Raw genomic sequence first — 72,089 nt, 5'->3', positions numbered from 1 at the left:
AATTGCATCGTTCAGGAATCAAAAAGCTCATTGGCATAAACGGGTAACGATTTGGAAACAATTGATCATTATCGTTTGGGACGGACCAGCTATTAGGTGACAGCCATGCCGGGATACAGTATGATATTCTTGTAATAAAAAGATGTCGGTCACATAATTGAGTGGTTCAACGGGTCAAAACGTGTTTTGGCAATATATATCTTCCAATACACTTTCTATATGCAGTACAAACAAACAGTGAGGCTTTTGAATATTATATACTGTTTGGTTGATAAAGGCCTGAAGTGAATAGATCAATTTCGTAATGCAATCAAATTTAACACACACATCTTTTTACAAATTATTTCATACACCTGTTATGAACAGTTGTATTTCAATAGTCAAAATGTGGATTTCATACATTTCATACACTAATTGTTGCTGTTTAGGACTAAAATTATGGCTTGTCTGTCCTCGCAACAAGTTATATATATGCATTTTTTTGTTAAATGGGACTGTTTAAATACAATTATTCATCATAGGTGAATTACATAATTTGTAACGAGGCACTAAACAAAGATTTGTGTATTAAATGTCATTACATTACAAACATGGCCTAATAAAACAAGAAAATATCTTTGGTTTTGTCAAGAGGCAACAAGTGACGGAACTTGTTTTGGTACAAGTCTTCACCACAGATAATCATGAAAAAGGTAGTACTACACAAATAGCTATTTCACAGACAAATGCAACTCTAGACATAAAATCTTCATTCTACATCCCCTTTTTTTTTAGTTAAACCTAACCCTGAGTCAAAGATCACTTTTAACAAAGGGAAAATTTAGACATCAGACTATACTCCTTCGTTAAGCCCTGCATCCGGTTTAAATTTATTTAAGCGAAAGTGACACTCACAACTGTAATTGTGTCATTTTCATAAAGAATAAATACATATTAGACAACAATACATATATTATACCATGTGGACTATTACAAAAAAGACAAAATACACAAAAGTACTTTTTCCCCAATTGCCATTGAAATGTAAACAACAAAAATACCATGTAAGCTTTATAAACCAAAAGTGTAACACCATACTGTATTTATCTAAGGTATTCTCATGAATGATTGATATTTTTTATCTTTTAATAGACCTGTGTACTAAATGTATGCATGCTTCTCTCCCAACCCACTGGGCCCCAGCTTTTTCATTCATATCCTAAGCAAAATGGCATCTCCATAGATGGAATTCACTTAACATATATTAGTTGTTGCTATGCCAGACAAGTCTCTGACAAACCTTTTAGTCGTTAATAGAAATATGGTTCAAATAGTGTGCATAAAATTAGTCAACAGGTCTATTAATGGAAAGATAAGAGAGCATCAAGGTTGCGTGCATATTAGCAATTCCCTTATTGAATAATAAATCATGTACATGTACCACTGCTTTTGAGTCCTTTAACAAGAAATAATTGTAATAATATTCCATTCTCATATTACAGTAAAACGTCTCTTTGCACTTCTAAAAGACTTTCAATATAATTGCCCTAGCTGAAGCTTGGGCAAATGTAGCGCCAAGTGCATTCAAGGAATAACTCATACCAGGTGCCACTCACCTTTGTTGAGTGTAGCAACTGTAGATTAGTGTCTTGCCAAAGAACGTTAGTGTTGCGGCAGGGATTTGAACCCAGAACCTTGTGGTTCACAGTTCAGAGACTTATAGACTAGACCACAAAACTTATACATACAGTAATCATATCAAAGTGAAATACAGTGAAAAGAGTAACTAACGTTGATAAAATAATCATATTTGTGAAAAAGAAATAAGAAGTTAACATACATCTATTACAGCACAATTTAAACACCAATGAATACAATGAACACTTAAAGCTTATCTGCCATAGTTTACAGGAGGGATTAGACCGCCCTACAAGGTCACTGGACAGGTGGTTATCTCATCAACTCAGCTCTCAGTTAACATAAGAACAAAGAGGATCATGGGGGATCAATGGTCACCGATTAAGCATTGTTTGATATATAGAGGGCGTAAGTAGCTACAAGTAGTGCAGTGGGCCTTTAAATCCATCATAGTAAATGAAAATCTAAAATAAGAGTTACGTACATGTACAGGCAACAACAAAAAGTCATTCAGAATAAATGCATTTGCAGCATGACATTAACGTTTCCTTCTAGTTATGAAAGATTAATTAAAATATAATTGTGATTGTCTCACTAAAAACGTAATCACAATATGCAGCATTCGACTATGGCCACAGACAGGGACAATTATTCAACCAGGGGAAAAATTTGCAAAAATAGTAGAATCCGAAATGAATCAAAACCAGGGCTCGACATTAATAGGTGCCCAGGAAACATGGGTGCCGCAAATCAAAATCCCATCCCCGAAATTTCAGAATTTCTACATAGGGCTCAACACATATTGGCCCAGAAATTTCAGTCCATGGGAGTGTTTCACAAAAACTAATATTAACTTTCAGTTGAACTCAAGTATGACAGGCCATTCATGCCACTGTTTGCTCTCACCGTTTACTGGCATTGGTCTCTCAAATCTACAGAATTTACATTTTTTGATAATTCATTATTTATTCATGTAAAGATCATAATGGTGAGAGCAAACAGTGGCATGAACTGCCTGCCATAGTTAAGTCCAACTTAAAGTCGATCTTAGTCTTTGTGAAACACCCCCTTACCAACAATTGTGACTTTGTGACCCTGTTTCATGAAATTTGATATCAATAACAAATGATAAATTTCTATGAGAGATTTGCTCTCAGCCAATAAATTGACATAGCTTATAGCAAAGGGTAGCAAAGGGTAGCGTCTGACAGTTATTGAAACTTTTTTATTGATAGCAGGTTATAAGTAAAAGGGCCCAGACGTTTCAATATGTTTAGAGCAATTAGGGATAACTTAATTTACATGAACTACAAGTGGCAAGAAAGTAATCAGGTATATACAGATAATACCCTCTACATTAAAGTAAGCGCATACATTGGGTACACATCTATTACATTTGAATGTCTACAAAATTGTCCCAGTACAATACAGAATAAAAGGAAAATGAATACAAAATGGAACAAAATGAAGCTTAACAAATTTAGCTGTCTACCTTTACTTTAGGCGAGGCGTCAAAAATATATATACCAGCCAGCGGCAGCTAACTGCACTTGTACGTCCTGGCTGCATTTTTTAAATTAGCTCAGCCGGCTACCGCTGGCGGTAGGACCCTCAATTAACTCATGATGTCATCATAATGGTCTCTGAACAAAAGCATGCGCCGGCTGCCGCCTTTCGAATGGAAACCGAGCCTCAGATCCCAGCCTGGCGCAAGCCGGCTAGGCTAATAAGTGAAAAATAATTGCCCCAGCCAGGCTTCGGCCGTAATTGCAGCCTCGATGCGCCAATACGTGAGGCGGCAGCCTGCTGGTATCGATATTTTTGACGCCTCGCCTTAACATGTTGGCTACTGAATTCTCTAATCCCTAATTGGATTCATACAGGAAATACCCAGTTCAAGTAGGTAACAGATTAAAATTTACATTTTTTTTCCTTTTTAGCAGAACTTCTTCCACAATTCAGTACACTATTTGCTTAGTATAAATGTTTCTATCAAACGTGAGTAGTAACAATTGAAACACAAGTACTTTCTGGTACATCCCTAAAATCAGGGATATAACAGTCAAACCACACTAAACACGTGTGTTTTGTACATTTTTTGTCTAGAATAGGTGTATTTAGGTTTATCTTGCAAGTATGCAGAGACACAATCTCCTTTCTTCTGTTCTAAGGCACATGTTTTTATCAACAACAAAGAAAGATCCACATGCATGATTCTTTGTTGTACCCATCGTTGATAGGAACAATTGGTTTCTAAAACAAAATAGCATCTAAAAGCACACACAGCCTATATAACATTATATAATGTAACATTTTTGACAGCTCATAGAGGCATTACATGAAAATAAAAGAGAAATAAGTGTCAGCAACATGAAAATAAAAGAGAAATAAGTGTCAGCAACATGAAAATATTTAATTGAAAAAGCAATAAATAAAGAGCATACCTTGTGAATATAGGATACTAAAAGGCTCAATGGTGAACAATACTGGGGTAGCTTAGCGAAGTATAGTGGCACAAAAAGTCGTGTCCAGAATGCAAAATGCATAATTGTTCAAAATGTTAATGTTATCACACAGACGTACAACCACATCACTATGATATGGAGCTGGTAAATGCATGTGTGATCTCGAGGAGGCTTATCGTTAACTAAACTTTCATTAAGATATGTCAACAAAGAACTTTCAATTAACAATCATCATTAATAATTATGCACATTGCATTCCGGATGCTTCATTTGTGACACATACATTGTACAAGGTTACCTATTAATTCAAAAGTGGTATTTTGGCAGTATTTATTAGACCAATCTTGTTCTGCTTTTGATTTTTGTGTGATTTACTTATTTTATCAACCATAAACTAAAAAGTCTTTGATGACAATTGTTTGTGGTCACATTCAGCTACCCCAACCTTACATATACCCAATACCCCAATATATAGCTTTTGTCAGGTGAATTTCACAGAGAAAAACTCTGAAAATATCCTGATTTTTCCAGAAACATCTATTGCAAATTATCAGTGTAATGGCACCGATATATTCTTGAATTTTCTAAATCTTCTGAAGGATGGAGACTGTTTGTTGCAAGCTTTTTATCCTCAACTCTTTAAAGAGTTAAATCATTTGAAGCATCACCACATAATATTTACATTACATGTATTGACTGAAGAATAACATAATAAATAACAAGGAAATAAGAGTGAGCTATATGTTAACTATGCAATTAAACTAGTTTGTCAGCAGAAAATAGTACTGTTTTAGAAGTAAAGATACATCTGTTATGAATCTGATGAATACGAATTTGAAATATCTACTGTTCAATTGGCTTGTACCACAAGCTAGTACTTTGTAACTCAACTACGTGTTCTTGAATGAAGAAATGAAAATATACAGATCTTATATGTCATCTACCTTAAAAGTATCCCCCCCCCCCCAAAAAAAAGGGGGAAGAAGACAGCACTTCCCCCATAAAACAAATCTCTCAAAAAGCAATAGAACTTTGGGAGGTGTTCAGGAGCTAGTACTTTGCAACTCAACTATGTGTATTTGAATGAATAACTCTCAAGCTGCCCCCATGCAATGCACCCAGTGCCACAGTGCTAATCCCTATTGTGCCAGCCACTAATCCCCTGTGTGCCAAATAATTTAGGGTTGGTTCAAGTGTGTGTAGTTTAGATTGTTACTTTGTTTGATCCACTATAACATCTCATCTGTACATTGTATTAAAAAGAATTGTATTTTAAAGTTGTAGAGAATTTAACCCTCTTTCTGTTGATACCAATAGCATTTCAAGAATCTGTAATTTTGGTAAAGTAAATAAGCAATATCAGTGAGTTGTCAAACCAATCCGTTGTCTCATTTCCCGCACACAATCTGAGGGGCCATGATCAAAACTGACAAATTTGATGATAAAATATCACAATTTTTTTCAGGAAAATCCCATGTAACGGTATATGCGAAGCACGCAAAATCAAAACAACAATAAACCCCCTCCACAAATACAGTAAGCATTCATGCGTGCACGCAATGCGCATCGCACAATAGGCATAAACAATTAGCGTCTGTACTTATGCACGAAAATGTGTACGTGGCACGCGAGCAATTGAGAGTTTATGTGTGCATGGCAAGTCAACAGGAACCCGATTATGTGAGCGTGGCACGCCAGCGCATGTACAGAACAGTGTTCTTGGCACGATAAGAGATAACTGAGAAGATACAGAACTCACATGTCATCGATCTCAAAGATATCCCCCATCTCAAAGATATCCCCCAAATCATCAAGAGATTCCCAACCACATGAAAAAAAATCTCTTAAACAGAAATAGAACTTCAGGAATTTGTTGTGGTTGTGTCTCTATTGTTTTTGGTACAGTTCATGACCAAGAAAATAAAGTGATTATTGAATGTATTAAAAGTACATGTAGATGTTAGAACTTGGTAAAACACACAGACCGTAAACCTGACTCCGGACAACTGAAACCTAATTCAACCAAAGATCTAAATTTTACAAAAATAAGTTCTGAAAAATTGATGGAGGAAACGTTAAATCACCCGATCTTGTACGACCACCTCTGGATATTAGAATGAACTTGAGGTATTCCACATCCTGAGCTATTTATTTTGATCGTCTACTCACATGCAGCTTATATGTGAATGTGTGTGCAATTAGGTTTTGACAGACATATATCAGTCAGATATGACTATTTACGTCTAGGGATCGACCTTCAATGTCACCATCCAAAAACTGTGACTCAGTCTCGAACCAGGGTCTGCCTGAGCCAGTTTGCAGGTTAAGACAGAGAGCTGACCAAGTGAACGTACCGCTAGACCAACTCACATCTCCCTTGAAGCAAAAGTGATGCATCAATCATCCTAGATGTTGCTGCAAGTCAGAATGACTTATGATGAACTCTATGACTTCTTTTAACAGCAAACTATTGACTGTAGCTCTCTTCACAGCTTCACGTACGAGGTATTCAACTTTTTTTTGTGTTGACAACTTCATGTAACAAAAGCAGTCATTACTCGCTCATTTTACTGGGCAGTTTCATCAGACATTGTGATACATGTACGCACTTCTGTCTGATTGGTGCCTTAGCAGTTCGAAACAAGTCAGACCTGTGCTACCACTGATGCCTGATGCATTATGGAGCTGTCTTCATACATAGTAGAATCCAGTTTGTTGGCCATTTTCATACACATACTAATACAAACGTATTGTATAGCTTTTGTAGAACGTGATGCCCTTTTAAACTTCTCCAAATACTCTCTTATCATAGGCAGTCCATCGTTAAGGATGATGACAAGATGAAACCCACAAGTGTTTTCTTACATGGCTCTGTTTTGCGATTCTGCTGGCACTGCGGAAGCCACACACATTTCAATCATGAGGTTTGTCAATACATTTAGGACAGCAGATTTCTGGCAGCTCTCCTCCTTTTGGCAGCTTGATAGCGCTCCGTTGCTGCCGTATTGGTTGTTGTAGCCACAGATCGCCTCCAATTACTCTCAAAACAACAACGCATTACCATGAAAATTCATGATCCGATTACACACAAATGTGCTAACCAACACCATACAAGTCATGAATATTCAAATCACCTTTTTCTAAAATGAAGTTACTATTCAGGGACCTGTATTAACATAAAATTCATGATGAATCATATCTACCGGTACCAAAAAGTTAATGCTTCAATCAAGCGCAACTTGACAATGAACAGTAAGCATACAATTAATTTTACATTACAGATAGATGGTACGATACAATGAATTATAGCAATACTGGAGATACAGTTCGATCTTACGACTGAATGTAAGATGACTTATATGACATCATAGCCATGAATTTTCAAGGGCACCTCTGTACTGTCGAGTCGTACAAACCTTGGTGAAGAGCTATAACTTGATGGGACAATTCATATCTAGAACGTCACAGGATCCAACCATGATGCAGAGTAGTAGCTTTACAATGTATGCGTCAAGCTCTTTAATCTGTTGAACGTTATCCAATAATAAGCTTCGATCCTATCTCTTTACCGTTGAGTCGTACAAACTGTGATGAAGAGAGTTCTATAACTTGATAGGACGATTCATATCTAGAAGATCGGGCGATTCCATCATCACGCGGAGTAGAAGCTTCTCAATGTAAGCCTCGAGCTCTTTAACCTGTTGAATGTTATCGGATAATATAGATTCCTGCTGCTGTACTAGTTGTACGAGTTGCTGTTGATAATGAACAGAAAGAAGATACAGATTTATTAGTTCATATTTTTTGTTGAACTGGTTTATTGATTAACCCTACGTTAACTGGGATGGGGGGTCAATTTGACCCCCCCCCCCCCTGTAGAAATTTTGTGACTACTTCAAAATCGCACCAGATATCAAATTTTCCTTTCATGACTTTTTTCTTTTGAGTCTTACGCATCTTTTAAAACAATTTTTTCGAAAATCAGACGTATAGTTACAAAGTCACGTGGCCTTTTGTCTTCGCATGTCAGCCCAATGGAAAGGTCATTTTTCCTAAAAAAGATAAAACATTGGTTATTTAGTCTTGTTTAAAGTTTAGGTGTTTGTTTTCGGGTCAAAATAGTTGAATTGTAGTTAAAAATGAAATAAAACAACAACAACAAAAAAACAAGAAAATACATAAGTTAAAAAACAATGAAATACATAAGAAATTATCAAAACAAGAGATAACGTAAGGAATAACCTGGCTCTTCCAATTTTTTTGTGTTGTATTATTATTCCAAATGGTCTAACAAATATATGTAGTGAAAAAGAATGCTTAAATATGAATAATGTATGATTTATGGAGAAAAATGTGAATTTTATGACCTTATTTGCATAAATTACCATAAATATGTAAATGAGTGAATTTTCAAAAAATTGAAATTACCATAGTATTTTATACACTTCACTTGACATGTATGCAAATTTTTTGCGGTGATCGACAGTGAAACGGTCGAGATCTTAGGGGGTCTGCAATAGCCCAGTTAAATAGGGTTAAAAAGCATTCATTCACAAAATGGCAGCCAAAGACTGAAACTACTTTAATTTACAAAATATTTTGAAAATACATCAAAATGCAATACATTCAAAATTGGTTTGATGAAATACAGTACGGTAATACATTTTGATGCATCCAAAACCTCACAGCAGACGAGAATACTGATGTGCTACATGATTAACCTTTTCCAATCGCTGCCACACAGTTTAATATTGAGCGTAAGTCTATGGCTCATCGTATATTCATCAAACTTAAAGATAAGGTTGAGTTCTGGGGGGTGTTTCACAAAGATTTTAAGTCAAACTTAACTCTAAGTTGGACTTAAATATTATGGAGAACCATTTGCAGCCTTACAATGAAATATATCAAAAGCAAAAATTCAAGTATTTTAGACTTTTCACAAATTCCACATCAAGAACATGACATCTCCCATGATAATAGAAACTATGAATGATTTGAATCAACATTTAATGCATTTTAGAATAACTTTTACAAGATATTTTCAAGGATGCTAATGGCTTTCCATAATTGTTAAGTCCAACTTAGAGATGAGTTCTACTTAGGATCTTTGTGAAACACCCCCCTGGTCATGCTATTGCATTGTGAAAGAAACGGTGTGAAATCAATCAGAAAAGGTTGATCATCTAGCATATAAATATTGGTGTGTACTGCAAGGTTCTGGATCATCAAAATGATAAGAAATTTGGTCCAGTCTTGGTAAAGTTACAAGCACTATAAACAGAAAGATGTATAAGGGACTACACAAACATGTGGCATAAAAATCGGTCCCAATTTGTATGATGTTACATGCGTTATTTAGAATATTAAAACATTTGAAGAGCCATGCTTTTCAGGAAACATTCTTGCTCTGATGTTCTTCCAAACTTGCATAATAACAATGATAACGCTCACAAATTATTGTTCACCTCTTCCCAGAACTCAACCCACTCTTGAAGATCAATCATTAGTCTTCATACACTGCCCTGGATATGTAAAAGCTGGAACTGACCTGTTTTGAGAGTGTATCGTACTTGCTAGTCGAGCTGTGCTTCCTATGTTTCTCCTTGCTCTCTTGAGTCATCTTCCGAAGGTCAGGGGTCGTGCCACCATTGTTGACTTGACTCAACTCTTCCACAGTGAAACAAGCACTCGACGCTTTCTTGTGTCGGTTCTCTCTTCTGACATTCTCTGTATTAAAAGATAAACACAAAATACATTAAAACCTCTACAATAAGACCACTCAGGAGAAACATGACAAGTGGCCTTTATAGGCAGGTGGTCATTACATCTTTGCTAAAGGTTTCAATGAGGTGTCGTGGATGAGTGAATACGTCGCCGGACTGTCGATCACAAGGTCCACGGTTCGAGTCCTTTGGCAAGATATTGATCTACATTTGCCACTCTCCACCCAGGTGTTAAATGGGTACCAGTACAAAGAAATTCCTTAAAATGCTGTGAGCGTCAAAATCGACAGCCTAGCATAGCCGGGTAATGTTGGAGCGCCTTGAGGACCTTGCAAGGTTGATACCTTATATAAGAATCCAATATTATTATTATTATTTCATATTCAAGGGAAACCAAAAATGTGGTCTTAATGTACAGGTGGTCGCTAAAGCAGGTATGACTGACACAGTCTAACCGTGTACTAAGGCCACCCAGGGGAAACAGAAAAACTAGCCACCGTAGACAGGTGGCCTTCCTAGACAGGTTCTACAACACACATTTCCTTCCCAAGGGAGACAAATTATACGGCCACTTTAGACAGGTAGCCCTTATAGAGAGTTGGCCACTGAGACATGTTTGACTGTAGATGAATAGCATAGCATTGTTACTCTACAAGATTCTCCTGTAAATATGTAATAGTGCATGTATACATCATCATTGTATAGCATCAGTTTTTCCAATGCAGTAGGGATGGACGATTCATTTTCCTTAATCATTTGACAAAGCACCATAACATTTCCCAGGCTTTAGCCAAGCTCCCAGTAAAAAATTGAGCATTCAAGAAATTTCTTTCCACAGGGTACCACGTTCAAAAATGTAATAATGTTAATATGTGATGAAAGTATCGGTCTGAAAATAGTGGGTTATTTGGCAAACTCGAGCTGATGAAGACAGTAAATGTAAGATAATAACTTTTCCATATGGAGTGATTGGTGAAGAAAATGCAGAGCATTACAATGGGCCTGTTGGTCAAAAAACTGAATGGTGTCAAATTCCCCATGAGAGCCCACTACTATGCATCTTTAAAGCATTTTTGTACTAGTTTGACCAGGAGGGATTAGACCTCTCTGCAAGGACTGACAGGTGGCTATCTCATCAACTCAGCTCTCAATTAACATAAGAAAAAGAGGATCATGGGGGACCAACGGGCACCAACTAGACATTGTTTTCTATATAGAGGGTGCAAGTAGCTACAAGAATCACAGTGGGGCTGGGTGGGGTTTCACAAAACTTGTCATCAGTGACAAATGACAGTTTTTGTTATAAGCTAGTGAAATCCTTGCTTCTGATTGGTTATCAGCAGATTCGTCACTGATTTTTGTACTTTGTCATTGAAAAAAGGCTTTGTGAAACAGCGCCCTGATGGCTACACTACATACTTCCTCTTGGCAGTGTGGCAAGACTGGAGATATCTCCTTGCTCTCTCTCCTTCTTATCCTTCAGCAGACTCTCCTCAGACACGGCTCGGTGGAGGGCCGTCGGAGGGGCGAGCAGCGAACCCCCTAAACTAGACACGCCCAGATGAATACCGGGGTTGCGGAACCCATCTGTTTCGTCCGGAGCTGAATTGCCATGGTCATAATGATGCCCATGTTCGTGGATTGGTGTAGGAGGCAGGGAGGAGGACATGTAGCGTAGGTCTGGTGTGCTTTTACCTATCTTGTCGAGATGCTCTTTGCTCTGAGGAAATAAAATGAAAATTTAAAACATTTATATAGATTTAACTGGCCATGACAGAGATACATATTCACCGAGTCTAAGTTCCCTGATGCTAGCTGGATGGGACCGATCCATATCAGGCTAACTATTGGGTGCAATTCGTTTACACAAAGCCAATGGCAAAACCCAGAAGAGTGAAAGTATCAGGGATTATATACATGTACCTCACTTAAGAAATCCAGCCATCTGATTGGTCAAAATTTTAGCCATTCCTGTAAAGAAACGGAAAATGCCAAAACCAAAATAATCCAAGAGTAAATCCTGGCAAAATTCCAGTTACCGGCAAAATAATAAAATCTTGCTGCGATACCCATTGGTTTACGTGTTAAAATGTTCTTTGAGCGAGCGCCGACACCATACAGTGTTTTTTGTCTGCGATTCTAAATAAAAATTTCAGTCATTTTTCATCAGTGATAAACAGACAGCTTCTCAGATTTGCTGTGATGTTTTAACCAATCTTTACTCGATAAAAGGATAAGGTAAGAATTCTTGGTAGATTTTTGTTTGAATTTGGCATATGAAAGGGAAAAATCAACTGATTTAATACTCAAAAACTGGCTGTTTCTATACTGGCTCTCGGTAAATTTGCCTCGAGCGTATAAAAACAGCCAGTCCTCTAGTAGCAGTCAATATCTCTATAATATTGCCTGCTAGTTTGCAGACCAGGCACAATATGCATTTTTATTTGTGTGTAGATAATAATAATAATTGATGAAAAATATGCTAGCTTTCAGCAAATTTGAATGTGTCTGAAGACATATATTGTGCAAATTGAATTTTCTAGTGAAGTAGATAGGTAAGAGTTTGTAAAGAGCCATCTACAGAGTGAGAGGACAAAATAAATTCAAGCATTTAAAGCTTATCTGCCATAGTTTACAGGAGGGATTAGACCGCCCTGCACGGTCACTGGACAGGTGGTTATCTCATCAACTCAGCTCTCAGTAAACATAAGAAAAAGAGGATCATGGGGGACCAATGGTCACCAATTAGGCATTGTTTGTTATATAGAGGGCGCAAGTAGCTACAAGTAGTGCAGTGGGCCTTTAAGTATATTTAGAGGGGAGACAACAACACATTTATAAAACACTGTTGGACAACATGTAAAAACTGAAAATAGAAATGGAAAGAGTGCAGTTAAATAGAACAGAGACTGAGAAAAGGTAGATGACATAATAATGAAAGCCCCGTCACAGATGAAAAATCAATTATTTCACTCTTCTTGCTCTTGGCAAACAGAATATTGAAAATAGAAGGAACAGAAAAAAAGACAGACAGGCAGCACAAAAGATAATTCACTCACCAATGCTTTTGAGATGTTACCCAATGCTGTTTTAACATTCCTCCCGATTCCCCCCTTGCCCCTTGCTGAGCCGGTCAATCCTCCTGGCCGAAATCTGTTAGAGGGAGGGGGCTTCTGAATGGGCGGGGTAGGGGGCTGTGATCGGAGATCCCTTGCCTGGTCGACGACGTCGGGTGTCGAGTATCGATGATGGTGCGTGGTACGGAAGTCATCACTCATAGAAGAAGCGACAGATTGAGAGTCATCCGAATAGAAGGCCTATGTGTGGGACAAAGCAGAAAGCACGATGTTATATACCACATAGCACGAATCTTGCATCGTGATTGGGCTAAATGAGGTCACATGACGAATACGAGATTGCATATCTTGGTGGTAATAGTGATAGTCAAAACTATTGCATATGTGATAGTCTGTTTTCAGTGATGCCAACAAGACTTACATGCTAGGAGCTGATGGGTTTTCATTTTGCAAAACATTGTTGTTAGATATGCGTAGGCAATTAAAACATAGGTAAAGGCGAAGAGTTCATGTGCGACATTGCTTAAGCAGACGACTAGTGCAATGAAACAGCTCACTACTGTATAGTTTGCAAGTAGCATGGTGTATCATGTACTATCTTCCCACGCTGAAGGCAAAATGACCTTGGTGATAATATTATTACCCATTTCCGGAGTTGATTACCTCCAAGAAAACCTTTTATACCCCAGTATAGATTTATCATGCACTGGAAACAGACGTGTAAAATAATCTTGAAGCCTTTGGTACACCGTTTATCTATCCCATAATAAATAATGTACAATCTGGGACAGGGAGATTATAATAGATGCTAGATGCTACCTGTCCCTATGAGAGTTTTGAATGTGGTGCTTACCGGGTCATTGAACTGAAGCTCTCGGTTGATATCATTGAAGTATTCATCATTCGCAGAATCTTTTCTCGAATCTTTCCTCCTTACATCTGGAGATGAGCCAGACTGTTTTCTTCTCCATGCTAGCCACGAAGATAAAATAAAGCAGAATCACAAGTTAGCTGAACATATATTTTCTAATGTCTGAATAAATCACCTATGATTTCTCATATTTAATAGGAATGCCACCCTAAAATTAGATTTTTTTTTTTTTTTTACTAATAGCAGAGAAGTGAAAGAATCAAATTTGTGAAAGATTGAACAATATCCGATCAAAGATAGGAAAGTTATGAATTTATTAAGTTGTCATCAGAGAAAACAAAAAGTGGCAACGCTGATGTATCTTGGGAGTGGAACTCCCAAGGTAAGTAACATTTTGTTGTAATGTTTGTCCTACCTAGCAACAATTTCTGCGGTTAAGGCCGCCATTTTAATTTGCGCATAAACATTGCATCTTCAATGTTTTGAGATGTGCATGTATTGTTGCGACACTGCCTGCGTTGTGCACTCACAACATATACCTTGTTTACTCGTAAATTAAATGTCTGCGCATGCCCACTGTTGTAACCATAAAAGGGTGTATTGGCATATTGACTATTAAAAGACATTTATTTGTAACAGGTGAATGAAATCATTTGTAATGAGACAGTCTTATGCATCAAATATCATTTCATTTTAAACCAAGTTATACTAACCTGGTGAGGGCAGCAAATTAAGCAAGGCTGGCTTCTTCTCTTGAGCTTTGGCCTGTAGCTGAGCCACATCTTCCCTGTAAATGATCTGAACTGTGACCTCCAGTTGACCTCTATCTCCAAGCTTCTTGGCCTCTTTGCCTTTCTTGGGCTGTAACTTGTACCATCTAGATATAAAGTAATGCAGTAAATGATTATAATCCGTTCTTGTATAAAATAACACATTATGAGATTAAACCTGACTGATATGAAATCACGTGTATGCTTGTATAATGTAAGTACATGTAAGCAACCAGGGAACCAACAACATTAGGTCCTCTCTGAGGGACTTGGTAATGAGGATTAATGTCTTACAAAAAGGCACTAGCACATCAAATTGTTCTTTCAAATGAGCCATAGTGCCTTCCTAATGGTAAATAAAGAGAACTTACCTGCCTACTTTGGCAAGACATTTGCCATTCTCTACCCATGTGAAATGAACGCGGCAGGTAAAAATTCCTTGAATGCTTTAGTCAGCTAAGCTACAGCCATGCAGGGTAATAATGTGATACTTGGTACTAAGTGCAATAGAGTATACTAATATAGTAGCTGCAATGTATACCTTGTAAATAGATATATTATTATTATTATTAAATAAAGGTGTCACAAAAATTTTATTAGCTACACTTCGAAGATCAACTTACTTTTTGATGCTCTTTCCATATGAAGCTGCTACACCACTCAGAGATACCTCTACTCTCCCTAAAAAGCGTTCTCGTAAAAAGTCTGAATGGCAGACTATGAGTTCTAGAGTCCCTCCCTGGTCTGCTATCACACTGCAAGAAAAAAAAAGAAAAAAACATTGAATTATTAAAATTTAACAACCGAAAATGGTTGAAAAATACCGTACATGTCCTGCGTGAGAGTCACTGAAATCTATATCTATCTATATTGGTATTTACATTGGACATACAAGCTTTGTTTTGTATAAAGTATTCCATAAATATTCTGCTATCCTTACATTTAAGCCGTGAAAAGTGGAAAAATGGACAGAATAGAATAGTGGAATGGAAGTGTAATTCATGAAAGATTTGAACATGCCTTAAATATATAAATTTAATCTCATATACTCCTCCTTTAAAAAAAAATCAAAAACATTATTAAATGTATTTTTCAAATCTTAGAATTTAAATTGTCAGATGATTTAAAAAATGGAATATACTTTTTTTATATTAAAGATAATACTGGACAGTTTCAAGCTACATGTAGGTAAATTGTACAGTCTGGTGACGTATCCTCTAGACCACAACTCCTCGACTATACTCTACTTTGGAAAGGTGTTGTGGTCTAGCTTGACTATGGATCAAAGGGTTCACGGTTTGAGTCCCGCCGCGGCACCAATATCCTTTGGCAAGACATCAATCTAAATTTGCCACTCTCCACCCACCAGGTGGGAAAGAGTTCCTTGAATGCTGTGAGCACTGATATCGGTAGCCCAGCAGAGCTAGGGTAATATTGGAGCACCTTGAGCACCATGTGTGGTGGATATGTGACTTAAATCCCCACTGCAGTACTTATAGGTACTTGCGCCCTCTATATAGCAAACAATGCCTAATCAGTGCCTGTTGGTTCCCCATGATCCTCTTTTAATTGTGTTATTTGAGAACTGATTTGATGAGATAACCACCTGTCAGTGACCTTGCAGGGAGGTATAATCCCCTAGGCAAAACTAGTGCAGATGGGCTTTAAAGGGAGGCTTTACTACTTCAACAAGAAGGGATTAGACCACCCAGTGAGCCATCGAGCTCACTGTGACAGGTGGCTATCTCATTAACTCAGCTCTCATTTAACATAGGAAAAAGAGGATCATGGGGGACCAACAGGCACCGATTTGGAAAGTTTTCTATATAGAGGGAGCAAGCAGCTACAAGTAGGACAGTGTGCCTTTAAGATGCAAAATAGATAAATGATATATTAGAATTTACTTACAATTCACACTCTTCATTCCAGATAGGTCTCTGTGTCTTCTCTAAGACGGAGGTAGCAAATTTATTCTTGTTTAGAGTGAACGTCACAAAGGCGTTGTTGGAGTCATCCTTTCCCTTGTATAGAAGATCCCTGGCTTGGTGGGCTACATGCAAAAAGGACACAAGTGTTAATTCGTAAAAATGAGAGATTCACATTGACAAACCCAGGGTTGTATTCTGAAAACAATACCGGTATTTATTTCATGTAAGGGAAAATGTAGTTAACTGTCATGACAAACTCAAATTGCACAGAATTAACATTTAATGTTGAGGTTCAGTGATTTTTTAAAGATTTCAAGTCTACATAATTTTTATAATTCTCTTGTGGTCAACATTTTGCCATTTGCGCTACCTGAATTAAACACTAATGGGCTCTTTGTTTGTTTTGTTTTTTTCCTTTCTTTAAGATTTGTTTGCTATCAAGGTTGGATTTTGGTTGGCTATGTACAATGTACATGTATGTTAGTAAAATGGCATTTGATATTAATAATGTATAGTGTACAAGGCCCAGTGCCACTCCATTATATATCTAACACTTTATTTATCGAAGATGCTGGTCGACAGAATATTGATTTTCATTTACAATATCTTACATCCTGTATTTTGATATGGTTGTGAAGAACATCGTGATATCAATATGTTTCAATAAATATGGTCATGGTTTTTTTTTTATCTGTAAACTTCCTTAAATACATATAAGTTACGTTTATTGGATTTGTATTGTTTTGGTTCTCTTGTTTAAAAATAAGTTTGCCTTGTTTTGCAATGTACATGTACATGTATTACTAAGTATTGTAGATAGGAAAAACATAAATGATCTTGTTTCCCATCAGCTACCAGACTGGTTTTAACTTATTAATTGTTTTTGTTTGTTTTTATCAATAAGCATAATTGTCTTCATGTACACGTACTGTACATTTTTATCTACAGCTGTACACTTTGTCCTTTGTTACAGTGTGGACACTACCCTTCCCCCAACACCCTACATGTACAGTGTTTCTCTATCTAGTCTCTACACCCCCCCCCCCCCCCCCCTCTCTCTTCCCCCTCTCTCTCTCTCTCTCTCTCTCTTTCTCATTTCTCTACCATGACAATGTCAATTGGAATTCACACTTAACACACTTTAATTATGAGACTTTGTAAACATGTCAATTCTGAGTGAGCAAACATACTGTATGTTAATGTGTCTCAGCACTCGGCAGTTGAACTGCCTCTGCATGATCTTGAGCAATATTTACATTTTGGGCATGTACAGGATTATATCATTCAGAAGGAATGTTTAACCAACCAACTTAACAGGAAACCTCACCACAAAAAATAACTTTAACATCTATTATGAGAGATTTATTGTACTCTTGCCCATTTATCTATAAGGTGCCCTACTAGTATGAGGATGGGGGGGGGGGGGGTTATAAAGCAATAATAATGTACACTGTACAGGGACTCGGCACAACATGGGCATCACTATTTTCTTGATAACCTAACATACTAAATGCGAAGGGGTTTACCACGTAAATGCATGTATTCAAAATGTATGGATGCTTCCTCCCCAGGTGTGTTTCATTCACCTGTTATTGTACTACTTGCCATTTATAATAAAAATTCTTCTGAGATGAAGGTTTTTGAAGAAAAAAAGAAATATATTTTTTAACTGCTACAGTGTATATTTTGAAAAGTTTGAATGTTGCTACATGTATACAGTAGTCAGTCTAACCATGCGCTTTGAATATTACTTTTACAAAGAGATATTGCAATTTAAATACATTATCAGTGAATAGCAAAACATCTTTTTTACCGGTAGGTACAGTGTACCTGTAGACAATTTAACACACATGCACATGTACATTGTACATACGGATGTGCACGGCCAGAACCCAAGTCCGAAGTGAGTTCCTTGCGAGCCGGGAAAAGTTTTGTTTAGTTTTTCTTAATTTGTACACTGTACATTATACCTACGGTATATTATTAATATTCTTAGATGACTGGCACACTTTAACTTCCTCTTTTCTAATGCAAGTATCATTAGGAAGGGATAAATTGTAAGTGCATGTGATATACCGGTACATGTACATGTACATGTATACAATTAACAACTAAATTACTTGTAATCATTGTAAATTTGATGTACGGTACATGTACATGTATTTTGTTTTAGTAGGTCAATAATAAAGTAGGACTGGTTGAATACTTTTTCAAGTCATGTAAAGCTTTAATATATGTCACATTCTCAAGAAACATTAATTGGGACACCTCCCTGATTGGGACAAACCAATGTTTGTCATACTTAAGGAATTCAAAATTGGGATAAGGGTAAAAATAGTTAAGTTAATTCACAGAGAGAGAGAGAGAGAGAGAAAAGAACAATCAGCCACTATGTAAATCAACAATGATCAACCCATATTCCCCAAAATATTCATGCTGACAAATTGTCATCGCAATGGCACCACAACAATGAATGAGTCAGTGCTAATTGCACACAAACACAAGGTTCATTCAGTGATGAACCCGCTACTACACTACACCCCTGTTTGATACTATAGTCTTTAAGTCAGACCCTTGTCAAACTTGGGCGGTTATTGTTGTGGCTAGAGCCTACATTTAGACCTGCATGTGCACCACATCATGTACATGTAAAGGTAAAGCTATTGATGACTCACTCCAGAGTCAATAAAATGCAATTTATTTTTGTATTCATGGATGTATTGTTTTTTAGGAGTACATGTACGTACTGTGCATGTACATGTACATGTTTTGCCTACTGTAAGCATTTGCTCTCACAGATCTTCCTTCTCCAAATCTATTTTAAAACTGGCTGATGTTGCATGTGCGTGCCGTGCATCTGCAAGATAGACCTTCTGGTCCCATATTTCTAAATTAAAAATAAATTGTGTTATGCTATGGTCACATTACCCAAAAGTAGTCTGCTCGGCGGCCGAGCGGCGACTTTTTAACCAATTCTGCCCGGCGGCTGCCCGGCCATCGAGAGGCGGCCGCCCAGGCACTGCTCGTTTTTTGGGCATCGCTCGGTCGCCGCTGAAGTTTTAGCGCGGAGTTAAAATTTGGGCGGCGCCTGCTCACTTTTCACTCGCCGTCCAAAATATGCTCGGTGCCTGGGCGGTCGCCGCCAGGGCACCGACCTAATCGCTGGGCGATGCCTAATTCCAGCAGCGACCGAGCAGGCTACTGATCGGTCGGTCGCTGCTCTGATTTGTGACCATAGCTTTAGCACTACCAAGAAGAGTCCCCCTAAGGCCTCTAGATAGAAACAGGTGTACATTGTATGTACATGTACCAACAAATCATGATGCATAGAAAGGTTTCATTCAGTAGACTAGACTCATCAAATGGAGACAGACAAAGGTTATTGAGATATTATTTCATTACATGGCATTTATCACCTGGCAAACTCAATCCATTACACACTCCATCAATATGTCACAGAAACAATAACTATCCCAGCCATTGCAATAGTTTGCAGGCATTTAAACTATTGCCAGTCGTTCTGCTCTATGTGCTTCATGCAGTGTCTGCACTAGTTACCGGTAGTTGCTTTAACAAAGGAATTTTACTAGTCTTCCAATATGGCATTTTTTGTATTGTAATCATATGTAATGCATGTACGTGCCTCAGTACAAATTATTTCATTTCATTCATAAATGTTATGAATAATAAAGTATATCAATAGTCAGGATATACATTGTATTTATTAGTTGTTGCTACAATGTACGCAGAACAAACATTATGGCTTGCTTTTTAATACCTAACAACACGTAATGTACAATGCAGATAATGCAATTTGTATACTGACTATTCTAACAGGTGAATTATATTAAAGGTAAAGACCAGTAATGGTCATGCGATTGCATTGTGAAAGAAACGTTGTGGAATCGATCAGAAAAGGTTGATCATCTAGCATCTAGCATCTGCAAGGTTCTGGAATCATCAAAATGATAAGAAATTTGGCCCATTCTTCGTAAAGTTACAAGCACTATACACAGAAAGATGTATATGGGACTACCCTATCTCTCTCACCAGACCATGAGAGAAATAAATTTACCAAATATATGAATTAGTAGGCGGTTTCCCGGCAAATTTTTTATCATCATGTATTAGTCAAAACATATTCTTTCACATGATTGGTAATGAGAGCTTCCATTTCATTTTTTGAAATTGGGGCGTTGCCAATACTGGTCTTTACCTTTAATCATTCCTATTGAGGCACTTTACAAAGATGTACAAAAAATGGCTCATTCCTTTATTCATCCAATTGATTTTTAGTTCTATTGCAGTATTACAATTTTGTTCAACTGAATTTTATCTTGTTATCATTAATCAAAAAATTACAAAAAATGCAACAACAACAAAAAGATGTAAAGAAATTAATAATGTCTACATGTACAAGAAATTGAAGAAAACATGATTTTTGGTGATTAAATGTGCATGTTAGACTCGTTCAGATACAGTGTACACTGTACATGTATATGACAGGGACAAAGGTGCTGTTTTTGTTAACGATAACATTTAAAGATACACTTGAGTTCTGGTAAAAAAAGAAAATGAATTCTCACAGAATCAAACAAAACTTACACTGAATGTTCAAGATATTACAAATAAATGTCATTTGCCAAACAATTTTGGTAGAAAATGTATATTGCCTGAGTAATGAGCATAAAGATAAGGAAATCAAGGTACACTACATGTACAAGTACATGTATGTAGCCCTGACACCATTTGTGAAGTCCCATATGCATCTTTCTGTGTACAGTGCTGGTTACTTTACCAAGACTGGGCCAAATTTATTATGATTCTGATGACTCCAGAACCTTGCAGTACACACAAATACTACAAGCTACATGATCAACTTTTTTTGATCCATTCCACACCTTTTCTTTCACAATGCAATTGCATGACTAGAACTCAACTTTATCTTGAAAGCATAAACGCTTCACATTTCAGTATCTTTTTTTCTTTTAGCAAAGAGCTTACGTTTTAGCATTACACAAAGGACTCTTGTTGTGTTCAGTTGCAATTCTTATACACGTAAGAAAAAAACAGTGGCAGCTATGTTTGCGGTATTTCACCACATCATATATATCTGAACAACCCTTTAATGATACATGTGCAGTCAAACTTACCTACAACTCTGCATACATTTCCCGGCAATGAAAGGGAAGAAAGTGACATTTTGAAGCTCTATGTTCTGGAATTCTCACGCTGAACACACAGTGAATGAAATGGCATGTGACATCATTGTGAAGACCAGGCAGAAGCAGCACCGTATATTAGCACCTCAGGTCAATGGCTGTCTGTAAGGTCAAGGAGAAAAGGATTGAATAAAAACAAACTCTGAAAACAAAAAATATCATTCTAAACAAAAAACAGAGTTACATTACAGAGAAGTCAGTCAACTAAGAACACAATCATCAATGACAATGTTTTGAGGGTTTTGTTTTTAAATAAAGATTAAAGAAGATACGCTATCTAACGGTACATGAAAAGCATGTAGTGTACATGTATGTCTGCATGTACCAGTATGTATTTTTAACACATCAATGCTTTGAATAGATGACATTTGTTGTCTATTTCCAATATTTTCATAGAAACTACATTGTAAGTCTATGTAAATTACATAACATGCATACATGTACAGGTGCACTCTGTTTTTATATTATCATACAGTAAAAATAAGTACTACTTATTGTAATAATATTTTAATAATCATCATCATCATCTATATGATAAATATTTTTTTTTATTGCACCATAATTTTTGGAATGCATGTAAATTATCACAAACCATTAAATCAAACTGACTTTCATGCTGCCTATTTGGATTCCTGGGCTGTGTTTCACAAAACTGTCACGCAGATACAAGTTAACACAGACATGCCATTGGAACATGTAAATTAATACGAGTTTCAATGGGATATCGGCAAATTTGAACCTAACCATGTTTTGTGAAACAATACCCTGAACCCTGGGGGGTGTTTCACAAAGATCCTAAGTAGAACTTAACACTCTAAGTTGGACTTAAAAATTATGGACAGCCATTGGAGTCTTAAAATGAAATATATTCAAAAGCAGAAATTCAAGTATTTTAGACTTTTTTTATGAATTCCACATCCAGAACATGAAATCTCCTTGATGATAGACAATATGAATGGTTTGAATAAACAATTAATGCCTTTCAAAATAACTTTTACAAAATATTTTCAAAGATGCTAATGGCTTTCCATAATTTTTAAGTCCAACTTAGAGATAAGTTCAACTTAGGATCTTTGTGAAACACCCCCCAGGTCTTCACAGTATCCATTGTTGTAAAGTAGCACATCACTTATACAGTAATAGGTTTACACTACACACCTATTTCTTTCAAGACACTCTTGTTTCTTTCTCTCAAGGTTTCAAGTTTCAACCTCCCAAGTCGTTGCATGTAACTATACATGTACTACAGGTATACACAAATATACATCATATACATGTACATGTTCACAGACCCTACATGTATATCATATTTTGAGTCACTTGCTGTCTTTTCAATACCGTAACATGAAATAAGTGAACTGTGCTGTTGCATTGCAGTAGACTATTTTGTCTTGATACTTGGCATGGCATATATTTATTAAAGCATTATTCAAGATAGTGCATGTGATTGATTGATTGATTGATTGATTTTTATTGACAAGCTTCCAACATACAACAATATACAATAATAACAGATCAAAAATAAGTCAGCTTGAATAGGATAACCCACGAAAGCTCGAGAGCTTATTTCCAGTGGGGTCCCTTACAGACATGTATAAAATTAATTAGTAAACATTAAAGTAAAAGCTCCCTGGAGTTAGCTGGAAGTTAGAGAACTGATTTATTACTATATAATTTACAGTACCGGTAACGATATGATTTTGGAGCAAGCTATGCTAAGCCTAGACAGCAATAACCATCTGATTTGGGTCATTTCTTTAATAAAACTGACATTTGTTGTCAGTCTAGTGGAGCCAGACGTAGTCTCAGTGGAACAACCGACGATTAGAGAGACTGAAGTTTTCGGTCTATGCTAAGCCATAACATAATTCATACATGTAATGTAATGCATACCATTTAGAATTAAACATTTCAATTATCAATATCAATATTATACAAATAATACACAGGTGTGAGTGTGTTATGGTCGATGCAGCGCATGAAGGTAGTCACTATGGTGCAATCAAATTCATGAGGCGCTGCCGAGTGTAATTTGTGCCATTGTGAATACTTGAATAGCGCTGCATCGCCATAATGTCACAAATGAAAACCTGTATCATTTGTTTTATGAAATAGGGTCGACAATCTTACTTAATTAGCAAGGTGATAACACTTTAAACCAGCAACCTTCATAACAAATAATATGTGCACACAGACGATCACAGCAGCAGTGGCTTTGTAAACAGGACTGTGCAGTGCATGGTGCCACTTCACGTAAACATCCGTTGAATTACATGCAGCATGCATTATGCCTTTTTGTTGCACCTTTTTTTGCATGGCCGTTAAGTGTTATCACCAAAATGCACTCCCGATCCCCGTGCGTGTGTAAGGCTATGGACTGGTTAAAATTAACGCACACACACACATGATCCATTTTGACGCTTCTCATTGGCAAAATTCTTGAACCCATTCAATATAGTCTAACATTTATTATTAGACTAGACTAGACTAGACTAGACTAGATCTGATCATCTAGTAGAACTCTAGGTTTAGATCTAGACTTCTAAATAGACTTTCATTGCCAACAACATGCAACAATCATGACAATAATTTAATAGTAAATACATATAATGTAAATTATATTTATTTTGCTTGCTCCCATTTCTTTTGGTTTTGCACATGACATGTGAAGGATAAAGGATGCAGGTAAACAGTTTTTAAGAATCTACTCTCAAGCGCTAAATCAAGGTATCCCTCCACCTCCTCCTCATGCAGTCTTTCTTCTTCTTCCGCGCCGCCTCTTCTTCTTTTGTCTACATTCCACCATGAAAACCTATTGATGGGACTGAAGGTAAAGATTTTTGACAACATTAACTATTATTTGTTAATAAAGCTATATTTTACGAACGATTAATACACTAAATCTTACTTACTCAGAGGATAATAAAGACGGCTATATCGTCATCCGAGTCACTGGGGACAAACTTGAGACGTACCTTATTTTCCAGCAATCTTTCTAAAGGATTCACGGTTGGGAGGTTGTCAAAGAAATCTATTGTCCATGATGCGAAGCTTCACACAGAACATTTATACACGGGGGATTTCCTTCCACCACACATATTTGTATTGATGCAAAAAATACTGGCTAGGACACTATTTCAAACAACATAATATTCTGTATTCTTATTCTCTTTTCTATCATTCAATATGATAAATAATATGACTCAAAACACTATCAAACTGTCTATTTATTCCTCGTGGTGTAAGTCCCCTCCTATGGGAAATTTGATGATCTTAACACGTAAGGGGGACTTACACCACGAGGAATATATAGACAGTTTCATAGTATTTTTTTAGTCAGATTCTTTTGATTTATTGATAAACTATAACAGCGAATATTCTTTTAACATCTCTAGGTAACTTCAATATAATCAAATAAAATGACTCAAAATACTATAAAACTGTCTATATATTCCTCGTGGTGTAAGTCCCCTTTACGTGTTAAGATCATCAAATTTCTCGTAGAAGGGGACTCGGATCACGACTAATATACTCCTCGTGGTGCGAGTCTCCCTCTATGGGAAATTTGATGATCTTAACACGTAAAGGGGACTTACACCACGAGGAATATATAGACAGTTTTATAGTGTTTTTTTAGTCAGATTCTTTTGATTTATTGATAAACTATAACAGCGAATATTCTTTTAACATCTCTAGGTAACTTCAATATAATCAAATAAAATGACTCAAAACACTATAAAACTGTCTATATATTCCTCGTGGTGCAAGTCCCCTTTACGTGTTATGATCATCAAATTTCTCGTAGAAGGGGACTCGGATCACGACTAATATACTCCTCGTGGTACGAGTCTCCCTCTATGGGAAATTTGATGATCTTAACACGTAAAGGGGACTTACACCACGAGGAATATATAGACAGTTTTATAGTGTTTTTTTAGTCAGATTCTTTTGATTTATTGATAAACTATAAAAGCGAATATTCTTTTAACATCTCTAGGTAACTGTCTGAAAGTGGCAGTGTGGTCTTGAAGAGGAGGGAAATGAGGGGTATATAATATCAACGGGTTAATTGCCGTATCGTATTAATTTCGGAGGGGGGACTCGCACCACGAGGAGTATATTAGTCGTGGTGTAAGTCCCCTTCTATGGGAAATTTGATGATTTTAACACGTAAAGGGGACTTACACCACGAGGAATATATAGACAGTTTTATAGTGTTTTTTAGTCAGGTTCTTTTGATTTATTAATAAACTTTAACAGCGTATATTAATTTAACATCTCTAGGTAACTGTCTGAAAGTGGCAGTGTGGTCTTGAAGAGGAGGGAAATGAGGGGTAGATAATATATCAACGGGTTAATTGCCGTATCGTATTAATTTCGGAGGGGGACTCGCACCACGAGGAGTATATTAGTCGTGGTGTAAGTCCCCTTCTATGGGAAATTTGATGATTTTAACACGTAAAGGGGACTTACACCACGAGGAATATATAGACAGTTTTATAATGTTTTTTAGTCAGATTCTTTTGATTTATTAATAAACTTTAACAGCGAATATTACATCTCTAGGTAACTGTCTGAAAGTGGCAGTGTGGTCTTGAAGAGGAGGGAAATGAGGGGTAGATAATATCAACGGGTTAATTGCCGTCTCGTATTAATTTCGGAGGGGGGACTCGCACCACGAGGAATATATAGACAGTTTAATAGTGTTTTACTTCAATCTTAATAGGCCTACTAGATAAATTGGCTCGACTAAATAAGGCAATAATATCATTTAATAAAATTATAATGAAAGTCATATTTCGTCTTCAATAACCGTTAAAGGCATGATGAAATCAATCAATATAATATTTATTCATTCAGCCTAATTAATGGTTGACTAAATAAATGTGAATTATAGTTTGCTTTATTTAGTGAAGGACTTTTATTAGGTTTACTAGATAAATTGGCTTGACTAAATAAAGCAATAATATAATTTTTAAAAATTATAATGAAAGTAATATTTCGTCTTCAATATCATACAGCCTAATCAGTGCTTGACTAAATAAATGTGAATTATAGTTTGCTTTATTCAGTGAAGGACTTCTAATAGGCCTACTAGATAAATTGGCTTGACTAAATAAAGCAATAATAATCATTACAAAAAATTATAATGAAAGTAATACTTCATCTTCAAAGGTACCATTAAACGCGCGCTTTGGTGGAAACAAATTTGGAAGGTAGGACATGTTTTTCAGATTAAAAAGTGTCTGTGGATCCGAGTCCCTGGGGACTTGGATCACGATAATGCCATAAAGACAAGTGATCCTTATTGTCTCATGTAAAATAAAGGCAAGAGACTCTCCTTAATACGGCAGTAGATCTACTAGAAATGCACAATCCCAATACAACATTTGTCTCTCACTTTCTGTACATGTACATACATAGACTGTGAGTAGTTAAGTTGAGCTCAGCACACAAATCATCAGATTGCGCATAGAGCAGATACTCTCATTGTTTTGAGCTGGATACCGGTAAACTTCGGGGGCAGTGCTCACATTTTGTTAATTGGAAGTTGAACCTAAAGTAACACAATTTTCCAGAGCCTAATACAAAGGATGAGTGCAGGCGCGTACACAGGGGGGTGTTTGGGGGGTTAAACCCCCCCCCCCCTTTTGTTTTTTTGTGTTTTTGTTTTTTTTATTAAAAAAAAGAAAAAAAAGAAAAAAAATTCCCATGGTTGACCTAAAAAAGCTGACCTAACCACCCCCCCCCCCCCAACGGAGCAAAATGTCAAATTTTCAAATTTCGAGACCAAAAAAAAAAAAAAAAGGGTCCTCTTACCAGGCGCGGATCCAGGGGGGGGGGCCGAGCGGGCCTTGGCCCCCCCCCCCCCCCCCCCCCGCAAAAAAAAAAAAAAAAAAAAAAGAGAGAAGAAGGAAAAGAAGGGAGAAAGGGAAAAAGGAGAAAAAGGGAAAGAAAGAAGAGGAAGAAGAAAAGTAAAGGGGGAAGAAGAAGGGGGGCCGAAAGGGCCTTGCCTCCCAGGCTGTTAACCCCCCCCCCCCCCCCCCCCCAATCAAAAAAAAATAAGAGAGAAGGAAGGAAAGGGAAAGAAAAAAAAGGAAAAGAGGAGATACTGGCGTACTGATAGAGGGGGGGGGGGGCTTGGGGGAAATCAAATTCAAACGTGGTTTATTTCTGATTCCACAACGGTGTATTACAAAAAATGCTGAAATGACATAATTTCCGAAATTTTTCCTCACTTTTTAGTAAATTATACGTTTGTACGTGTTTGTTGGAAAATAAAAAAATTCCTAAATTTACAACCAGGCAAAAAATATGATTCTTGAGATTCCTACATGTCAGGGCCCGAGGTACGGCGGGGATCGAGAGCCTCGAGGCATCAAAATATGCTCATCTGACCGTGATTAAATGCCTAAAACCCCTAAGCTTCCGGGGGCTTTGCCCCCTGGATTCCATCTAGGGCCCTACGGCGGGCCCTTAGATGATCATCTGACGGTAATTTAATGCCTAAAACCCCTGATTTTTTGGGGCTCCGCCCCCTGGACCCCACGTCAAATAGTGACTTGCCAGTGTCACAAAATAATAAGGTATACACAAAAATATGCTCATCTGATCTTAATTAAACGCCTAAAACCCCTGAGCTTCCGGGGCCGGCTCCGCCGCCTCGACCCCACCTCTTTGAAATTCAGACAAAGATTAAGAGTATAGAGAACGGTACAACGCATCGTTTTCTTTCTCTAATAATAAAACGTCAAAGCCTCGCGCAGGAGGGGAGGAGGGGGGTGGGGGGACTGAATTGAGACGAGGATTCAGAGGCGAGAACGGTAATACGAATCTTTAATTATTTAATGAAACGTAAAAGCTTATGCGCTTCGCGCGGGATGGAGGGGAACTAAATTCCGATGAGGATTATTTTCGAGAACGGTACAATGAATCGTCTTCTTCTCTAATGATTAAATGAAGATTAAAAGCTTCCGCGTTTTGCGCAGGAGGGGGGAACCTGAATTCAGACGAGGATTAAGAGTCGAGAACTGTACAACAAATCGTCTTCTTTCTCTAATGATTTAATGAAACGTAGAAGCTTCCGCGCTTCGCGCAGGAGGGGGAGGGGAAGGAACTGAATTTAGACAAGGATTAAGAGTCGAGAACTGTACAACGAATCGTCTTCTTCTCTTATGATTAAATGAAGATTAAAAGCTTCGGGAGGGGAAAAACTAAATTCAAACGAGAATTATTTTCGAGAACGGTACAACGAATCGTCTTCTTCCTTTAATAGTTTAATAAAACGTCAAAGCGCAGGAGGGGGAGGGGGGGGGGACTGAATTTAGACAAGAATTAAGAGTCCAGAACTGTACAACGAATCGTCTTCTTTCTCTAATAATTTAATAAGTCGTAAAATTTTTCGCGCTTTGCGCGGGAGGGGAAAAACTAAATTCAGACGAGAATTATTTTCGAGAACGGTACAACGAATCGTCTTCTTTCTTTAATAGTTTAATAAAACTTCAAAGCTTCCGCGCTTCGCGCAGGAGGGGGAGGGGGGGGGACTGAATTTAGACAAGGATTAAGAGTCGAGAACTGTACAACGAATCGTCTTCTTTCTCTAATAATTTAATAAGTCGTAAAATTTTCCGCGCTTTGCGCGGGAGGGGAAAAACTAAATTCAGACGAGAATTATTTTCGAGAACGGTACAACGAATCGGCTTCTTTCTTTAATAGTTTAATAAAACTTCAAAGCTTCCGCGCTTCGCGCAGGAGGGGGAGGGGGGGGGGGGGACTGAATTTAGACAAGGATTAAGAGTCGAGAACTGTACAACGAATCGTCTTCTTTCTCTAATAATTTAATAAGTCGTAAAATTTTCCGCGCTTTGCGCGGGAGGGGAAAAACTAAATTCAGACGAGAATTATTTTCGAGAACGGTACAACGAATCGGCTTCTTTCTTTAATAGTTTAATAAAACGTCAAAACTTCCGCGCTTCGCGCAGGAGGGGGAGGGGGGGGGACTGAATTTAGACAAGGATTAAGAGTCGAGAACTGTACAACGAATCGTCTTCTTTCTCTAATAATTTAATAAGTCGTAAAACTTTCCGCGCTTCGCGCGAGAGGGGAAAAACTAAATTCAGACGAGAATTATTTTCGAGAATGGTACAACGAATCGTCTTCTTTCTTTAATAGTTTGATAAAACGTCAAAGCTTCCGCGCTTCGCGCAGGAGGGGGAGGGGGGGGGACTGAATTTAGACAAGGATTAAGAGTCGAGAACTGTACAACGAATCGTCTTCTTTCTCTAATAATTTAATAAGTCGTAAAATTTTCCGCGCTTCGCGCGGGAGGGGGAAAACTAAATTCAGACGAGAATTATTTTCGAGAACGGTACAACGAATCGTCTTCTTTCTCTAATAATATAATGAAACGTCAAAGCCTGGGAGGGGGAAACTCGCCCCCCCCCCCCCCCCTGCACCGATTCCCCCCCCCCCCCGCATTACGTCACTGTTGGTCACCATAACGTACCAGTATTTGGCTCGCATAATTTCAAATTTGGGCCCCCCCCTAAGAAATCCTGGATCCGCGCCTGCCTCTTACCCCCCCCCCCCCCCCCGCTTATTCAGCGGTCGGCTGAGTCGTTGCGATTTTTTGGGACCAAAAAAAAAAAAAAGTGACCTCTTACCCCCGCTTATTCAGAGGCTGGCTGAGTCGTTGCGAAATTTTCGGCCCGATTTATAAATGTTAAAACTCCCCCCTTGAAAAAATCCTGCGTACGCGCCTGGATGAGTGCATGGTCTGGGTCCAAATAATGCGCTAACAGGTCATTGATATTGGTATAGCTGAAATCATTTCGTCATGAGGTTGTTTTTTTGGGGGGGGGGATCGAGGGCCGGAGTTGGTCGGGTTTTGTTTTGTCCTTCCCTTCTTCTTCTTCTTCTTCTTCTTCTTCTTCTTCTTCTTCTTCTTCTTCTTCTTCTTCATTTGATTTTGTGTTTGTGTCATTTTCGATTTTTTTTTTTTTTTTTTTTTTTTTTTTTTTTTTTTTTCTTGCCATTAATTATTGCTGTTTTGAAGTAGTATCATGACTGCATGCAGGGGCGGCGATCCTCCCCACACTGAACGAAATATCGGCCGGCACGATTTTCAAATTTCAGCACACTAATTTTGTAATTGATTTCAAATTTGGGCCTAGCTCCCCCCCCCCCCTTCCTCAGAAATCCTTGATCCGCGCCTGCTTATGGCATCGGAAAAGGGGGACCTATCAGATTTAATGGGGGCTTTTATCAGAGGTGAATAGAAGCATTGAAAATGAGGGAGAGGGGCTATTAATTATACAAAGGGGGACGCTTATCGGAAGTAAAAGGGGCACTTACAGTGTATTAAAAAGAACAATAGGCACGTGTCATGATAAAAGTGACAATTATCAAAATCGAAAAGGGTCACTTTATTAAAAAGGTAAAGGGGCACTTATAAAGAAAAAAACACTTGTCAAATTAAAAGAGGCAACAATGGTATGGTACATGTAGGTGGCACTTACAAGAATGCCGGGGAACGGGCACCTATTAGAAAAAATGACACTTATCTAAAATAAGAAGGGACCATTTGGGGAATACTTGAAAAATGTGAGGGGCAAGGTCCCCCCCCCCCACCCCCTCGGTGGACCGCCTCTGATCTGCCTACCACCTAGCGACAACCCTTATTCAATTACTAGTTCAAGAATTTTCCTTCTGGTACTGCAATCATAGGGAGAGAATAGCTGCCGTATGTAAAGTTGACATTAATGCGTCACCGCATATAAGAAAAGGCGTAAAAGGGGCAACTCCCTGTCTATTAATGTATTATTTTCCATAAATCTGAAATAAAGCAAACAAAAAAGGCTCCACTGGCTATTTGTAGTGTCTTTCGGAATATCCCCCCATATCGAAACAGGTTTGTTTGCAACCAGACCCATTCTTATTTCATGGGTGTATTGCAGACGGAAACGGAGGCACGTATAACATAAAAATAAACGCAAACATGGTAATCATAATAGTAAATTCTGATGTTATGAAATGTTGTGAGCCCGTTGGGTTTAGATTTGGAGGCCTAGTTTCACTCAGAATATTGTATTGTTTATTTTGTGTGTTGCGTATTTGTTTAATGATAGAGTACGTGAAGCGACTGCTAGACGACATTCGACCTGCATCGATACATTCAACAACATGAAGGCTAGGCGGTGCACATGCCTCACCGATCGAGGAGCAATGGGACACGGTGCCCCTCGATCCCCACCCCCCCCCCCCCCCATCATTTTGTTTAGGTATGCCCACAAAACTTACTTTCTAAAGTGCCCTTCCTTTTTGGTCCCCCCCCCCCTCTCCCACATTGAAAGACGCCCAAGATAAATATTAACAAAAAACGTTTAGTTGATTTTGCTGTCGTTGTTATTTTGTTATGTTCTGTTTGTACAACTTTACATGAATATCTAGTTCACGGAAGGGCAATGACGCTACATCTGAAGATTTGTTTTAATTATTGTTCTCATCGACAGCACCACCTCAACGACAAGTACCATAATTACATGTATCTCAATGTAGAACAAACCACAGTTAACCCATTGCTTACTGGAACCGGGTGCTCCCTGTATTAAGCCTATGGGAATTAGAGAATTCAGTAGTCAACGAGTTAAAAACCAAAAATTGTAGCACATAAATGGCTTATGCGTCTTTTGAAATCCAGAGGGCGTTATCTCTATTTAAGACTCCGTACTGCCTTCATCCACACTTCTCTCTCTCGAGAAATGTTATTCAATGGTATTAAATCTTGATGAAGTTTCCTCTTTGCATTTTTAGGGGTTTACATTGATTTGAAATGTGATTTATGAAAGGTTGTTGGAGGTTCCTCCCTTGGGGGGGGGGGGGGGGGGGGGGGGGAATAAGAGCACTTTTTGGTTGGCTGAATCCGTGATGTCACTGTGACGTAGCCTAGTACCGGGCTACTTATATTACCCATTTTGTTTCAAATGAGGCATTTATTACACCTGGAAAAAGGCACTCACCAGGAATTAAAGAAAGACACTATGAGAGTGTGATTGGGTATTTTTTGACAGAAAAGGGGCACCCATCAGATTTTGATAGGGGCATTTATAAGAGGTGAAAAGGGTCACTTATCGCACCCTAAAAGGGGCACCGACCAGATATGAAAATGGGCATTCATGAGAATGACAAAGGGGCACTTATAATAAAGGAAAATTTGCATTTATATAAAGGAGGCACCGATCAGAGTTAAATAAAGGTATTTAACAGAGGTGAAGGGGTACTTATTAAAAGGGAAAAGGGGCACTTCTCGTACCTGAAACGGGGCACGTACTAGAGATTAGTAAAGCACTTATGAGAATGGAAAATGGACACTTATTGCAAAGAAAAATGGGAATTTGTCATAGAAAAAAGGGTGGGTGTCAAAATAAGGGTTCTTATGATTTATCAGAGGTGAAAGGGGGAAGGGGCACATAAATAATACTGTTACTGCTAGTCAGAGGCGGCGGTTTCTTTTCATGACCGGAGGACGAATTGCAAGGGACAATGGAGCAGAGTTAACGAAAGGGGCGAAGTCCACGGAAGTGAATACCCTCTCAGTCTTGTTGTATTAAGATATTACATTACTTAGCAAAACTATGGTATACAAATGGAAAACAGACTTACTACAATATTTACTTGTACATTTTGAAGGATATTATGCGGGGGAGCGGCGGCGACTTGTGTATATTTGTGATTGCTATACATTTTTTTTCTTCACTTTTTCAAATTTCCCGGGGGGGGGGGGGGCACCATCCCCTAGAAAATTGAAGCTCCTGCTGCTAGTGCTACTACTACTAATAATAATATCAATAATGATAATGACTATTTTTCTCTGCATCCAACAAATTGCCCACCCTCTCCCTCTTTCTTTCTCCTTCTTGTACCTTCTCTCTCTCTCTCTCTCTCTCTCTTTCTCTCTCTCTCTCTCTCTCTCTCTCTTCTCTCTCTTCCTGACATAAATATTGCAAACAAAATTACAAAGGAGAAACTCAAGGTAGATGAAGATAAAGTGAAGTGTTTCAATATTAGGGAAGGACAAAAAGGAAGAGGAACATGAGAGTGAGAGAGGGAGAGAAAGTGAGAGAGAGAAAGAAAGAGAGAGATGGAGAGAGAGAGAGAGAGAGAGAGAGAGAGAGAGAGAAAGAGAAAGTGAGAGCGAGAGGGAAAAGGGGTAAAAGGTGATAAAGTGAGATAGAATGACAGGTCTGAAACTTGCAACGTTGATCTAGCTGGAAATCTCAGACTCTAATGGAGGGAGAAAATAAAGAAAAGAAGCAGATAAAGAAGAGGAAAAGAACAAAAAGAAAAAAATGAGAAGGAGAAGAAGAAGAAGAAGAAGAAGAAGAAGAAGAGGAGGAGGAGGAGGAGGAGGAGGAGGAGGAAGAAGAAGAAGAGGAGGAGGGGGAGGAGGAATTTCTAGACGAAGATGATGATGAAGAAGAAGAAGAAGAAGAAGATTTCAATCAGAAATGAGATCCCCTTTCATAGTTGGCTACATCTCACTAGACTGACAATAATCCACAAGACCTACATGCATTCATAGAGACGACAATTCACGAGACACACGTACAGTATAATATAATTGATATTATTGTAATCTATATCTGTAAGCTTTTCGTTGATATATAATTCATCATTTCATTTTCACTAACGACAGGGTCTCTTTAAATATAAAAGAAGGAGCACTTTTAAAAACACACAGATATGAACTGATGAAAGCATTTCAAAGTATACATGCATATACATATTTTATTATTTTCTGTCGATTTCAATACAATGTTATGTTCAACTCTTTTTGCTCTTCGCTGTGTTTTCAGCCATTTGTAGAATGACTGTGATCGATCTTACTTACTAGGATTATTATCAAATAAGCCCTAAGTGAAAGTACAGTAGCATTATTACAATATATACAAAGAAACAATAATTATAGTGAACTGCCCGAGTAAAAATAGAAAAATACATTATGTGCAAAGCTGTCTCCATAGAAAATATAATTCAAGTACATGTACGTGTATTTCACTCTTATAAGTAATTTCAGTAACCTTAACATGTATATTATCAATCATTATTTTAGCGACTATCAAGAAATATTTACACATTTGGAAATGAAATCATAAAAGGATTGCAACTATTTAAAAAAAACTCGAGGGAAATTTCTTTACCTTACCCTGTTGGTGTTGTACCTCCCATATACAAATCATGTTCGAATTATTACGTAATACTCATTGTTCGCACATTTCAGTAGGTGACGCATACTCGAGGCTATTGAAATGGCCCTGTGTTGCTTTTTTAAAAGTAGATGCGATCGTGATACATTTTAACACCGAGTATAAGCATAACATAACATCTTAAATATACATTGACAACACAAAATCGTTTTGTTTTAGCGTAGTCCAAGAGTTTTTGTCCATCTCTAGAAGACTCATTAGAAAGATTATAAAACATAAGAAAGACCATGATGATTACCAAGATAAACAGCTGCGTGAGAATGAAAAATAACACTCCAAAATGAATAACAAGTTCCATTTTAAGAAAGACAATTATTCAGGGATTTGTACATGAATATATCAATTTGTGAACGTTTTTGTGTGTTGTTTTTTTAAAAAAAATTAAAAGTACGAACCAATTTGTTTTAAGTTGACTATGTTTTGTAGGGCTCTGGGTTCGAGCTTATATGACTCATTAGTTTTGTCTATGAGGGCCTTACTCATTCTGTGCATGCCTATCATGGCTCGTCAGACACCATGCGACCAAAATATTGGCGAGCTTTTACTTATATGACGTAAGGTATAGTAAGCTTCACATTTGCGTATTTTATAACAAAGGGCTAGCTCAGTGAATACCCAAAATTCCTTTGTTTCATGCAGCTCTTTTACGACGTTTTACCGCGCCATTTGTGAGCAAGTTTTTAGGAAGGGAATAGGATCTATATTGGTAGATGTTGCTGAGTCAAAACATGTTTTTAAGGTTGTTGGGCGTGTTGTCCCAGATTAAGCTAGCCAAGCTGTGTTTCTTATGGCTGTTTTCTCTGGATTAAGAGGTATTGGTTGAATGTTGTTAGGCGTGTTGTCCCAGATTGAGCTAGGTAAGCTGTGTCTGCTGCTGGTTCTGTAACTGCTGCAGCTGCTGGAGTTGGTCCATGTTACCGGGTTGTCCAAGCTGATTTATTTCCTGCATAGCAGACATGGTGTACATGTAGAAAGCCACAAGGAGACCAAGATAGGTCAAGAAGAAGAGAACCCCACATGCCAGACTGCATATCGAATATCGCTTAGCAGCTCTTGAAGACTGGGTAGCCCCTACGATGTCACCAACTAGCCATTTATTCCGAACCTGAACAGGAAGGAAATATAACAGATACAAAATATATGATGTTTTTCTGAATTGTAGGGGGGGGGGGGGGTTAGGTCACCTTTTTTTGGTCACCCATTACCACAATTTTTTTTAATAAATAATTGTATTTAAAAAGAAATTGAGGGGAGGGTTTTCCTCCAAAACACACACACACACACACACACACACACAAATTTTAGGGGGAGGGAGGGTTCGACCCCCAACATAATAAAGCATAAATCTTGTAGCTGAAGTGGTAGATAGCAATAGATGTAGAAGTACTAGTAAAACTACTGGCAGTAATTGAAGTAGAAGTAGTAGTGTAGAAGCAGTAATAGAGGTAAAAGTGTACTACATGTACTAGGTTATAGTATGAACTTACATCAACAGACTTGACAATGGCTGCGATACCACACGGGATACAGCAGAATAGAGCGCTGAGGATAGCAAAGAGAAGATGGTCATCCGGCTGCTGGCCATACCGTGCCTGTCCAATGGTCTGAGCTTGTGGTACCTATAAGTATGACATGTAAGGTAGATAGTATGTATATTTCATCACATGATTTACTTTTGACCAATCGTAGAGCAAGATTCTAAGTATGTTGAATACAATACATGATAATAATAACGATGCTGATGATGATATCGATAATGATGTTAAATAATGGTAATTATAATGCTGATTATAATAAGGATAACAATGATAATAACAGTAATTACAATAATTTTGATAACATTAATAATAGTGATGATGATAATGATAAACAATTATTATTATTATAACATTTGATAATAATATTAAGGATAATAAAGATTCTAATGATAATGATAATAATAATATAAACACTAATCACAATAATTGTATTTGTAATACCACTAACAATAGAGATTCTAATAATGTAAGTAATAATAATAAAGATGATTATAATTATGATAATAATTTTAAAATAATGATTATAATTATAATACTTGTAGAAAGAAAAAAAAAACAATGATACTAATAAAAACAAAACAACTGCAACATGTATTTCTTATATTTTCCCCAGGGTAGCCTATCCTGCTATGGAACCTATAATGACTATTACCCTGGCATTGCCATGGTATATAGTCAGGAGCCCATTAAATACTGTGTTTTGCTTTGTTTTTGTTTCTTTTTCTTTGATGTTTCTTTGTTTTTTTCAAACAAAAAAACAATGATGGGAGCTCTACAGAAATTGATATTCATTTTGAGTATTCCCCAGGCATTAGTTGTTGTTCTTGTTTTCTTACAACTACTTAAATTAAATTAATGTGTGGTGTTTTTCTGGAATTTCATTAAAACAAAAAATATATATATACAAAGAAAATTCATCTCACCTTATTAAACGTTTGGACTGTATCTGGGTCATCTAAGAATGGTGATGCCTTTCCACTCTCCAGGTCATGACCATTCTCCAGTTTATTGTATTGAGCTGTCAACGAGTACATTCACAAATTATGTTTAGGATGATAAAGAAAAAAAATGTTCATTGGTTGGTAACTTGGGGGAATTATAATTCTACCAACCTTAAATTTCATTAGGCAGGCTATATACTGTGGACTTTCACAAGCCAGTTAATTATTCACAGTTTCTTGCTCTCTGCTGTCCTGAGACCATGGTCGCGAAGATATATATATATATATATATATATATATATATATATATATATATAAGCAAAAATGAATAGCCATATTGTTGTTGTTGTTTTTATTTGGCGTTTTCCATGAGTGAATATATTCCATTCCAAGCATATCAAGTGTTGACAGCTTTTGAAAAGCCTGTTTTATGTCTTATTATCATGGAAAAACAGTTGGGAGAATTCAACACTAGATTGGGAGAATTGCGTATTTGTGACAGCCTAATTTAATCATCCAAATAATGTTATGCATGCCTTCAGGTCCTGCAATTTGAACCATTCACTCATACACTCTGTCATCTGAGCTGCCCGCTGGCGCTGGCGACGCGCGTATATGAAAAAGCATAATGTGACTAATTATACCGTGTACTATATGCACGCAAACATAGCGCGTATTTTGTCTACGTTAAATAATCCGACCCATACGTGTCAGCGAAAATGCATACAAGTACGTATTCATGCTACAAACTTAAAGAAACTGGTAATTTACCTGTCATGGCTTCTGATTATACGAAGTACGGTCTTTCGAACTTGGACTCTGACTACGAACGTTATTAGGTGGTGCAGCGATTGATGTGCATGTAATACTGTGCGCTGCATATAGTACAGTGCTGGTACACTTTTTCGCCACGTAATTTTGGATTGATTCCAGGTCGACGTATATGCGTATTAGCCCCATTTGCGTTCACCGGACCGGAGAATTTATAAACAACTTCCTTTTTCTTTGATGACGTCGCTTTCAGGGGCGCCGCGAAAGGAGGAATTGTTTGCTCCCTCAATACATTCATACTGCTAAAACCAACTCAAATTGGTTCCTAGTTTCTCTTCCTATTATCTTCTTCTTCTTCTGTTGAAGTACAGGCCACCATGTTGTTGGTGTATCTTCGTAATCATTATTGTTATTATTTTTCATGAGGATCGAGATACAGGTGGCGGGTTTCATTCATTATTATAAATAAATATTTCATTATTATCTCGGCATTTCCTAATCATGCTTGGTTTTTTAGTTAGTTGCAACTATTTCATAAATGAGCATGCGCATTTCTGAAACTTATTGCAGATTATGATAAAATCTGTCATAACATTATTATTAAGGTTGTTTGTGACTATGCAAGCCGACATTTCCGACTTTACATGGCCCTCCATTAACCCCCATGGTCATATCTCTCTCTCTCCGTCTCTCTCTCTCTCTCTCTCACACACACACTATTATCTCTCTCTCACTCTCTCGCTCTCTCTCTCCCTCTCCCTCTCACTATCTCTTTCTTTTTCGCTCTCCCTTCCTAGCACACTCTAAAAGATCTCTCTTCTCTCACTTCCTAACTCTCCCTCTATGTCACCCCCTCGATCTCTCTCTCTCTCTCTCTCTCTCCCCCTAACTTCCCATATAACTATCTTCTTTTCTCTCTCATTTTATGTAGCTCTGTCACTCTCACCCCACCCCTTTGTTACTATACCTGTCAATACCGATATACATCCCAGCAAGTTTTTATAATATCATATATGGATATCTGTGTTCGTATACGTGTTCTCTCCCCCCCCCCCCCTCTTACCCCTCACCCTATTTTCTCCCCCTCCCCCCCCCCCCTCTCTCTCTCTCTCTCTCTCTCTCTATCTATCTCTCTCTTTCGGTAACTCTGTCACTCTTTCTCTATCTCTTGACATGAATCAATTCCATCTCATCTCCTATACTTGACAATAAATAGTCCAAAATCTGGCCGGTTCGTTATATTATATTCTCTACAATAATAATGATTCAAGCCGCAGAAGATGGCGTTATCAACGATTGTGTGTCTAACGAGATGACGAGATAATTCCTCGTCTTCTCGGCCTTTTTTTGTCCAAGAAGATGAAAAGGCGAGATTCCAAATCTCGTCTTCTCGGCTTCTCATGTACAAGAAGGTGAGAAGGCAAGATTACCAATCTCGTCTTCTCGACTTCTCGGGTACAAAATGATGAGCAATGTAGATTCCAAATATTGTGTAGAAAGTAGCTTTTAGTAGAACTTGTGGATGTACAAAATTAGCCGTAGCCATATCGGGGCATTCAGAAGCTCTTCAATTTCAGCCTTGAAGAGTTTCAAGACTTTCGTTTTTCCATGAATTATACCTCGTAATGTGAATACAGAGAAAGACATATTGTTTAGTTGTATAAATAAATATTAAAGCGTGCTATCGGTTTTTAATATCTGAAATATTATAGAACTCAAACAGTAAATCATATTGGGATTGCATTACCTATTTGTACGCTACATGACACAAAGACCTTCAAGGTCCGAGAGTGTTCAAGCCCCCTATCCCCCAAACAAAACACAAATTTTAAGTGCCTCCCTCCCAACCCCTCTCTGGGTAATAACTAGGTTCATGGTCCGGTCCAACTTAGTGTGTTTCCGGTGTTAGGAAATCAAGATTGTGGATAAATAAAGGTAGGTCTTTTAATATTGATAGTATCCCAAAGTATAATTCATTGAAAAACGAAAATCTTAAAACTCTTCATTGGCCAAAATTGTAGAGCTTCAGGCTTGGGTTCCTGGATATGGCTAAGGCTATATAATTTGTAGCTTCATAAATCCTACTTAAAAGCTTCTTTCTACAAATAAAAAACAGTATTGGCGTATAAATTTTTTTAGTTTCTAAAAAAGCAATCTCAGTCCTTTAATGGCTATGATAATGGGCCTGTTTGTTCTACCTAATGTCTCAGTGGCATAGCCTGGATAAGCTCAGTCGGGGCAGGGTTGTGGGGCAATATTTCACACAAGGGGATGAAATTACGATAGGATTATTGTGTGTCTTATGTTTTCCTTTGTTTTTGACACTACAGAAACAAGGAAATTATATTAGCTAGATTATAGGGATTATGATTATGGGGATTATCAAAGCTAAACAATTAATATACTTTTAAAAAGACATGGTACGGGGGCCGCTACCGTTTGCATAATGCCTTAAAACTTTGAAAATCAAACTTCCTTACCTATATGGGAAATATATCGTGCAAAATATATACGAAACGCTTGAAAAGAGTGAATAACTGAAGTCCCTACAACCCCCTCTCCGTCGTTTCCTTCCTTTGCTGAGGGTTAAAGATAATTATGATAGATCAGTCCCTTGATGGTAACACTGCTACACACCACTGCACCATGTTCCATCCCCCCCCCCCCCCCGCCTACGCCACAGCCGTGGGGTGTCCCTTATCTTATTATCATTTTTTTTATAGCCTAGTAGTATTTTAATTTTTTTATGAATAGCGACCCTCCTCTTTATCATAAATAGCGACCCTCATTTCGTTTTATGAATAGCGCCCCTCTTCTTTGATTGTGAATAGCAGTCCCTACGAATAATGGGCCTTTTTTCAAATTATTAAAAGTAGTCCTTATGAATAGCGGTCCTCGTGAATATCGGGGATTCCCCCTAACAAATCGCCTTCTCGTACTGTATAAGGCGCCAAGGCGAGTTTGGACATCTCGCCTCCCCTCTTTCTCGTCCAAAACAATACGACTTGGTGAGTTTGGAAAAACGCCTTCTCACCATTTCATACCTGAGAAGTCAAGAAGACGAGATTTTTAATCTCACTTTCTCACCTTCTTGTACCTGAGAAGTCGAGAAGACGAGATTTGGAATCTCGCTTTCTTACCTTCTTGTACCTGAGAAGTCAAGAAGACGAGATTTTTTATCTCACTTTCTCACCTTCTTGTACCTGAGAAGTCGAGAAGACGAGATTTGGAATCTCGCTTTCTTACCTTCTTGTACCTGAGAAGTCGAGAAGACGAGATTTGGAATCTCGCTTTCTTACCTTCTTGTACCCGAGAAGTCGAGAAGACAAGATTTGGAATCTCGCTTTCTTACCTTCTTGTACCTGAGAAGTCGAGAAGACGAGATTTGGAATCTCGCTTTCTTACCTTCTTGTACCTGAGAAGTCGAGAAGACGAGATTTGGAATCTCGCTTTCTTACCTTCTTGTACCCGAGAAGTCAAGAAGACGAGATTTTTAATCTCACTTTCTTACCTTCTTGTACCTGAGAAGTCGAGAAGACGAGATTTGGAATCTCGCTTTCTTACCTTCTTGTACCTGAGAAGTCAAGAAGACGAGATTTTTAATCTCACTTTCTTACCTTCTTGTACCTGAGAAGTCGAGAAGACGAGATTTGGAATCTCGCTTTCTTACCTTCTTGTACCTGAGAAGTCGAGAAGACGAGATTTGGAATCTCGCTTTCTTACCTTCTTGTACCTGAGAAGTCATGAAGACGAGATTTTTAATCTCACTTTCTTACCTTCTTGTACCTGAGAAGTCGAGAAGACGAGATTTGGAATCTCGCTTTCTTACCTTCTTGTACCCGAGAAGTCAAGAAGACGAGATTTTTAATCTCGCTTACTTACCTTCTTGTACCTGAGAAGTCGAGAAGACGAGATTTGGAATCTCGCTTTCTTACCTTCTTGTACCTGAGAAGTCGAGAAGACGAGATTTGGAATCTCGCTTTCTTACCTTCTTGTACCTGAGAAGTCAAGAAGACGAGATTTTTAATCTCACTTTCTCACCTTCTTGTACCTGAGAAGTCGAGAAGACGAGATTTGGAATCTCGCTTTCTGACCTTCTTGTACCCGAGAAGTCGAGAAGACGAGATTTGGAATCTCGCTTTCTTACCTTCTTGTACCTGAGAAGTCAAGAAGACGAGATTTTTAATCTCACTTTCTCACCTTCTTGTACCTGAGAAGTCGAGAAGACGAGATTTGGAATCTCACTTTCTTACCTTCTTGTACCTGAGAAGTCAAGAAGACGAGATTTTTAATCTCACTTTCTCACCTTCTTGTACCTGAGAAGTCGAGAAGACCAGATTTGGAATCTCGCTTTCTTACCTTCTTGTACCCGAGAAGTCGAGAAGTCAAGATTTGGAATATCGCTTTCTTACCTTCTTGTACCTGAGAAGTCAAGAAGACGAGATTTTTAATCTTACTTTCTTACCTTCTTGTACCTGAGAAGTCGAGATGACGAGATTTGGTATCTCGCCTTCATAACTTCTCGTACCCGAGAAGTCGAGAAGACGAGATTTGGAATCTCGCCTTTTCACCTTCTCGTATACGAGAATTTTAGTTAAAAATTTCACTGTAGAAATTACAGTAAATTACTGGCAACTTTGTTGCACAGTAAATTACTGTAACTTTGACATTACAGTAACTTCCTGTAAGTTTTTCAACAGTAACTTGCTGTAAGACATTAAAATACTGTAAGCTTACTGTAAAGAAATTTTCATGTATAAGGTTACAGTATTTATTGTAAGTTCTTCTTACAGTTAATTAATGTAATTTTATTCACAGTAATTTAAATGTATTTACAGTTATGTACTGTAAGTTTTTCTCTACAGTAAATTAATGTTATTTCTCTCATTTACATTAAGTTAATGTAATAAGTACAGCTTTTCTACTGTGACTTTAGCAGTATCATCCTGTTAATTTTGTATCTATTTCTCTCATTTACATTAAGTTAATGTTATAAGTACAGCTTTTCTACTGTGACTTTAGCAGTATCATCCTGTTAATTTTGTATCTATTTCTCTCATTTACATTAAGTTAATGTAATAAGTACAGTATTCTACTGTGACATTAGCAGTATCATCCTGTTATTTTGTTATCTATTTCTCTCATTTACATTAAGTTAATGTATTAAGTACAGTATTCTACTGTGACATTAGCAGTATCATCCTGTTATTTTTTTAAATCTATTTCTCTCATTTACATTAAGTTAATGTAATAAGTACAGTATTCTAACTTGACATTAGCAGCATCATCCTGTTAATTTGAGGAAAAAACAAGCTTTCTGAACACAAAAATCATTATTAAAGTCTTTATTGGGTAATCAACGCTCCATAAAACAAGTTTCTCAAATAGTGTAACATTATGAAAATGCTTGCAAAGAAACTATCAAGTAAAACATTAAAACAAGTAAAACCACTAAAAACTGCAAAAGTTCAAGTACTCAAGAATCTACAGACCCATAGTCATCCTTCCAGTATCTCAAAAATTCTTGAAAAAATTGTTTAGATTATACCAATTCTGAAATACACATAACTTGCTTAATCCCAACCAATATGGCTTTAAAAAAAATCATTCACCCGACCTAGCATTAATTTAATTATACGACAGAATAACACATGCAATTGTGCAGACATAGCGGCTTTAAGGCATTGATATGCTAAATCACAACGTATGGCTTAGGGGCACTGCACTTTCTTGGGTCAAAAATTATTTGTCGAACAGACAACAATATGTTCACTTTAAAATTCTGAATTGTAAAAAACTATTGTAAAGAATTATCTTCAATTGTAAACAAGACATATTTTATACACTTTTATCTTCCTTTAAAGCCACTATTAAACGACAACTACTATCAGAATACAATCAATGAAAAGTCTCCATATACCTGGCAGAATCAAGGAAAACTCTCTATACCTGGTAGAATCTCTCCAAAAGACATTACTCACTTTATTTTTGTTTAATTTATCTTTTGAACTAATACCCCATTTAATTTGAGTTGCTCTGTTATATTAAACTTGTAATCTTTAATACGTGTTTCATATTCTTCTGTATTTTTGTCTCATTTACATGCCAATTCTGCACAGAAACTTGTTTCAACTTCATGAGCTGTCATTCAATTGATTGATTGATTGATTTATTGACGGTAAAAGCCCTATTCAGCTACTCGATTTTCTTGTAGACTCTGATCGAAATTCTTTACAATTTGAAGCACTGAACAAATCCTCAGATTTAAATAAAGTTAAAACGTTGGTAACCTCATCATCGGTAATTCCTATTCCTTCAAGTTTCTTTTTTAATTTTGGTATCAAATTTTGTTGGCTTAATGCATGAATATCCTGAACTGTGTCAATTATTTCCTGAATTGTAGAGTTGGGCAGTAGTAATTTTGCCTCCAACTTCAGATAAAACAAGGATAAGCTGTGTTTGAATGAGTCAGCGGATACATCTACTTCATCATCTGTCACACTTTCCTCGTCACTTGAGTGCAGTCTTCCAGGAAACTCCTGATTATTTTCTTGGGCGGATTCAGTTAACACAGTACCAGTTTCACTTGAAGTTGAGTCTAACTGAATCTGGTCTAACTTATTGTGAACTCTTGATATATGTGACGCAAAAGACGACCTCACTGAAAAACGTTTTTTGCAATTGGCAAAAGGACAGCGTATTTCAACTCCGTGTTTGATATGAACTCTAAGATGAGAAAGTATGTCATGGATTTCCTCACATTTTACAGCACAGAGTGGACAATTCCAGGTAGAAACGCAGAAAAACTGGGCATCTTTTTTTCTTGAAAATGGTTGATGATCCCTATGCACATGGGTTTTGAAGGATGAACAATTTCTGAATGTTCGATTGCAGCCAGGAACACCACACGGGAAATCGAAATTCACCACATTTCTATGGACTGAAAAGTGTTCAGAAAACCGCTTCAATGATCCAGAAGAATGATTACATAGCTTACAAACGTACATGGGTATATGATGTCCATGTAGAGCATCCGTCTGATTAGTGTTTCAGCATGCACACTGTGTGACTTCAGCAGTAATCCATGGCATACTGCAAGAAAGAAGAGCGGAAAACAATACCTTTAATATGCATACGTACACATAACTTTTTATGTACAGCATTGACAGATTAAAAGTTATTTAAATGATAAATGAATAATAAAAAAAAAGATAAAGGACAAAAAATACAAAAGAAAATCGAAAGAAAAACATAAATTCATCAAATATAACCAGTTGTCACGAGCCTCCTGATGATGACTGTATGCGAAACCTTCAGCAAAAAAACATTTGATTTCACGGCTATGAATGTTACTACATAAGTGAAATTAACATTCATTTGCGGTAAATGAAACTACAATAGATTTCTGTAAAACAAATTTACAATCCTTAAAGACAAAAATTACTGTAATTTACTGTTAGTATTTGAAGAACCTACGGTAACAGCAATTTACTCTAAGAAATGCAGTGATTTACTGTAGGAAAGTTTACAGGCAGATACTTTGAGTAAAAATTGATGGTAACTTACTGTAGATATAACCTACAGTTACTGTAAATTAAAATTACAGTGAATTACAGTAGACAAGTACTCAAAATTAATATGAAATAAAATTACTGTAATTTACTGTAAACTAGCAGTAAGTTACTGTAAATTACAGTAATTTTACAGTAATTACTCAGTAATTTTACAGTAACTTACTGCCAGTTACGGAATGGCCTATTTGGTTGCTATGACAACGCTGCGACCTTCAAAAAAGTAAATTACAGTAATTTTACAGTAAATTACAGTAATTTTAAAGTAACTTACTGTAAATTACTAAGTAACAGTAAAATACTAAGTAATTTTACAGTAACTTACTGTAATTTTATTTCATATTTTAACTTTTAAGTAAAATTACACTATGCAGCAGGATTGCCAGTACTTTGCTGTAATTTCTTCAGTAACGTGCTGTAGACTACACTACATGAGCTTAGACTTGTGCGTATTCAACTGATCACGCAGTGTGCTCATGATGGACTGATGCTGTAGTCGATCGTAGTGTGTGCGGTGTCCTATAAGTTATAAGTCTTGATGGTCTTGACGTTAGACATTTCCAATTTAACGTGAGCATGCATATCCATGTGCAATGGCATCGCATTGACAGTGACACTGTACGCTGGTACTGCAGTACAGTGTCATGTGCTGCACTAACACTACCGACTCTGTCCCACACACCACAGCACAGCACGTACAGTACACATATACCGTAGACGGAACAATTACAAACACAATCCCTATACTTTCCACAGTCTGACAATTCTTCACTTCAGCGGGATACAAATCAAATCATGACTCTGATAATTGGCAATCTGTAACTTACCTCGGATCCCCTTGGAATTGACTTATTGGTCATCAATATCCCAGCTCGAGGATCAGGACCAGGAACAGAACAGATTCAGATTCGTTGCTCAGGATCAGGCCGGCCAGCTCAGCTATAAAAATTATCTCAGCTCAATATCTTTGCAGAAAATTAAAAATGGCGGCGCGGCGTGGCGGGCTAGCGCGGGAGCCAATCACGTGCAACGCATACGCGCATATGCAGCCGATCCGCCTAATGCGCATGTGCGCTGTATCCCACAATGCTTTTTGCACGCTCCTTTACACTAGCTTACTGTAGATATTTGTTCCCATGCTCTACGACACTGATGTTTACAGCAATATACTGTACAGCAACGTCCCAAGTAACAATTGGACGTTTTCTGAACGTTCTAAAAAGGTTCCAAATTGGTTTCCTAAACGTTTTGTGAAAACGTTCTAAAGACGTCTATTTGTGGTAGGTTGAAAACGTTTTTTGGAACGTTCCAAATGGACGTTTTTTGAACGTTTTCTAAACGTTTTTAGAACCAATAAAAAACCTTTTATAGATTTGCTTTTAAGTGCAAGGACCTGCAGAAAACCTGTCGGACGTTTGGGACGTTTTAAGAACGTTTTAAGAACCTTAAAAACGTCCGGAAAACCTTTTAGGAACGTCTAGAACGTTTCCAGGACGTTTAAAGAACGTCTAGAATGTCCAAGAGAACCTTTTAAGAACGTGTAGAATGTACTGGAAACGTTTTGAAAACGTTCAGAAAACCTTTTAAGAACGTCCAGAACATCCTGGAAACGTTTTGAGAACGTTCAGAAAACCTTTTAAGAACGTCTAGAACGTCCTGGAAACGTTTTTAAAACGTTCAGTAAGCCTTTTAAGAACGTCTAGAACGTCCTGGAAACGTTTTAAGAACGTTCAGAAAACCTTTTAAGAACGTCCAATATACAGTGAATTTTTAATAAACGCTAGGTCACACATGTATTTGATTGATTTTATGAATTTATTATCAAACATATTTACAAAATATGTACAAAGGCTTGGCAATACAGTACATCATGTATATTTGAAAAAGAGTATTGGTATTTCCCGAAGTGCCCCCGAAAGAACATACAATTCTAATATTCAGAATAAATTGTTTTTTTATCAATATCGGTTCACAAACGGCTGAAATATCCATAAATATATTTTTATTCAAAATATTAAAAATGCATGAAGACTACTTTGAAGAAAAAAAATCTGAATAGTTCTTTAAAAAGCAATGGATATAGATATTTAATTAGTATTTTAACAAAAATTAAATGCAGAAACTGAAAGTAACGGGTCATTTTGATAATAACAGGGGCTTTACTTGGCCGTTTGTAATTATTACTTTGCACCGTGATGGTGCAGGTTTTGGTTTTAAAGTTAAGTTTGACCAATACTAAACTATCCCTTTAAAACTATAGATACATAACACATGAACAATCTACAAATAAAACATAAGAAAATGATAGATGAGTTGAAGATATGCCTCATTAACTGGCAAATATGAATACTCATATAATTCACGGGTCTATGTCTCTATGAATATACAAGGCAAGATAAAATGAATACTTTGAATAGTGTCAATAATTTGGCAGCACACATATAGCAACTTTGGTAACACACTTTATAAAAGCAATTTGAGTTATTTACAGAACCTGGCAATTCATGCCAAAAAGATGCCCCAGCAAATGATTAAGAAATCTTTCTACAATAAGTCTTGATCTTTGGTAAAACCAAATAGTGGATTTAATTTTTTGTGTACTATATCAAATTCAATGTGAATAAATTCACCAGAACCTTTTAACAAAATGTCACAAATTATCATTAAATACATGTGAATAACCGATTTAACTATGTGCCTCCACCCAGGATTAGCTTCATCATCCGGTGCAAATTATAACTATTCAAAAGAGTACATGTATTTACTTTCTCATCAACTTCTACAAGTGATAAAAATGTGACTATTTTAAGAAGTCACATTTCAAGTGAAAGTACGGCAAAAAAACACAAGGAAACTACACTCTTTTCAGCTCTACAAATTGACAACAATGATGACACCAACTGTGAGTAGCTATCCATCAACTTTGTACTCAAAATTTCATATTTTCTAAATTTTCCTTAAAGTTACACATTTCCACAGCTTTTAATCAGAGTATGTTCAGATTACTAATGACGAATAGCTTTCTAGACAACATGCTTTGACTATGGGGGTTAGAAAATGTAAAATTTTGTGTACAAAGTGAATTTAGAGCTACTCAAGATGTCATCAGCATTGTCAATTTGAATAGCCGAGAGTAATTTACTAGAAAATGTAAAAAAAGAGTAGTTTCCTTACTTTGTTTTCCTTACCGAGTTTGCCCATTTCTTATTTTTAATTTTGTTCAAATTTGTCTCCTTTGATTGAAGCAGTGAAATTTCTAGGGTAGATTTCCCCTTTAAATCCGAGTACAAAATTGTCCTTTTGATCGACCAAAGATTTAGTGGGCAGGTCAAGATTTCCCAGAAGCCTTGCATTGGACCTTGCATCTTACTTCAAATATAAAATCAACACAAAACACATGAACAATCTACAAAAAGCTATTTACAATAAACTGATAGAAATTAGTTGATATGAATTATTAACAGGCAAATATGAATACTCAAATTTAAGGGTCTATGAATATGGAAGACAAGGTTATAAGAGAGTTTGGCAGCACACACATTGGCCCGAATTCACAAAGCAAGGTTTGAGCTCAAACCTCCTTTTGTTTCGCCAAACCTCCTTTTGTTCTTTACAAACCAGGTTTGTAAAAAACGCGTAAAACGCGTCATATGACGTACGAAAACCAAGGTTTGAGCTCAAACCTCCTTTGTGAATTCGGGCCATCGGTTTCAGCATCCTTACAAAAAGTAGTAAATTTACAGACCTATACAAGTTTGTCTTGCATTCTCAACAAGATGTTGGCAATTCAATCCAAAAAGATGCACCAACAAAACTGTTATGTCGCTGATAAAGTTTCTCCATTATTAGCTGAAATGGTCAAATTTGGTCTCAATATGAGTTTTAGGATTTTTGCATTGCCCCTGAATGAAGGTATCTTAATCTACCTTGAATGAAAATTTGGTGTTCACTGGTTCGGTAAACGGCTCCCTCAGGTCTTCCACATCAACGGCCGCTCCCGATTTGGACAAAAGCAGTTTTTGTACCAACTGCGTCAGCTGCTGCTGCCCTTCCTCCAGCCTCTGCAGCGTACACAGTACCTGCACTTGAAAATTGCCTGAGAAGAAAAAAACAGACACATAAAATACATTATAATAACAGTTCAAGTCATTAAAAAGTTTGACAGCAAATTAATAGGATATTTTGGCGAGATATGTTTGATAGCTGTCCAATTTAGTCACTTCAGGAATATATCACCCAGCTTCAAAGACGACACCTGTGCAGCGCTTCCAACAAAGTATACATACTGTAAGGATTTAAAAGCGACTCTTCTGTAAGAAAACTATACCCATGCCTTGTTAATGAAATAAATTACATGTACGCCAAGATAATCTGCCTCTCTTATCCAATCCAACAGTATTTTAGTGTAGCAACTTAGTACAAATGGCAAATGTTGTTTTGTCAGTTTATACGCTCTACAGTATATGTTCTGATGATAAAAAAACCCTCAGAAACTTTCGTTTGTGAAATGCTATCTGAAAAAAACTTACTTTCCGAAGCCCGAGCCCTTGCTGGAGTTGTGGGTTGGAACTGAAAAATGCGATGTGGACTTGGACTTCGCATTCAGTTTCGGCATTGGTAACTCTGCTGCCACAGCCTTAGTCGTTCCTCCGCGTACATGTTGTTTTCTTGGGTCCGAACCGATTCAAGATCTGAAAAATAGAGACACATTGCAGATGTTAAAAGGGATATCAAGACATGACAAGAATTCTCATAAACTGAACAAACTTTTGGGTAATGCAAACTTCTTGTCCGAAATTTATGCCTAGATTACAAATTAATTTCCAGTTTTGCCGGAATGGTGCCACATCTATTAATCATCATTTTGCATGGCTGGGACACAAAGCAGGTCTAGCTATCCCAAATAAATTATCTTAGGTTTTCATCATCTGTTGGATTTTGAAGAAAACGAGAAATAAGATGTAAATTATAAGTCTCTGGCTGAGCCAAGCACTACTAACCATCAAGAGACAAATACTTACCAGCGTCACTTCCGGAATCACTAGAAGATTTGCTAAATCTCTGGGGAAAGACGTCTCTTTCGCTTCTACACAGCATCATCTTCCGATACCAGGTTTGACGTGTCCTCTGCCTTCCTGGCGATATTTTTGCACTTTCACATAGTTGCCTGTATGTAAAAATAAAACAAATCAATCCTTAAGTTATTAATCTACGTTATTGGAAATCAATTTCTTTAAATAATGTGTAATCTGAACTAAAAAGATTTTTTTTAAAGAGACGAAATTGAGAACAAGATAGGCCTATAGATCTAGGTCTCGATATTTCTAAAAAACAATATCCATACACAAAAGGTGGTTTGGGAGCTATTTCAATTGCCTAAAAAACAAACCTGTTGTAATCGGGGTTGGGATAATATAAAGTTGCTAAATGGTGGTGGAGGGAAAAGCATGGAATGTTCCACTCCCGTGGGATTTTAAATGCTATTGAGGGAATAGTAAATAAGTCAAGAAATGAGCTGGTAGTCGAGGGACTTATTTTCTTCACGAAATAGCATTTTAAATCCCGATGGGAACTTTCCATGATTTTTCCAGACAGCAAAGTTAACAACTCAACTGTTTTAATCATCCGATTACCATGTAATGTAACGAGCCATGCGCACCTACCCACTCCAGCAAAGAGTCCATGCTATTATGCGTATTGACCTCTAGCACTGCATTACGTGTTAAGAGGCAGCATTTGCTCAAAAGGAATAGTCGATACACACATAATACACAAATGCACTTATCATGCCGATGCGGCTAGCTGTAAGCAAATTTTGACAGTAGACAAACAATTTGAATTTCTAAATTGTTCTTTTTAACAAAATAACATCGGTAAGTTGAACAAATTGTATTTTATTACTGCTATTTAGGTTTCATCAGTTGTCACTAAAGTACCGATTTTTAGTGAAAGAGTTTTGTACAGTGGTGTTTGAAATGTTGAGTATCAATAGCACAGCTTTTAATACACACAGCCAGGATAGTAATGCAGCTATGTATGCACTAACTCCAAGAAGCTCCGACGCCGTTCGGCATCGGAGCTTCCTGGAGTTATGTGTGCACATACCCTAACCTACCCAATTACCATACCAGTCAATGCAATGAAAGTTTCAACGGCCTGCACATGCAACATAGAGTCTGCCGTACTTTTAGTTTTAATGCAAATAATCAATATTTTATTTCATTTTACATGCTTCAAAATCAATCAAACAAAGCTTAAATTCCTTACAGATATCAAAATGTTAAAATAACGCTTACCTCGGTGTCGCAGTCTAACAGATTATTTGAAATCTCGATGTCACGTCATCAAGCAGTCAACTCGGCAGTCAGTTTAAAACACGCGGCAAGCTCTGGAGCGAGCGCGCCGCACCGGCCGCGAATTTTTTTTCCGTACTCGAGAGGGCAAATACCCCATGTGCGCATGCGCGTGGACTTGTGATTTCTCTGCTACTTCCCATACGAAATGTACATGTATTCGCATGTACTGTGCACGATTCGCGTTCTACGAGTAAACGATGGCATAGTAGTCTTCAAACACAGACTCTGATTTGCCAGTTTGACAAAACAATTACGCATATATCGTGCGTAGCAATAGTACTAGTATTCAAGTCTGAGTAGTTGTATGATTCAGACATTTTAGTGCTTACAGAAATGCATCCCAAATTGAATAGCATGGTATAGTAGTCTGCAAGCACAGACGCTAATCGGACAGTTTGACAACATAGTGTCTTGAGTAGTGCTTTATATTCAAATATGTGTAGTTTTATGATTCAGACCCTACTGGTGCGTGTATTGGAAAGGCATCTCAACTTGCAGAGTGGCATAGTAGTCTGCAAGCACAGACGCTAATCTGACAGTTTGACAAAATAGTGTTATTCAAGTCTGAGTAGTTTTATGATTCAGACCCTACTGGTGCGTGAGAGAGAGAGAGAGAAAGAGAGAGAGATATGGAGAGAGAGAGAGAGAGAGAGAGAGAGTGTGAGAGAGCAGTGGCACAATACATAGGCCTACCATGGGGTCTGGAATCATTAAACTACACAAACTTGCATAAAATCACTACTCATCAATACACAATATATTATTATGTCCTTGCAGACTACTATACTACACTCTACACATTGAGATGCATTTCTAACGCACGCACCAGTAGGGTCTGAATCATACATCTACGCAGACTTGAATAAAGTACTTCTCAGCACACTACTAGTATGTTGTCAAACTGTCAGATTAGCGTCTGTGCTTGCAGACTACTATACCATTCTATACAAGTTGCAATGTATTTCCATATGCACTACTGGGTCTGAATCATACAACTACACAGACTTGAATAAGCACATCGCGACACATACGCATATTGATTTGTCAAACTGGCAAATCAGAGTCTGTGTTTGAAGACTACTATGCCATCGTTTACTCGTAGAACGCGAATCGTGCACAGTACATGCGAATACATGTACATTTCGTATGGGAAGTAGCAGAGAAATCATAAGTCCACGCGCATGCGCACATGGGATTTTTGCTCTCTCGAGTACGGAAAAAAAATTCGCGCACCGGCCGCGCCGGATACGATTCACTGACCTATACAGTGGTACGATTATATACGGTGCGTACGCACTTTGTATACACGTGGTTGAATGGAGCATAATAAATGACGTAGCGCGGTCGGACTGATTGGGCTGGGAGGGGGGGGGGGGGGGGGGAGGGGCACAAACATTATGTGAGGGGGAGGGGTCACTCCTTATGTATTTCTTTTTCTTCAAATAATGTCACCTTATGTTTTCTATTTTTTTCCTCAAAATTATTGGGGGCATGCACGTGCCTCCCTCCATCGCTACGCCACAGGAGTGCATCAGTTTGACATACCTCGACCCCCCCCCCCCCAAGCGTATGCATGTGGCCTAATTTCGCCAGCTGGTATTTTTTAAGAAATATTTATTTGGACATAAAAAATAAATTCAACAAAATACGTCTGAATAAAACGTTCTGTAAACGTTTTACAGGACCTATCCAAGAACGTTTAATTTGTAACGTCCAAAAAACGTTTTCTGAACGTCTTCAAAAGACCTAGCTCCGCATCGAATGTAAGGTCCCAACTTAGACGTTATATAAACGTTTTTTAAACGTTTAATATGGACGAAGACGTACGGAACCTGATAAGAACGTTCTGTAAACGTTTTAAAAACGTTTTGTGTTTGCTGGGGTACTTATACAGTTAATTATCGTAAAATCGTTATTACAACATATTACTGTTGTAAATCACAGTATTTTACTGCATGAGTTACAGCAAATTTTTACAGTGTACCCAAGAAGTCGAGAAGACGAGATTTGGAGTCTCGCGCCATCTTCGGTCGCATTGCGTCCGTGTGGTGCATACATAAAGATCAAAATTAAATAGGTCAGATTGGGCACTAACCTGAAAATAGCGTTATATCGATCGATACACAATGAAAGAGAGCCCATTTCATTTTTTGCTACAGCTCAGTAGACAGACAATCCACGAGACACCCAGTATAATTTAATTGATATTACTGTAATATATGATCTATAAGATCTCCGTTGATATATAAATCATCTAATTTATTTTTATTTCAGACAGCTAGGGTCCCTTTAAGCATAAAATATGGAGATTTTTATGAAGCATAAAACACATATGAAGCAATGACATTTTTGTTAATGTATAAATGTGTATACATATTTATTTTCTGTCGTTTTCAATACATGTGGCGTACGCAGGAATTTTTCGAAGAAGGGGGTTTTAAAATTTAAAAATCACGCCACAAATTTCGCAACGACTCAGCCAGCCACTGAATAAGTGTGGGGTGGGCGGAGGTGGGGGGGGGGGGGGGGGGGGGGGGGGGGGGGGGGGGGGGGGGAGGTCAGAGCACAATTTTGGTTTGGTCCCGGAAATTGGAAAATTGTGGGGGGGGGATAAGGTAAGTTTATTTGGTCTCCCTTTAGCATTTTTTGTTGTTGTTGTTGTTGTAATTAAAACATTAAAACAAATTTGAAGGTTTATTTATTTTCTCCTAAAAACACACATATACAACAATTGAGGGGGGAGTGACACCCCCCCCCCCCCTCCCTGCTGCGTACGCACATGTGTTCAACTCTATCTACTCTTCGTTGTGTTTTTAGCCATTTGTAGAATGATTGTATAAAGGCCATAAGTGAAAGTACAGTAAAATTATTACAATATATGCAAAGAAACGATATAGTGAATTGGGTTAATAAAAATATAAAAATACATTATGTGCAAAGCTATCTCCATATGCAATATATGATAAGTACATGTACATGTATTTCAATGTTGTAAGGAATTCCAATGCCCTTAACATGTATATCTTCAATCATTATGTAAGCAACTATCAACCTTTATTCACACAATTGAAAATGTAATCATGAAACGATCGCAACTACAGTGTGATTCAAATCAAAGTTAACACTTAAAAAAATGCTAATTATTTAAAAAAAATCATTTATGAAAAGTAAATTATTCTACATCTTATGAAAGACTGTACTATCCCAAATCATTTGAAATCCTTTTTATGTGTTATGTGGTCACGCTTGAGTGAACAAATCGACTTGCCTATGTGATGTTTGAATAAAACAATTGGGATGTGGGTATTAATTCGGTCGTTGCAGATCCAAATAACATACCTAAAAAATTACCATGCCGCCCATATCAAAACACGTTCACAGTCACTAACAGTCACACTATTATTTATTTTTCTATTTTTATTTATTTAATGTGAACATATACCACACACAAATGGTACCAAAAGATTCGGGATATAACACTCTTTCAAAACATGTATGGTAACATTTCGCTAATAGCTGACTTTTAAAATAAATTACAATTTTCCGAGTAAAAACTTTTGTTTGACCCACACGGTATATTAACACAAATATTAATTCGAGGGTAATTTCCAAAGCCCGTTGTGCAGAAAAACCACGTTCGGATTACATAATACTCGTTTTCATGTTCTCAAACTGTATTAGGTAATCCACAAGGCTTTTGAAATAGCCTTGGGTTGCTTTTTCGAAATTTTTTGCGATCGTGTTACATTTGAATTTTGGGTATCAAGATACTATAACAAACTTAATAACAAACTTAATAATATAATATATTAATATTCATAAAAAGATGTTTTGCTCAAGCGTAATCCAAGAGTCTTTGTCCATCTCTAGATAGAACACTCATTACAAAAATTATATTAGATAAGAAAGACAATGGTAAATACCAAGATAAAAAGCTGCGTGAGAATGAAAATAACACTCCAAAATTAATAACAAGTTCTATTGTAAAAGAGAAAACAATTCAGATATATCTACATGCATATATACATTTGTAAGCTTTTCTTTGTAATTTTGTTAAGGTGGGGGGGGGGGGTGCTCTGGGTTTAAGCTCATACGACTCCATGTATTTTTTATGAGAGCGCTACTCATTTTTTTAATGTCTATCATGGTTGGCAGCTATATTCACAGCTTGGACAATAAAGGCTCGTTCAGACATCATGCGGAAAAATTATGGCGGGCTTTTACTTATATGACGTAAATTAAGTATAATACGCTTCACATTTGGCGGGCTTTTACTTTTATGACGTAAAGTATAGTAAGTTTTCACATTTGCGTATCTCATAACAAAGAGCTAGCTCAGTGAATACACGAAATTCCTTTATTTCATGCAGCTCTTTAGCGACGTTTAACGGTCTTTAATAAAGTCTTTAATTCTGTCTGCACTAGTTTGACCAGGAGGGATTAGATCTCCCTGCAAGGTCACTGACAGGTGGTTATCTCATCAAATCAGCTCTCAATTAACATAAGAAAAAGGGAATCATGGGGGACCAACGGGTACCGCTTAGGCATTATTTACAGAGGGCGCAAGTAGTGCAGTCCCGCAATAAGAAGGGAATAGGATCTATGCTGGTCTAAGTTACTGAATTAACAGGTACAAGGTGAAAGGTTGTTAGACGTGTTGTCCAATATTTAGCTAACGAAGTTGTGTTTGCTGCTGGTTCTGTAACTGTTGCAACATCTCAAGTTGGTCCATGTTACTGGGTTGTCCCAGGTGATCAATCTCCTGCATAGCAGACATGGTGTACATGTAGAAAGCCACAAGGAGACCAAGAGAAGTCAAGAAGAAGAGCACCCCACATACCAGACTGCATACAGAAAATCGCTTAGCAGCCCTTGAAGACTGGGTAGCTCCTACGACGTCACCAACTAGCCATCTATTACGAACCTGAGCAGGGAGGAAATGTAACAGATACAAAATATATGACGTTATTCTGAATGTTTCGGTACCTGGTAGGATTTTTTTTTTTTTTTTTTTAATTTGGCAGAAAACATATGATATCAAAATACATAGTTGAAAATATTTAATTAATACCAAATCACAACAAAATACATGAACACTGGATGCACCCGGCTGTGCTGCTAGGCCTTGGGCAAAGTTAACCAATATAGTTTGCAGACCGCCCTCACCTATATCCTAACCAGATGCAACCAGTGTTGGAGATTTATGTGACAAGGACAATATAAGAGATACATGTACCGCATTCAAATAATTTAAATGCATCAAGACAAAGCCTTCAAATTTCCCCAGGGTTGCATCACACGCCGGAGACTCATGACCACACCAACAGAAAAAAGTGGCACAATATAATTATTAGGGACAATTTTATATCCGGAGTGTGATTCAACCCTAAAAAAACATATAGACATATGCATATATTAAACATAATACATACATTAAAAAACATGCAAAAATGTGACAATACAACAGTGATAATATTGCACAAATAAAGAAAATGCATACCGGTATACGTGTAATTGAAGGAAAAATACATGAAAGTTGAAAGAACCAACTCTGTCGAGGTTAAAATCACTGAATAGTTAATATACATGTAGAAAAGTTAGGTGATAAAGGTCATTCAGTAATTTATTGACCAAGTGAATAGTATATTGTAAAGTTCAGGTGAAATCTATTGGAAATATGTATTAACAATAAATTAGTAAAATTGCTGTTGCATGTTGGCAGGCCAGCTTATTAAAATATACATGTATAACTACAAACAATTATTCTAATAATTATATTGCACTGCTAAGCTAAACATCTAAGATTTCATAATAGTATTGGAAATTTAAAGTAATGACTCAACTGAGAGGGAACATTCAAATTTAATGGTGCCTTTATAATAACATTTTACTTTACCCCTATATAAATATTGATGTGTATATAGATAAATACAATTAACTGGAATTAATACATAATCAAACATCAGATAGATTATATAAAGATATAAACCAATTATACTCCCTTGTGGAATTCCACATACCACAGGCATTGTCTCAGAACTTAAACCTTTAAAGCTAACAAATTGTTTTCTATTGCTGAGATAATTAACAAACCGGTCATGTGGTATACCACGTACGCCATAATTTTTTCATTTTTTGTAACATTATGTTATGATTTAAGGTATCGAATGCCTATACTTAAATCAATATATATCCCTAAAGTATATTCTTTTTTTATCTAAACATGAGGTTATATGCTCTAAGGCGTGTAAAAGTGCCATTTCCGTGGAGTGGTTGGGTCTGAATCCAAACTGGTATTTTGTTAGAATGCTATTTCTAGACAGATGGCTATAGAGTCTTTTAAATATAATGCGTTCGAGGATTTTTGAAAGAGTTGGAAGTAGAGATATAGGGCGATAGTTTTTGGTTAAATTTGGATCATTCTTTTTATAAACAGGAATTATTTTTGCTCTCTTTAGGTTGTCTGGGACGACGCCTGTGGACAAAGACAAATTGAAAATGTGTTTTAGAGGATAAGAAATATGATGTATAATTTTTTCACAAAATTGGTACTTACACCATCATACCCACACGAGGAACTAGATTTCAAATCCTTCACAATCTGTATAATTTCACATTCACTTGTAGGATTAAAAAACAGAGATTCCGAAGTCCTTGGATTCAAGTATTCCGAAAAGTGGTGAGATGTTGACTGAACATCGTTGGCAACTGATGCACCGACATTAGTAAAATATTAATTGAAAGAATCAGCCATTTCCTTTTCATTAGATATTTGTTTGCCATTTTTCAAGATAAATTGCGGTAGTTTAACCTTTCTATTTCTTCCTAAAATATCATTAATCGTTTGCAAAGTTTTGTTAAGATTCAATTTATTTTTTTCAAAAAGGTGTGCATAGTGCTTTCATTTTGATAATCTAATAATGTAGTTCAATTTGTTTCTATAACTTTTGTATAATGAACAGTTTTTACACGATGGGTTTTTTATATACTTCCGGAATAATCTCTGCTTCTTATTGATAGAACATAAAATCCCTTGAGTTATCCATGGCTTTCTCGGAATATCTCTGTTTTTCCGTTGAAATGATGCATTAACATTTGCATGCTTTTTACATATCCCAGACAGTGTATGTAAAAATGCTTCATATGCTGAGTTTGTATCATCACATCTGTTTACACAAAACCAATTTTTTAGACTTAAATCCCTTGAAACATTTTCATAATTTAATTTAGAAAAAACTGAATCATTTGTTGTGGGATGAGAAGTACAATCCTGCATACGAACAAATTCGGTCAACTGGAAAATGGAGAGGTGATCGGAAACGTCACAATAAAGTACTACAGAATAAACTGTTTTGTCCAGAACATTAGTAAATATGTTATCAATACATGTACAGGATGACGCCGTGACACGTGTAGGCTTAGTAACCAATGGTTGCAAACCATTAGAATACATGACAGCATTGTGGGCGTCTGAACAATATATGGTGCCTGACTGGAATGCTTCCCGAGGGGTGGAGAATGTGCATACATTGTGTGCAGGCAAGCCTGAATCCTATGACCGGGGTAATAATATTTCTGCAAGACGCTCATAATCAATTATCATAGATTTAGGCCTATTATACTCTGTATTAACTCATATTATTATCATTTCTTATTTTATTTTTATATAATCTAGATATGTATTTTATCAATATTTCAAAAAATGAGAAAAACAGCTCATTCTATGTAAACACAAATTACATTTTGCAAAGTAAAGCTTGTGACAATCACGAAAATAATATTTAAAGAATATTATTCGTGTGGGCGTTTCATCATATACAATCCAATATTAAAATTGATTTGTGAAACATATCCTAGACACGATATTACCACTTTACTTTCATTTTATTAGCGATATATTAGTTTTATTTCTACACAATGCTTACTAAATATCCTAGTCTACAAGTAAACCTCAGAAGTTACCTTAAATAAAGTAGCATAAATATGTTGTAAGCATTATTATTATGAATAGATGTAAAAGTACTAATGAAATTACTGGCAGTAAAAGTAAAAGCAGTATTAGAGGTGAAACAATAACTAATAATAGTGCTAGTATTTGTTATAGTACTAGTAGTAGTGGGAGTAGTAGTAGTGGTAGTAATAGTAGTACTAATAGTATTAGTAGTAGTAGTAGTAGTAGTAGTAGTAGAAGTAGTAGTGATGGTAGAAGCGGTAGAAGTAAAACTGCTAGTTGCAGTAGTGGTAGTCATAATAATGGTGGTAGCAGTGGTAGTATTAATACTAGTAGTACTAGAAGTAATATCAGTAATAGAAGTGGTGGTAGCAATAGTAGAGCTTCGGTAGGAGAAGAAGTATAGGAGTAAACGAAGTATTGGAGTAGATTAGTAGTAGTAGTAGTAATAGTGGTAGTGTAACTGCTGGCAGTAGTGACATCAGTAGTACTAGTAGTGGTATCAGTTATAGTGGTGGTGGTAATCATAGTAATAGTAGTAGAAGAAGTAGTATAGAAGAAGTATACATAATAGCAATACAAGTATTAGTAGTAGCAGTAGTAATAATTATGGTGGTGGTTAAAGTAGTATAAGTAGTACAACCTATGTAGAAGAAAAAGTATAATAGTATACTAAATATATAAAGAGTAGAAAAAGAAGTAGTGGTAGTAGTAGTAGTAGTAGTAGTAGTAATATTGATAATAGTAGTAGTAGTAGTAGTAGTAGTAGTAGGAGAAGTAGTATAGTAACAGTAACAATAATAATAGTAGTAGTAGGAGTTGTAGTAGTAGTTGTAGTAGTAGTAGTAGTAGTAGTAGTAGTAGTAGCAGCAGTAGTAGTAATAGTGGTAGCAGAAGTAGTAGTAGTAAATAAAAGTGGTGGTGGTGGTAGTTATAGTATTATTATTAGTATTAGTAGTAGTAGTAGTGGTGGTAGTAGAAGTAGTAGAAGTAGCATAGCAGTATTAAAAAAAATAGAAGTAGTAGTATTGCGATGATATTTCTACCACCCAATTCTACTAATACTGCTACTAGTACGACTACTACTACTAAGAGCAACAGCAGAAGCAGCAGTGCTAGTAATAGTTAGTATAGTAGTAGTTGAGTAGTAGTAGTAGTAGTAGTAGTGGCGGTAGTAATAGTGGTGATGGTGGTAGTAGTAGTAGTAGTAGTAGTAGTAGTAGTAGTAGTAGTAGTAATAGTAGTAGTAGTATTAGTGGTGGTACTAGTAGTAGTATAATAAATTTGTCGAACTTCTGTCGAATCGAAATCTGTTTTACATCCTGGTCCTGAACATAATTAAAATGTAATACACGGAAATCATCGAAGCTCACAAGCAAAGGTAAACACAGTATAACACTAATATATAGGAATAAAACGCATTAGAAGTAGTAAAAAGCAACAAAAAAGACAATGTAATCATTTAAATTAGCAGCGGAAAACATCAAATCACTTAAAAGGAATTTAAAAATCAGCAAAAAAATATAAAAGGAGAAAAGAAATGAGAAAATTGGGAGAGATATAGATAAATAAGCCATGTCAAAAACCATTTATGAATAGGCATTGTATCACACAGGTGTAAACAAAATTGTCCGTGTACATATGTTTAAAGTCATCGATATATTTAGCATTTTGGAGAGCAAAAGGTAAACTATTTCAGATTTTACCACCAGCGTATCTAAAACAATTCATAAAAATTCAAGACTAGGCTTGGGTAAAACATCTTCCAACGTATTGGCAAGTCTAGTGTTAAAACCATGTCTGTCAAAAACCATTTCTACTTTATTGCACAATCCTACCGGGACTTTTTCATGAATACAGTTGTACATAATACATGCTAAAATTAGTCACGTCTAGTATCAATGGATTGCCATTTCAATGAATTCATCATATTCAAGCTATTAACATCATAGTCAAAATTTCCTACAAAAATACGTGAAGCTCCTTTCTTTAGTTTTGAACGAATTTGTCTGGTTTGTAAAGAACAGTTCCCCCATCCGGAACAAGAAGAATCAAAGATTTCCTGTGTGGTACATTTGTACATGTTATTCAAAATGGAAGAGCTTAGAAACTAACTGAGCGTTCGTAAAGTAAAATTCTTATAACTTAACGATTTGCTAAGAGATTATAAAGGTATTACAACATTTCGGTATAGGGTCATGAATTTGGTTCAAATGAACATATTGAAAACATATGCGATCCTACAATATTCAGTGATCGTTGTCGCGGTTGAAATCGAGTCTAAAGTGATGAAATTGTACATAATAAACTCTTTTAAAAGTAAAGGAGGTGTACATTATCATTATTATTAATAGTAGTAGTATTACTAGTAGAAGCAGTAGTATAAGTATTAGTAGTAGCAGTCGTAGTAATATTGGTGGTAGTAAAAGTAGTAGTAGTAGTAGTAGTAGTAGTATTGGTAGTTGTTGTAGTAGTAGTAGTACGAATAGTAGTGATGGTGGTGTTGGTGGTAGTAGTAGTAGTAGTAGTAGTAGTAGTAGTAGTAGTAGTAGTAGTAGTATCAGTAGTAGTAATAGTGGTAGTGTTACTACTGGCAGTAGTGACATCAGTAGTACTAGTAGTGGTATCGGTAATAGTGGTGATGGTAATCATAGTAATAGTAGTAGAAGAAGTAGTATAGAAGAAGTATACATAATAACATTATAAGTATTAGTAGTAGCAGTCGTAGTAATATTGGTGTTGGTAATATTAGTAGAAGAAGTTATATAGTAAGAGTAGAAATAGTAGTAGTAGTAGTGGTAGTAGTAGTAGTAGTAGTAGTAGTACTAATAGTGGTGGTGGTAGTAAAAGCAGCAGCAGCAGTAGTAGTAGTAGTAGTTGTAGTAGTAGTAGTAGTAGTACGAATAGTAGTGATGGTGGTGTTGGTGGTAGTGGTAGTAGTAGTAGTGGTAGTAGTAGTACTAGTAGTACTAATAGTGGTGGTGGTAGTAAAAGCAGCAGCAGCAGTAGTAGTAGTAGTAGTAGTTGTAGTAGTAGTAGTAGTAGTAGTAGTAGTAGTAGTAGTAGTAGTAGTAGGAATAGTAGTGATGGTGGTGTTGGCGGGAGTGGTAGTAGTAGTAGTGGTAGTAGTAGTAGTAGTAGTAGTAGCAACAGTAGTAGTAAAAGTGGTAGTGTAACTACTGGTAGTAGTGACACCAGTAGTACTAGTAGTGGTATCAGTTATAGTGGTGGTGGTTATCATAGTAATAGTAGTAGAAGAAGTAATCTAATATAGGAAATTGGTGAATCTAGAAGGAGGAAGTGGCAGGAATTCATTCAATCCACTGACATGACACATAGCAGCAGGAAGGCATGGAAAACGATCCGGATACTGGGCAATGACTATACAAAGGCCCAACCAAGATCTGAAATCACTGCTGACCAAGTTGCCCATCAACTCCTATTGAATGGTCGGGGAAACCCTGACCATCATCCCAGAAGAGCCAGACTCCCTAAGGTCCCAGACGCTCTAAGCTCTCAAGATGACCCAGGCTTCACTAGACCGTTCACCATGAACGACTTGCTTGCTGCCATCAAAGCAATGAAAAACAACAAAGCTGCTGGACTTGATGACATCCTCTGCGAGCAGATCAAACAGCTTAGACCAGGCGCCCTCAACTGGCTTCTCAAAATGTTCAACGAATGTTTGGGCACCAACAACATCCCAAAGCTCTGGAGGAAATCCAAAGTTATTGCCCTATTGAAGCCTGGTAAAGACGCAGCCAGTCCAAAGAGTTACATGCCTATCTCCCTACTGTGCCATACATATAAGCTGTTCGAGCGGCTTATCCTCAACCGCATCGCCCCATTCGTGGATGAATATCTCATTCCAGAACAAGCAGGGTTAGGCCAGGAAAATCATGCACTGGCCAACTCCTAAACCTCACTCAGTTCATTGAGGACGGGTATGAGAGTAAGCTAATCACCGGAGCTGCTTTCGTTGATCTCTCTGCTGCCTACGACACCGTGACCCACAGAATCATTACCAGGAAGATCTTTGAGCTGACAAAGGACGTGAGACTGACTGGACTCATCCAGACGTTGCTGTCCAATCGGCGATATTTTGTGGTTCTCAATGGGAATCGCAGCAGATGGCGCAGACAGAAAAATGGCCTACCACAAGGAAGTGTGCTCGCACCGTTACTCTTTAACGTGTACACGAATGACCAACCGATCCACCCAAACACCAGGAGCTTCCTCTACGCCGATGATCTCTGTATCGCCACCCAGAACCAGTCTTTTGTGAAGTTGGAGGAGTCCCTCAGTGATGCCCTGGCCGGTCTCATCCCATACTATGCGACCAACCACCTGAGAGCTAACCCTGATAAAACTCAGATAAGCGCATTCCACCTCAAGAACATGGATGCCAACCATCAACTAAGGATCAGCTGGTATGGGAAAAGGCTGAAGCACACTCCCAACCCAGTCTACTTAGGCGTCACACTCGATCGCTCCCTTACCTACAAGAACCACATTGCCAACACAAAGGCAAAAGTTGGAGCCCGCAACAGCATCCTCAAGAAGCTAGCCAACACCAACTGGGGGACTGATGCCAGAACAATCCGGACGACAGCCCTCGCGCTTTGCTTCTCTGCTGCGGAGTATGCATCACCAGTATGGAGTAGGTCGGCCCATGCACCCAAGATTGACCCAGCTCTAAATTCATCTTGCAGAGCGATCACTGGATGCCTAAGGCCAACAAAAATAGAAGACATCTACCTGCTCTGCGGTATTGCCCCTCCAAACGTCAGAAGGTTGGTCTTGTCCCAGAAAGAAAAGGACAAACAAGAAAACAATCCACTCCACCCACTCTTCGAACAACAGCCAGTGGGCAAGCGGCTCAAATCCAGACACAGCTTTCTGCACTCGGTAGAGCCTCTTAATACTAGCCCTCACAACCAAAGGATGACTTTGTGGTCTAACCACCTTCAGACAACTCCACATAAACTCTCCCTCAGCCCGAAGGAATCCCTCGCAACCGGCTCCAGTGAGACTTGGCCTACCTGGCTTAGCCTCAACCGCCTAAGAACTGGCTACGGTCGATGCAGAGTCCTAATGCAGAGGTGGGGTCTAGGAGACGAACAAACGGCATGTGAATGCGGCCAGGAACAGACAATGGAACACCTGCTAGTCTGCCCACTCCTGCCAGAGCCATGCACCCAAGATGACATGGAAGCCGTTAATTGCCGTGCCAAAGCCTGTGTGGACCACTGGACGGGACTTGTGTAGTGACTCGATAAGAAGAAGAAGAAGAGGTGGTGTTGGCGGGAGTGGTAGTAGTAGTAGTAGTGGTAGTAGTAGTAGTAGTAGCAACAGTAGTAGTAAAAGTGGTAGTGTAACTACTGGTAGTAGTGACACCAGTAGTACTAGTAGTGGTATCAGTTATAGTGGTGGTGGTTATCATAGTAATAGTAGTAGAAGAAGTAATATAGACGAAGTATACATAATAACAGAATAAGTATTAGTAGTAGCAGTCGTAGTAATATTGGTGGTGGTAATGTTAGTAGAAGAAGTTATATAGTAAGAGTAGAAATAGTAGTAGTAGTAGTAGTAGTAGTAGTAGTAGTAGTGGTAGTAGTAGTACTAGTAGTACTTATAGTGGTGGTGGTAGTAAAAGCAGCAGCAGCAGTAGTAGTAGTAGTAGTAGTTGTCGTAGTAGTAGTACGAATAGTAGTAATGGTGGTGTTGGTGGTAGTGGTGGAAGTTGTAGTAGTGGTAGTAGTAGTAGTGGTAGTAGTAGTAGTATCAGTTGAAAAAAATAGTGGTAGTGTAACTACTGGCAGTAGTGACACCAGTAGTACTAGTAATGGTTTCAGTTATAGTGGTGGTGGTAATCATAGTAATAGTAGTAGAAGAATTAGATTAATAGAAGTATACATAATATCAATATAAGTATAAGTAGTAGCAGTAGTAATAATTATGGTGGTGGTAATAGTAGTATAAGTAGTAGAACCTATGTAGAAGAAGAAGTATAATAGTAGAATAAATATAGAAGGAGTAGAAATAGAAGTAGTAGTAGTAGTAGTAGTAATAGTGATGGTTGTGATAGTAGTATTAGTATTAGTAGGATAAGTAGTATAGTAACAGTAAATATAACAATAATAGTAGTAGTGGGAGTTGTACTAGTATTTTTAATAGTAGTAGTAGTAGTAGTAGTAGTAGTAGTAGTAGTAGGAGAAGTAGTCAGGCGCGTACGCAGTTTGGGGGGGGGGTGTACGGTTTTAGGGTTAATTTAATAATCAGCAAATACATTATAAGAGGAGGAAAGAAATGAGAAAATTGGGAGAGATATAGATAAATAAGCCATGTCAAAAATATGAATAGGCATTGTATCACACAGGTTTGAATAAATTGTCCTTGTACATACGTTTAAAGTCATCGATATATTTAGCATTTTGAAGAGCAAAAGGTAAACTATTTCAGATTTTACCACCAGCGTATCTAAAACAATTTATACAACATTCAAGACTAGGCTTGGGTAAAACATCTTCCAACGCATTGGCAAGTCTAGTGTTAAAACCATGTCTGTCAAAAACCATTTCTACTTTATTGCACAATCCTACCGGGACTTTTTCATGAATACAGTTATACATGACACATGCTAAAAATAGTCACGTCTACTATCAATGGATTGCCATTTCAATGAATTCATCATATTCAAGCTATTATTAAACATCATGGTCAAAATTTCGTCCAACAATACGTGATGCTCTTTTCTTTAGTTTTGAACGAATTTGTCTGGTTTGTAAAGAACAGTTCCCCCATCCGGAACAAGAAGAATCAAAGATTTCCTGTGTGGTACATTTGTTCATGTTATTCAAAATGGAAGAGCTTAGAAACTAACTGAGCGTTCGTAAAGTAAAATTCTTATAACTTAACGATTTGCTAAGAGATTTAAAGGTATTACAACATTTCGGTATAGGGTCATGAATTTGGTTCATGTTATAGCCCATTAATGTTGATAGCCCAAAATAATATATGATCAATTTCAATCCCTAAATATCTGATAATTCTCACTTGTTCTACAATTTCATTATCAATATGCACTTTCAGACTAAATGTATTGAATTCGTGTGTTACTACTCATCAGATAACATTACTCTTATTAGTATTAATACGTAATCTATTTTCACAATACTATTCGTGTATAGCATATAGATCTGCTTGGAGCTTAGATGTAATGATATTGATATCCATATCAGAAACATGTAAGACAATATAATCAGCTTATATATTACATGTATTTAACCGTAAATAATCAGTTATATCATTTATTAAAACAAGAAAGAGGGAGGGGCCTACACATTTTCCCAGAGGAATTCCGATAGTAATGTCCTTTGTTTCAGATAGTTTACCATGACAATAAACTGCTTGTTTCCTATTAAATAAAAAACTAGAAAACCATTTACGTTCAGTATCTAAAATCTTAAATACTTATTCATTTTGTGCATCAAAAGTTCATGGTCAATACAATCAAAACATTTAGATTAATGAGGAAAACATGCACCAATATTTTCCTTTTCATTTAAAGATTCCTACCAATCATCAATCTCTATGTTGGCATGAATTAGTTGAATTATTTGGCAAGAAAGCATATTATCAACACTTATAAGATGATTGGTCCGTAATTAATAGTCTTTAGTAGTAGGAGTAGTAGTAGTAGTAGTAGTAGTATAATCTGTAGTAGCAGTAGTAGTAATACTTGTACATATAGTTGGAATAGTGGTAGCAGTGGTAGTAGAGGCATCAGTAATATTATAAGCAACAGCATAATCAGCAGTGTCAGTAATAGTAGTAATAGTAGTAGTAGTAGAATAATTGGTAGTGGAAGTAATAACGGCAGTAGCAGTAACAGTACATGCATTCATTCTATACAACCTACATGTACCCTCTTCCATTGATATATCTTAACATTGGTATATTCAAAGTATTTTATATCCCTTTAGAACAGGGTTTCTTTTTAAAGGGCTAAATTGATCACATTTTCCCCTGAAATATGGCAACGATAATATTTGTTTCTTTGCAGTTGCTCTAAAAAAAGGTGTCTAATCACTTCTTAATTCAAGAAAAAAGGAAACAATATATAACTTTTCATTAAATATCAAATTAAATATTATTTGAGAAAAGAAAAGAAAATATTTGTCAGAATATTGACATAAACATAATAGTGAACTATATGCAGAAGAAATGTCTCTGAAAACAGTTTTTATACGTAAGGTTAATTTTTTTGTTGAAAATGCATTGCATCAAACATAAAAAAGTCATGCAACACAAATACGCATGAGGCGCATACCCCAACCCCATCCCCGCCCTTTCTACACTGTTGCTCATAACGGTGGAATATTTTTTTTTATCCCAATTTATGGAATTATTTTAAAAATAATTTAAAAATACTAGATCTAGATAATAGTATACAGTCTCAGATTTTATTGAATAATAATTTGCCAATATGTGTTTTGCGTGACTGCTAAAGCATGTATATTATGCTACTATGTTTATTAACTAGGGGACCTATGCCCTTAAGTCATAAATGACAGTAATGAGGATTAATGCCTCACAAAAGGGCACTAATATAGCACATCGACACGGTGTTGATCCTGGGGCCTCACAGTTACGAGGCCATTGCTTTGTCACTGAACCATGACTGTACGTAGCGGGGGCTATGGTAGGGGGCAGTTTCCATAAATTAAAAAAAAAACAGAAAATGCAATAAATTTTCAATAATTTATTGCATTCTACCCCGGTCCCCAACATAAAAAAATCTTCTGTGTGCCCATGCCTTGAGCCATAATGCATGGCCGTCCAGAGGATTTTGTTATGTTGGGGACCGGGGTAGAATGCAATAAATTATTGAATATTTATTGCATTTTCTGGGTTTTTTTTAATTTATGGAAACTGCCCCCTACCCTAGCCCCCGCTGCGTACAGTCATGGTTCAGTGACAAAGCAATGGCCTTGTAACTGTAAGGCCCCAGGATCAACACCGTGTCGATGTGCTATATCAGAGCCCTTTTGTGAGGCATTAATCCTCATTACTGTCATTTATGACTTAAGGGCATAGGTCCCCTAGTTGATAAACATAGTAGCATAATATACATGCTTTAGCAGTCACGCAAAACACATATTGGCAAATTATTATTCAATAAAATCTGAGACTGTATACTATTATCTAGATCTAGTATTTTTAAATTATTTTTAAAATAATTCCATAAATTGGGATAAAAAAAAATATTCCACCGTTATGAGCAACAGTGTACTTAATATATTTATGGTATAATTCTAGGGCTCAGAATCAAAAGCAATTTAAAGATAAAGGTGAGTTCTGGTAACGCGATTGCATTGTGAAAGAAAAGGTGTGGAATGCATCAGAAAAAAGTTGATTATGTAGCATGTAAGTATTGGTATGTAAAGTCCGTAAGGTTCTGGAGTCATCAAATTCATAACAAATTTGGCTCGGTCTTGGTAAAGTAACAGGCACACTACACAGAAAGATGTATATGGGACAACACAAATGGTGTCGGGACTAGTACTACTTGATTTCCTTATCTTTCTATGCTCATTACTCAGCCAGTATACATTTTCTTCCAAAATTGGTTGGCACATGACATTTATTTGTAATCTTGAACATTCAGTGTAAGTTTCGTTAGATTCTGTGAGACTTGATTTTCTTTTTTTAACCAGAACTCAAGTTTATCTTTAACCAACGAAAGTGATATGTTGGTAGTATGAACTTACATCAACAGATTTCGCAATGGCTGCAATGCCAAACACTGTACTGCAGAATACAGCCGTGAGGATAGCAAATAGAAGATGGTCATCCGGTTGCTGGCCATATCGTGCCTGCCCAATACCCTGAGCTTGTGGTACCTATAAGTATGACATGTAAGGCAGATAGTATGTGTTCTTGTCTGATTTGGGTGTATTGCATGATCGATCATTATACCGATGCTGCTGATGATAATGATGATGTTAAATAATAGTAATTAAAATGCTTAAAATGCTAATAATACTAGTAATGATGATGATGAACAATAATTATAATAACAAAATAATGATAATAATAATATCAATGATAATAATCAAAATGAAAATGCGTCTACGTGCTTTAAAGTCATTCTGGACGCCCTTCAACAAGATTGAAGGACTGGTGTGATGTGGAATTACCCACACAAGAGGCAGAGCAACAAGCCCAGGACAGAACAGAATGGAGCATGATTTCTCGTAGGGGAGTAAGGGGAAGCACCTTAGCCAGTCAAAGTCAATACAAAGGATAATAAAATATTGATTTTACTATCAATTATACAAACAATTGTAGTGTTAATAATAATGATAGTAATACAAATAAAATCATAATAACTATGACAATACTAACAATAGAGATTATAATAATGTAGATACTAGAAATAATGATTATAATCATGCTGGTTGTAGAGAAAACCAAAACAATTACAACAATAATTTCTTATATTTACCCAGGGTAGCCTCATCAGTATCAATTTAAACGTATTTAGTATTAATCTTAATCATGCTTTGATAGGCCTATTCATTTTTGGGGTAATCCCAATTTTTTTCCTCTATGTTTTCTTACAATTATACTTAAATTATAATTCTTTTATAACTTGTTATTTTTCTGGAATTCTTATCCCCCCAAAACAACCAAAATAAACAAAGAAAATTCATCTCACCTTATTAAAGGTTTGGTCTGTATCTGAGTCATCTAATAATGCATTTCCACTCTCCAGGTCGAGACCTTTCTCCAGTTTCTTGTACTGAGCTGTCAATGAGTACATTCATAGCGAAATTATGTTTAAGATGATACAGAAAACGTTCATAGGTTAGGGAAATTAATAACATAAAGTTCAAAATTCTAGTAATTCCCAGCACTGCAAGGAGTTGTTTGCATCATGTTGGGAGCGATAGAGGGGACATGCAGTAATCTGCAAACAGTCTGGTTGTTGATTTTACCAAATTTTCCTTGGGATCTATCTGCTGGCGCCTATGAAGCAAAGATGACATTCACCGTACTGTGCAGAAATCATGAAAATATAGCGCGTATTTTGTGTAATATCTTCATTAAAGATTCCGACGAATACATGTCAGCCAAATATCGTAAAGGTTAATTTATTGTACAAAGAAACTGATTATTTACCTGTCATAGTTTTCGAATACGAAGTACGACACTTAATTTGATCTTCGACTCTGAATACGTACGTTAGACCAAGAGAGCTACTGCATGAGTGTTTGCAACTTGCAGTGATGATGGCTGAGGGGATTGAGTAGCAAGTTAATATACCTGAGCAGCGTTTCATGAAACCGTCACAAGTACAAGTTCGCCGACACACCATTGAAACACGTGTTAAACTTAATACACGCATTTCAATGGGATGTCGTTGAACTTGTAATTACGACGGTTTCATGGGACGCCGCCCAGTGCGCTATGACGCGATTGTGGTACAATGGAAACCCATTTCGCCAACTAATTTTTGGCGTGATCAGTAGTCGATGTGTACGCGTTACAGCTAGGCTCATGCACTGGAATTATTGTGTTTGCCCCATTTACGTTCACTGGTGCGGAAAACAGGTAAAGACTTCCTCTTTCGCTTTCAAAGCGAGCACCCTCGGCCTCAAGGGAGTTTACATATAGCACATGGTACAAATGACCCCAAATATCCACAGATCTTTTACATATGGAGAAGTTCCACTTTGAGGATATTAGAATAATAACTGCCAAAGTCCTAGATGTGCTTCACGAATACCTTTTGTTTGCCCTCTTGAAAAGAATACTCCCACCTGCGTATCATAAAATGCACCGTTGGTGCATAAATGAATAATGTTTACATAACTTTCATGTGCGCATATCCAGTCTCCATCTCTGTGGGTTATACCTTTTAGGTACAAATGACCTTTATCTGCCCATGCGCAGATTGCTATGAACTGGCTTATTAAACTAGATCGTATTACTAAAACGAGCTAAATTGGTTCCTA

The 72,089-nt window shown here is 37.1% G+C and overlaps 3 protein-coding genes and 2 long non-coding RNA genes across 5 annotated transcripts; all 5 read right to left on the bottom strand.

The window, feature by feature from the left end:
- Nucleotides 1-5,552: 5,552 nt before the first annotated feature.
- LOC755760 (rab11 family-interacting protein 1) lies at nucleotides 5,553-21,777 on the bottom strand. The gene is made up of 9 exons (XM_030993009.1): nucleotides 21,605-21,777; nucleotides 16,432-16,573; nucleotides 15,147-15,278; nucleotides 14,467-14,630; nucleotides 13,736-13,854; nucleotides 12,865-13,122; nucleotides 11,225-11,525; nucleotides 9,631-9,809; nucleotides 5,553-7,837 (listed from the first exon to the last, which is right to left on the bottom strand). Exons 1-9 carry the CDS (start codon nucleotides 21,651-21,653, stop codon nucleotides 7,685-7,687), a joined length of 1,497 nt encoding a protein of 498 aa, XP_030848869.1. The 5' UTR covers nucleotides 21,654-21,777; the 3' UTR covers nucleotides 5,553-7,684.
- A 12,625-nt stretch (nucleotides 21,778-34,402) lies between these two features.
- Nucleotides 34,403-38,373, bottom strand: LOC115927285. Its single transcript, XM_030993008.1, has 4 exons — nucleotides 38,189-38,373; nucleotides 37,400-37,494; nucleotides 36,426-36,557; nucleotides 34,403-36,043 (listed from the first exon to the last, which is right to left on the bottom strand). Exons 1-4 carry the CDS (start codon nucleotides 38,193-38,195, stop codon nucleotides 35,792-35,794), a joined length of 486 nt encoding a protein of 161 aa, XP_030848868.1. The 5' UTR covers nucleotides 38,196-38,373; the 3' UTR covers nucleotides 34,403-35,791.
- A 6,147-nt stretch (nucleotides 38,374-44,520) lies between these two features.
- On the bottom strand, nucleotides 44,521-46,698 carry LOC115927284. Its single transcript, XR_004065544.1, has 2 exons — nucleotides 46,587-46,698; nucleotides 44,521-45,280 (listed from the first exon to the last, which is right to left on the bottom strand). It is a non-coding gene; the product is annotated as an uncharacterized LOC115927284 (long non-coding RNA).
- An 857-nt stretch (nucleotides 46,699-47,555) lies between these two features.
- LOC115927283 lies at nucleotides 47,556-52,167 on the bottom strand. Its single transcript, XR_004065543.1, has 4 exons — nucleotides 52,056-52,167; nucleotides 50,781-50,926; nucleotides 50,289-50,450; nucleotides 47,556-49,855 (listed from the first exon to the last, which is right to left on the bottom strand). It is a non-coding gene; the product is annotated as an uncharacterized LOC115927283 (long non-coding RNA).
- A 2,972-nt stretch (nucleotides 52,168-55,139) lies between these two features.
- LOC100890541 lies at nucleotides 55,140-71,558 on the bottom strand. The gene is made up of 4 exons (XM_011675943.2): nucleotides 71,254-71,558; nucleotides 70,790-70,878; nucleotides 69,840-69,971; nucleotides 55,140-57,039 (listed from the first exon to the last, which is right to left on the bottom strand). The coding sequence occupies exons 1-4, from the start codon at nucleotides 71,477-71,479 to the stop codon at nucleotides 56,788-56,790; spliced, it is 699 nt and encodes a 232-aa protein (XP_011674245.2). The 5' UTR covers nucleotides 71,480-71,558; the 3' UTR covers nucleotides 55,140-56,787.
- Between the last annotated feature and the right edge of the window lie 531 nt (nucleotides 71,559-72,089).

The sequence above is a fragment of the Strongylocentrotus purpuratus genome, unplaced genomic scaffold (assembly GCF_000002235.5).
Source record: "Strongylocentrotus purpuratus isolate Spur 01 unplaced genomic scaffold, Spur_5.0 spur5_scaffold_20, whole genome shotgun sequence".
NCBI classification, from domain to species: domain Eukaryota; kingdom Metazoa; phylum Echinodermata; class Echinoidea; order Camarodonta; family Strongylocentrotidae; genus Strongylocentrotus; species Strongylocentrotus purpuratus.
This window is presented reverse-complemented; position numbering and strand designations above follow the sequence as displayed.

What these genes read in the sequence shown, in the direction of transcription:
- LOC115927285 (XM_030993008.1), bottom strand. An exon ending in CAGTCCAAACGTTTAATAAG is followed by an intron (nt 36,558 to 37,399) that starts GTGAGATGAATT and finishes TCATACTTATAG; the next exon opens with GTACCACAAGCTCAGACCAT. An exon ending in CCATTGTCAAGTCTGTTGAT is followed by an intron (nt 36,044 to 36,425) that starts GTAAGTTCATAC and finishes CTTCCTGTTCAG; the next exon opens with GTTCGGAATAAATGGCTAGT.
- LOC755760 (XM_030993009.1), bottom strand. Translation starts at nt 21,653, where the DNA reads ATGTCACTTTCTTCCCTTTCATTGCCGGGAAATGTATGCAGAGTTGTA. An exon ending in TAATTTGCTGCCCTCACCAG is followed by an intron (nt 13,855 to 14,466) that starts GTTAGTATAACT and finishes CTTCGTGGCTAG; the next exon opens with CATGGAGAAGAAAACAGTCT. An exon ending in AGCTTCAGTTCAATGACCCG is followed by an intron (nt 13,123 to 13,735) that starts GTAAGCACCACA and finishes TCCCACACATAG; the next exon opens with GCCTTCTATTCGGATGACTC.
- LOC100890541 (XM_011675943.2), bottom strand. Translation starts at nt 71,479, where the DNA reads ATGCGTGTATTAAGTTTAACACGTGTTTCAATGGTGTGTCGGCGAACT. An exon ending in CAGACCAAACCTTTAATAAG is followed by an intron (nt 69,972 to 70,789) that starts GTGAGATGAATT and finishes TCATACTTATAG; the next exon opens with GTACCACAAGCTCAGGGTAT. An exon ending in CCATTGCGAAATCTGTTGAT is followed by an intron (nt 57,040 to 69,839) that starts GTAAGTTCATAC and finishes CTCCCTGCTCAG; the next exon opens with GTTCGTAATAGATGGCTAGT.